Source organism: Cyprinus carpio, chromosome B3 (genome assembly GCF_018340385.1).
Source record: "Cyprinus carpio isolate SPL01 chromosome B3, ASM1834038v1, whole genome shotgun sequence".
Classification (NCBI taxonomy): Eukaryota; Metazoa; Chordata; class Actinopteri; order Cypriniformes; family Cyprinidae; genus Cyprinus; species Cyprinus carpio.
The window spans coordinates 1,182,288-1,239,456 of record NC_056599.1 but is presented as its reverse complement, the minus strand read 5'-3'; the positions used below and the strand labels follow the sequence as shown (position 1 = coordinate 1,239,456).

The 57,169-nt window shown below is 37.8% G+C and overlaps 2 protein-coding genes and 2 pseudogenes across 10 annotated transcripts; 3 read left to right on the top strand and 1 right to left on the bottom strand.

Annotated features, from left to right (window-relative positions):
• The first annotated feature begins 6,087 nt into the window (after window positions 1–6,087).
• LOC122134443 (gastrula zinc finger protein XlCGF8.2DB-like) lies at window positions 6,088–12,672 on the top strand. Of its 2 annotated transcripts, XM_042719439.1 has the most exons (3): window positions 6,088–6,456; window positions 10,403–10,534; window positions 10,958–12,672. In XM_042719439.1, exons 2-3 carry the CDS (start codon window positions 10,510–10,512, stop codon window positions 12,097–12,099), a joined length of 1,167 nt encoding a protein of 388 aa, XP_042575373.1. In that variant the 5' UTR covers window positions 6,088–6,456; window positions 10,403–10,509; the 3' UTR covers window positions 12,100–12,672. The 2 variants fall into 2 exon arrangements, with proteins under 2 accessions (XP_042575373.1, XP_042575374.1); XM_042719440.1 differs by lacking the exon at window positions 6,088–6,456 and having other exon boundaries at window positions 10,129–10,534.
• Window positions 12,673–21,559: 8,887 nt separating this feature from the next.
• Window positions 21,560–34,685, top strand: LOC109074710 (annotated as a pseudogene).
• Window positions 23,688–31,382, bottom strand: LOC109074699 (sterile alpha motif domain-containing protein 3-like). Of its 8 annotated transcripts, none has more exons than XM_042719432.1 (10): window positions 31,242–31,382; window positions 30,996–31,149; window positions 29,866–30,046; window positions 29,147–29,305; window positions 28,966–29,053; window positions 28,717–28,872; window positions 27,295–27,498; window positions 27,015–27,181; window positions 26,831–26,910; window positions 23,706–26,655 (listed from the first exon to the last, which is right to left on the bottom strand). In XM_042719432.1, exons 2-8 carry the CDS (start codon window positions 31,087–31,089, stop codon window positions 27,044–27,046), a joined length of 1,020 nt encoding a protein of 339 aa, XP_042575366.1. In that variant the 5' UTR covers window positions 31,090–31,149; window positions 31,242–31,382; the 3' UTR covers window positions 23,706–26,655; window positions 26,831–26,910; window positions 27,015–27,043. The 8 variants fall into 8 exon arrangements, with proteins under 8 accessions (XP_042575363.1, XP_042575370.1, XP_042575369.1 ...); XM_042719433.1 differs by having other exon boundaries at window positions 27,295–27,501; window positions 29,174–29,305; XM_042719430.1 differs by having other exon boundaries at window positions 23,708–26,655; window positions 27,295–27,501.
• Window positions 34,686–35,287: 602 nt separating the features above from the next.
• Window positions 35,288–40,358, top strand: LOC109096683 (annotated as a pseudogene).
• Window positions 40,359–57,169: the final 16,811 nt, after the last annotated feature.

Below are 57,169 nucleotides of genomic sequence, written 5' to 3'. Positions count from 1 at the left end.
TCCAGTGTCTTACACATATTTCATAGAGTTTGTTCTAGTCAGATGATGTCGCTCTTTCACACCAGGAGGCTTCATGAAGTCAAAGCAATTATTATGAACTTTAAACAACACACTGATTGTACAAACTAATTAATTGCTGTCTCCAATTCACCACAGTTTTAGATTAGATTCATTGCACGTGTGGGTACAAGGCAACGAAATGCATATCTGTATATATATGTGCGTGTGTGTGAGTGTATGTATGTAGAAGTTCTTGTATGTGTAGGCCTGGAGAGTTGCTACTCCTGGCATCAAGTCTAGATGCCTCAGTCCGCAGGATTGTGATAGCGATACACAGCAAGTTACCATGGAGACAGCCTTGATCAGGTCCCAGACAGAGTCAACAATCAGCAGGTGTCTGTGGAGGGGGAGGAACGCAAGAGCGTCTCAGTGCTCTTCCGGGGGAGTTGTTGTTGTTCCAACAGCAGCCTTGGCTGAGGCCAGTGCTGGTTGAGGGGAGCCGAAAGCAGATAAGATTGGGATTGTTTGGTCTTGGGGCGAGTAGCCACATTCCAATTAACACGACTACTCTCTTAGTCCATTCTGGTCTCCAAATCGATCCATTTGCCTTTGCAAAGCCATGAGCTTCTCCGTGATGTTATCCATATTGTGGTTAATAGTCTCAGTCTCAGTGCTGACCGCTCTGCCCACTGCTTCTATCACAATGGGCAGCCCTGTGAGGATTTGGACAGCTGTTCCTGTTTTCTGAATTCATCGATAAACCAGGGCAAAGCCTAATCCAATCAGCAGAAGACCTGTTATCATGGTTCAATGTTCTCCATGGTGAGAGCCGCCAGAGAGCCAAGGAAGTGTGTATTTTACACAACCAGCTGAAAGAGAAAAGATGGAATAAAAATAAGCGGCTTGTAATCCTGGTTATTTTTGTGTGATTATGGTTGATTTTTATGCTTTATCATTGTGTGTCTAGTATTTGGTGCGTTTTTATATCATCTACCGTTGGCGATGACGTCACTCCCTCGCGCGTCCCTCATTCAGTCAGCGCAGAGTCTGAGGAGAGGCGAGCAGTTCACGGTATTTCACATATTTACACAAACATTAAACAGACTTCATACAGTCTGTTTACGCAACATTTTACAGCCCCGTTTCTGTATTGTTTTCATTGGGTTCAGCGCTACTTGTGCGTCTTTTCTCGCATCTTTCTACTGAAATTGTGCAGCATACGCATTGTGTCCGAAGTCATTATTTTTTCCTGCTTTTTTCAAAAGGTTATATTTTAATTATTTTAAGAGTTATTTTATAAAGCGTTAAATCTGTTACCACAATATCTAAAGGAAAACACTTTGTGTTATTTAAATGTTTTTAAATCATGATTTCAGTAGTGTCTTGTGTTCTTAGCATTTATGCTAGCAAGTGGAGTTTTGGGCCAAAAATAAAGAAAATTGTCCAATTCTGTTACCGTCAAACTCTGTTACCAAGATAGAGTAACATTGCTGACAATGCGTTAACAGAATTGACAGTCCATCGAACTTTAAATTCTTTCAATTATGTTTCTTAAATGGTAAAAAATAATAGACATTATTGATTTTGCACACTTATAATATTTCAACAACATTTCTCTTTTTTTCTTTCTTTTTTTTACTGGATATTGTATGGAATACATTTTCAGATGAAAAATATTTGCTCCAAGTGGACGGTTCTGTGAAGACATAGGTATTTTTTAAGGTATGCAAAGGTGAAATATTATCTTATTTATTTACTTATTATTATTTTCAAGGGATGAAATGTAAAGACTGTGTAATGAAACAAGAAGGATTTTTGCTGTTATGATTTATTGTTATTTCTACACATTGGCTAATTTTTCCATAATAGAGTTGACAAACAATACCATAAAGACTTTATAACATTATTAAAAAAGTAAAGAAAAAAAAATGGGAGTGAACTTTCCGCAATGCCAAATGTATCTCCAATTATAGAATCACCCAGCAGCAGCGAACATGTGAGGAAAATATGTTGAAATAATTCAGCCCTGAGTGTAAATGTACCAGAACAGACACGGCTAAAGTGAGCCTGTAGACATTTTAAGTCAGTCGTTAATATAAATATGAATAACATATTGGTCATTGGTGTAATCATTGGTGTACCCGTAAGCCAATCACATAACGTTTGGTTATGATATGTGTGTTAAGCGCCGGCTCAACCGCATCGAACTGAAATAAATTAACTTGAAGTTAATAACCAAACCCGTGTATGCAAACTCACCATTTGTATGCGACATGTGCCTCGTCAACGACAATGGCGACAAGGTTGTCTGGGTACAGGGTTGATGCCAACATAGCTGGCCATTTTGGATTGAGAATCCAGGATTCGGGGCTACCAAAAATAAGGCAATACTTTTCATATGTTGCAGAGAGGACTTCACACGACATCAACACCTCCGTACAGCAGCGGTTGTACAGTAAGATATTATCATTGGAGCTATTCGAATTGGATAATGGTCCGTTCGACCACTGAATCCAGCAGTGTCCGCCATAATATCGAAATGCGCCTCATTGGTCATTTTACTCGCTAAAAAATATTTTCTCATAACATGAGATCTGCAGTTCAGTTTAAAGATGAATTATTGTGCACCTATAGCACTCCTCGCTGTCAATAAAAGGGCAAAAGTGATCAAGCTCATCTACTACAAATATGTCTGAATTCAAATAATTTTGGTTTAAAATCTGCGTAATGACTTAATGTAATTTCAGTCCTTATCTGCATATAAGAGTGGAATATTTAATTTAAATGTATATATCGACATAAAAACAGAGCTTAAAATCATTGTTTTTACTTAATTTTCTCACTCCAGGAAAAAAAAAGTCAGTACGCATGGGTCAGAGTTTGCATGCAGTTGAGCAAATTTTCCCGCCAAGTTTGCATAGGAAGTAGCGTACGCCTCTTTCAGGGCTGTTTTTGTGCATACACAGTAGTTATAAATGAGGCCCCTGGTGATTGTGGATGCCATTTGAGTAAAGTGAACTCATTGTCATGATGAAGAAACCAGTCTGAGATGATTTGAGCTTTGCAGAGCTGGGTAGTAACGAGTTACATTTACTTCGTTACATTTACTTGAGCATTTTTGGGGTAACTAATACTTTTGGAGTATATTTAAAGATGGGTACGTTTACTATTACTTATGTACATTTTTAGTGAAAAAACTGTTATTTTTATTTCATTACTGTGGGCCAGGCTCTTCTCGTTACTTTATCTTAATGCAATACAAGTTATAAATGCTTCAGTTTATTCCAAACGCGCCATCTACTTTTCTCCTGGCAATGAGCGATGCCCATTCGCAAATTATTCATTCTCTTGAGTCAATTCTGTTCAAAAGCTTGATCAAACCAGTTGGCAAACCAGTGAATTGGTTCGTGAATCAGTTTGAATGATTCGTTCAGTTCCCTGGCGCACGAGCTGAGTCGTCTGAAGCGGTTCACTCAGTGTTGTAACAGAAAGTTTAAGAACATCAAGAGCGTTGAAGATGTGGCTTTGGATCTACAGTCAATTGATCCAATCTGCAAAGGCTATTGTTTGCTAGTGATGAAGATCTTTATTAGTCGAAACACAGCGTGTGCTGTCTTCAAGTCAAGTCAAATCTGCTTTATTGTCAACTCTTCCACATGTACAGTACATACATACAGAGAATTTAAATTGCGTTACTCTCAGACCCCCGGTGCATACAGATAACACTAACAGTAGAACATTAAATATAGATAATAATATATAAAGTACAACTATACAAATATACAAAATTGGTCATGTAAAAAAAAAAAAAAAGTTAAGTAGTAAGTAAAGCACATGGCAGATAGAGTGCAAATCAGTGAAGTAAACAGTGCAGATATTCAAACACATTCCGAAATAACTAGATAGCCCTCGATGCCAGACACCAAATGGGCCTCCCTGACCAGCCAAATCACGTTCTCACAATACACAACACACACACACACTTTTATTCATTTAGACTATAATTAATCATTTACAAATGTATCTGGTATATGCATGTATTGTTTGTATGTTTCACTATTGTAGTAGCCTATTTCCCATTCTTGATTTGTATTAGCTAGACTCTCAATGCTTATATTCAGGTATATGCGTGTATCTCTGCTTTAAGATCTTCATGTTTCGTCCTTGGTATCAAAATGATCTGCTTTTTATTCCTCAAACAATTATGTACACTACGTGATCCTAAAATGCATCATACTGTTTGTACCATAGTTTGGGTTACCAGTTACCCACAGCAGTCATAAGACATGCAAATGAGAGGTCTCTGGGACAAAGAAACACTTTCCCACTGAAACTATATGCCTTGTTATTGGTCAATCCAACCAAAAGGGGTGTTACCGGGAAACCAGATAAAACCTCTCCCACACCCGAAAATGAGTTGCTCTTAACTTGTGGTTCCCTGGAAACACCCATCACCTTGGACACCTCGCAACTCCCCTTCCGGGGAGTCCGATCTTCTGGCAGTTTTCAGCAACTTTGTTGATTCACTTCGGAGCAGTCAACCCATGGATGAAATGGCAAAGCTTTTACTCTTAACAGCATTCAACAGGAATCTACGCATTATACATGCACCGGGACACTTTACTCAGCAACTACAGAACCAATGCAAGTAACCGCTTGTTAACTATTTAGATGTGCTTCTAGGTTTTGACCCCTTTTAATTAAGGTGATGAGATTCTTTGGTGGTTCTTAACAGGTTGTGATTTAGTTTATGAGTTAATACTACCATGACTCTCCACTCTCTTGCGTGCGAGCGCTCGCTCTCTCTTTCTCTCTCTCTCTCTCTCTTTCTTTCTCTCTCTCTTTCTCTCTCTCTCTCTCTCTCTCTCTCTCTCTCTCTCTATCCATGCCTTCCTTGCGTTGGCATCTATGTTTAATGTGTGTATGTTTGTGTCTAGTCAGATGTTGCATGTTCCCCTGTAGTGTAGTTTAATAAACATCCATATGTATTTACACTTGGTTGTCTGTGTTTGCTGCTCACAGAACGAGGTCACTTTAACGGTTTCGTTACATGCTCTGGGAGCAATGTATTAGTAGTAAAATTATTTTTCGTGGCCAGAGAAATAATTTTACTTAATAAACCATTAACACTGTCCGTCCTGCAGACGAACAAATCATTTTATTGTACTATTAATGCTGTAATGCTACAAGTAATTCCTGAAGATGAATGTAGATAATAATAATCGTTATGATTAATTATGTACATCTCACTTTGAGCTAATTTGTTACGCTATTGTCCTCATTTGTAAAGTCGCTTTGGATAAAATGACTAAATGTAATTGTTAACTTGAATCTGATTTATTGAATCACGAGACGTTAGCTGCTACACGTTTAATCTTCTGGACCAGTCGAATTCACAAATGAATAGATGATACTTTATAAAGTTTGTCTCAATATTTGACCGCAGTGGCTGTGAGACAACTGCACTAAAATAAGAGCACTATGATCATGAAATTGTGTTCGCTGCTATAGCAACAGATTTCAGAATCATCACTGGCCGATAGAAATAAAAGTCTATGATTTGTAATGTAGTAAAGAAAATTAAAGTTGTATAAAAATTGAAATGGCACACAGCAGACACATTAGTCTGTTGCGGTGTCATCTATCAACAGCATGACAGAAAATTATGTTACAATAATTGTCTTGTCGTGCTATATAAATTAAAACAATACTAATACATCCTTTTCATTTCCTTTCTCATACTCTGATGATATGAAATAATCAAATAAAAAAAAAGATATTTAATTCATAATTAATTCTTCTATCTGAAGACCTGATCCTCCCACTGTGGATAATCAACCCAATTCATTTATTAAATGTAGTGGGTTGTTCGTCTGTTAGCCTAAAGATCAGTTTAATTAAACAAAACAGTCATTTCAGGGACATGGCGAGTTACAGGTTAATGTTTTATTTTTTTCTTCTGTGCATTATAATGAAGGCTTTGTAAAACTACACGGCGTTTTTAGCTTTTTAAACAACATACTCCATCCTACACCAACTACGCACACATTTCCTATCATGTATGTCTATGAAAGACGATCGAACCAATCAGAGTAGGTATGGGGCCCCCAGGTGCAGCCTGCGACCGGGTGCTTCTCACCTCTGATGCCCCACTAGATGTCACTCTAGTAACTACTTACTTATAAAAAAAAGGCGATAAGAGGAAGGGTAACGGAGTTGTTACAGAGAGTGCTGTGCATGTGAGTTACTAGTTTAATAAGTTATTAAATGTTCCTGAGAAGAATCCACTGCTCTGTTTCTTGACGACATAACAACGCCTATTGTTTTCTCACTACAAAGCTTCCAGTCTTGCGAGAACTAAAAGGCAAAAGACAAATCCTTGGACTGGTTTTTCACTCTTTGTCTCAGTTTATAACATCTGTCGGACGCAGCTGCAGCGAGTCTTCTTGAGGAGAGGTGAGCAATCCATGCAGAATATTTAAACAATTTTAAAATACATTTTACACAATTTGTTTATGCAACAATATATGATTTTATCGGATACCGAATATTAAGACCTGAGCGATTCTGTGTTTTTTGTGTATATTCGTGTGAATGATTGTGTGAATGTCTAGAGTGGTAATGTTGTTGTTACTGAATGTCTCGTGATCTGTGAGGAGAAGGACGCGAACCGATATAAAGTAGGCCTATTGCTGCTGCTGTTTTATTTTAGTTTTCATTTGAGATGTATCTTCGGCATATTACGTTTGGTACGGTCGCTTTTACAGCGCTATAATGTTACTTATAAATTTCGATATTCTCTGGATAATCGCTTAAGGGACCGACATCAAATTCCATCCACAGTGCAAAAAAGCGTAAACTATGTCCAATCATTCATTCAGATAAAGTATTTTTTATAAACGTAACAAAACCTAGTGTGTGCGAAACCCGGGAAATCACTTGTTTGGTGGAATTGTGTTTTATTATTATTTTTTAACTAAGCTAAGTAGCAGCAAATTTAGGACAAAGTTAGTTCATTATTAGATATTTGATAATAACTAAAAAAAAATATATCCTCATTAAGAAATAGGCTACTTGCTAATTACCAATTAATAAGGAATAACCAATTACTAATTACAAAAGTAACGTCTTAAATGTGTACAATTGGGTTCTTAGTTTTGTGGAAACTAATTTATGAATATGATATCCCCAAGTAAGTCGGCTACAGGTCGAAATTGTGACTACTCTTACCAAAGGATCGATGTTCTCGTTTTTTTTTTTCCAAACAAAAGCATAGAATAATAATACAAATAATTCATTTAAAAATTTTAATAATTAGGATGTGATTTAATTAGTTCACAATTATGAGCTCTAGAATGTGTCAGCTATGTCTCCAAAGACTCCAAAAGACCCAAACCTTTAGTGACAGCATGAGGAGAACTTTTCTTGAATATAAATAATGATGTTCTCTTGAAAAAAACAATTCACATCCTTAATGAAGGCATCGACTGCATTTATATTGTGTTAAGCACAAAACCACATATTCCAGGTTACAGTGTCTGGTAAAATACCACTAGTGCATCGCACAAATGTATATGTCAGATACAAAATGTTAAATAGCTTACTGAATTACTTTTAGTAGTTTAGTAATTACTGAGTGGTTTAGGTGTTTTTCACTTTAAAATAATGTTCCAGATCACTAGTAGTTCCTGCAGGCTGACAAGGTAATTAGTGAGGGGCTAATGTATTTTTCACTTTAAAGCTAAAGTGTTAGGCTACTAAGGAACAACTAGTGATCTGGACCATTATTTTAGAGTGAAAAACACATTAACCCCTCAGTAATTACTAAGTTATTTAACATATTTTATATCTGACACATACAGTCATACATTTGTGTGAATTTGTGTGTATTCCGCCATAATTCCAGTTTGAAACGAACGTAGCCTATATGGTCCATTCAAAGTGCACTGAAGTGTGCGAGACGTGAATTTAAATTGTATTTATTTACAGAGGTATATGATGTCACACTTGTCCGTGTGAAGATGCGAAACCATGAATGTTCTGAGGTAAAGTAAACTTCAACAGATTTCCCCTGCTCAGGGAGTAGGGAGCATGTCAATGGGAACAGTTCATGCATGGAGCTCACTTCTAACGAGCTGGTTATCAGAATCAGGTGTGTTAACAAAGAGAGACATGCGAAATATGCAGAGCTGGGGGCGCGAGGACTGGAATTGAGAACCGCTCGCTTAATGTGAACTACATATGAATATTTAAGTCCTTACATTCTATATAAAAGTTAACACTCGTCCACGCCCCCCAAAACGGTTCGTTTAAATGCCCCAACATCTCTACGATAGTATGTGGGAAGATTTGCATAACGCTGCACAGATGTTCACGCAAAAAAAGAAGGCGTACCTTTTATTCTCGCTGTAGTATTGTTGCGATATCTGCTTCGTCATGGGGCTGATCCGTGCTAGTCGCTGAGGAAATACATCATCTTTGCACTGTGGATCGCCGAATGGGCTTTCACCGTGGATGAAGCAGAGTCCAGCCCGGGGTTGTCACATGTGGTTGCTGCAAGACAAAGCTACACTCCTCCGTAGAATCCACCTGCCGCACCGTTCTCAAGCCGCCCTCCTCCGCTCACTCTAGGCCACGCCTCACTCTAGACTGCGGTGACGCTGTTTCAAGTTTCGTTGAGAAAGAGAAACTGCTTTGTTTTTGCCTTCCAAAAGAAGACACAACAAGAAATCATGTTTATGTTTTATGTTTATGTCTCGTTGCTCCGGCCGGACAAAGCTTCACAATATGTTAAGAGGCGTAACATTTCTGTCTCACGCTTGAGGCATTCGGCCAATCACAATGAATGAGCTTTGTAAAAATTGACGTGTTTCAGAAGGTGGGGCATAGAGGAGAAACAATAATGTACAGTATGTGGAAAATAAGGGTTTTTTTTTAACCTTAAACCACATAAACACGTCATTACGCCAAATACACAAAATAATCTTTTTTAGCAGTATCATATGACCCCTTTAAAAGAAAGGCTCAATAACTGTTGCACATATATAATGCACTACGCATCAATCTCTCTTCTCTTTGTGCTTTGCACTTTTTAAATGAAGAGCTTAGAATGTGCACATCCGGTGTGCAGAATGATGTGCTTGAAGCAACAAGTTTTGTCCTATCGTATCTATCATATGTTGTTGCCTTATTAAAAAAATGCTATACATTTAAAATAAATTTATTTTAATTTTATAGTATATACTTACATATAAATAGATTCATTAATGTTTTAATGAATGGATTTTATAATAATACAAATAGCAATGTGTAACATTTTACCATATTTAGTGCAACACATTTATTTGTTCCCCACAAAATAGTTTTTTCACTAAATGTTTGGATTTCTAAAATTAAACCTAGTTTGTCATAGATTATGAATATGCATATGCCTATATTTTATCAGATTTTTTTTTTTTTTTTTGTCTTTATAATGAAGTAGTCTGTATCTAGTAGATTATGAAATAATGATTATCAGTTCCACACACAGATATATATATATATATATATATATATATATATATATATATATATATATATATATATATATATATATATATATATATATATATATATATATAATAAATTCTACATTTATTTAAATGGGAAAAAAAAAAAATTCACTGATATCGGATAGGTATCTGTATCGGCCAATACTGAACCCTAAGTATCGGAATCATGATCGGATCGGAGCATCCCTAGTTATAATATTAACAATAGTCCAGTCAAGTCAAGTCACCTTTATTTATTTAGTGCTTTTATCAATACAGAATGTTTCAAATCAGCTTTGTAAAAATAATAATAATAATTTATTTATTTATTAGTTTCAGTTTCTGCACCTAAATGTTCATTATTTTATTTATCTTATGTACTTATTAGAAAGTCAAACGATATTTATATATGATGTGCTATAGTGTAGTTATTTGCCTGTAGTTGTTAATGAAGATGGGTGTCATCAAATTTCTGTGTATATGCTTTTTCATTCTTACTGTTATTTATGTTTGGAAGAATTCACATTATATTCTTTTCTGTATTTCTAACAAGATATTATCTTTTATGTTAATACATGGAGCAGAATGGAAAAAAAATGGATAGACATGTTAACAATCGAAACACATAATGTGTGAATTAGCACATATGTGAGTGCAGTGTTCATTTATGAGCATTTTAAGTTGATGTGCTCTTTGTGTCTGAGCTGTTACTTTTTTAATATTGTAATATAATGATTTAAAAATTGAAAACGCTTTATATTTGCTAGGCTCTGGTCTCTTTGGCTTCAATTGCATAAATGCTTAAATTTGTAAAAGAATTTAAAAAACTCAAACTAATTTATTGTTGATGTTGGCAAATCTGCTTCTTCCAGAGAAATTGATCTTCAGTGAAGCTCCTCCCACAACAATCAAATCAACAGTGAAGCTCCTCCCACAACAATCACATCATCAGTGAAGCTCCTCCCACAAACCCTGCAGAATGAAACAAACTGAAGAACACACAGGTTGGTGTTTAGTCTTGATTCTTCATTAATAATGCTGATGGTTATAAAGCTACAAGCACTTTTATATTTTTGCTATAATAGGAAAAATCTTTAGAGGGTTTGAATAATCTTGCTCAAATAATTATCAGATAATAAGGGACACTTTCAATGAACTGGGTACTTTTTCTTCCAAAATGTATGATATGTTGTATATTTGAACAAACATATTTAATACTTCTCCCCATAGAAACATGGGATTTGTGCTTATAAATGTTTTAAAAAATAATAACTGGGAGATCAGTGTACCTCATGCATGGAAAATTTCAGGGACGTATAAATTATAAAAACACAAATACAGTCTTTTTTCTGCTGTTAAATCAGGGTTCACTTTTATATTCCTTCATAAAAGTTCCTGAAAATGAACCGTTTTAACTTTTATTTCAGAACTAATTGAAGAAAAAGAGGAGAGTGAAGAATCAAGTGAAGTTGAGGAGAAAAATCATGCCAAAACTGGAGAAAAACCTTTGAGTTGCTCTCAAACCAAACTGAAAGATTTAAAGAAAAGAAAAGTCAAAAAATCTTTCACCTGCACTCAGTGTGGAAAGAGTTTAACACGCAAATACGGTCTTGATATTCACATGAGAGTTCACACTGGAGAGAGACCATACACGTGTTCACACTGTGACAAGAGATTCGTTCTTTCAGGACACCTGAAAGCACATGAGATGATCCACACTGGAGAGAAACCATACACATGTGATCAGTGCGGGAAGAGTTTCTCGAGAAAAGAACGCCTTGCAGAGCACATGAGAGTTCATACAGGAGAGAAACCATTCTCTTGTGATCAATGTGGGAAGAGTTTTGCAAAATCAGAAAAACTTAAGTATCACATGAATATCCACACTGGAGAGAAACCGTACAAGTGTTCACACTGCGATAAGAGATTCAGGCTGTCAGAAATCCTGAAAGCACATGAGAGGATCCACAACAGAGAGAAACCATACAAATGTAAACAGTGCGGGAAGCGTTTCAGACAAAAAGGAGGCTTGACGTCACATACGAGTATTCACACTGGAGAGAAGCCGCACTGGTGTGATCAGTGTGGAAAGTGTTTCTCACAATCAACAAAACTTAAGAAACACATGAACATCCACACTAGAGAGAAGCTGTACACATGTGATCAGTGCGGGCAAACATTTTTGTGGGCTTCAAGCCTGAAGAAACACCTGAGAGTTCATACACAAGAGAAGCCACATTCATGTGATTTGTGTGGAAAGAGTTTTTCGCATTCGCAAACTTTGAAATTACATCAGAAACTTCATACTGGTGTGAGAGATTATATGTGCTTAAGATGCGAAAAGACTTTTATTTCAGCGGGCAATTTAAAAGTGCATGAGAGGATTCACACTGGAGAGAAACCGTACAAGTGTTCACACTGTGACAAGAGATTCAGTCAGTCAACACATCTGAGAACACACGAGAGGATCCACACTGGAGAGAAACCGTATTACTGCACTGCATGTGGGAAGCGTTTCAATCATTTATCTTCTCTATACTGTCATACAAAAAACAATCACAGTAAGTAGATCATCTTCAGATCTAGCACTTTCAGATTTGATGCTGCAATAATGCCGCAAGCAATAAAATATCACCTGGATAAATCTGTCCTAACCAGACGTTACAAGCAACAGGACAAAGAAACATGTTTTCAAAGTTAATAAAGTTCATCTTCATCTTCAAAAGCAGCAGATTCAACTGAGATTCAGATCAACTCAAAGATGGAGTTCCTCCTCAAAGAACAATGTCAAAAAGTTTTATTGGTCCCACTTTATATTGTGTCCCTAATACCTGTGTACTTACATAGTAACTAAATGTGTACGTAGTATGTTACCACAGTGTAAGTACATATTGATACATAGGATCTACAGCTGTAATAATTCTGTAACTACACACATGTAACAACCTTCAGGATGGTTTGTGTAAGTACAAATGTATAACAGAACATTAGTAACAACACTTTTTATTCACTTCAAGTACTCGTGTAACAGGAATTATATAACTACATTTTGTATCAACAATATGCATAGGAGTAATTGGAACCATTTGATCCAGGGGGTGGAGATGGGTAGGTTTAGGGATATGTAAAGTGGGAGGAGTTGGATCTTGAGTTGGAGTTGGTGCACCACTGTAATACCTGTGTACTTACATGGTAACTCCTAAGGAACTGTCCACTTAATATAAAGTGTAACATTCTGTTAACCAACCACAATTTATATGTAAAGCCTAACTTACTGGCTGCTGCTGTGTAACATCAGTGTAATTACATGATAAATCTAATATAAAGTGTAACACTTTCTTTACCAAAAAGTGCTATCAGTCCTGTTACACATTTGTACTTTCATTACCAAAAAGTGTTGTTACCAATGTGATGTTACACATTTGTACTTACACTTACCATTCAGTGGGTTGTTACATGTGTGTAGTTACACAAAAATGAGAGCTGTAGATACTATGTATCAATATGTACTTACACTGTGGTTACATACTATGTACACATTGAAAGGAGTGAAATTATGTCCTTAATTCTTTGTGAAGACAAACATTCAGAAACTCTCATGATGCAAATGCAAATGCAATAAAAAAAAATGGGCTTTGATCTCCTAGTGGAGCCAAACACTCAGAATCTCTCGCAATGCAAATGCCATGCCACAAGACAACAGATAGGAAGATCTGGAAGAAAGACCATTTGCTATTTGGTCCCTTCACCCATCCTTCCCCCCTGGGTACATGGTCCAGGTAACTAAAAGTTGTTACGCTCACATAAAACATTTACTATATCTTCAGGATTTATGATCTTAAACTTTTCATGTTTGGTATCATTTTAAAGGTCTTTGTGTGATTGGTAAATTGGTCTCTATTTCACAGTAGTCACTTGTATTATAAGAAAGATTGAAAACGTTTGTAGAATTGTGTTCTGCTGAGGAGGGTGTGTGTCCCCCTTTAGGGGTCCGTGTCTATCTATCTATCTATCTATCTATCTATCTATCTATCTATCTATCTATCTATCTATCTATCTCCAAGCCAGGTGTGACCCTGGGGACACGAGAACTTAACACACCAAAAGTTCTTTAAGGTTTTATAACTGATTTGAAGATTTCTTTGTTGTCTGGTCTGAGTATATAAGCGAAGTGACAAAACATTGCAGGGGGATTCTGTAGTCAGAAAAAACCCATGCAGTATGTGAGAGTCTCTGGGGCACTGCACCAGAACTCTCGCTGCTGTGTGTCTCTCTGCTCTCAGGTATGATTTAAAAATGTAAGTGTGTTAAACACATTGTGCCCATAGAGCACACTGTATAGTTGTTTTTGCTACTACATGTGCACATAAGCTAGTTAAGTTTATTCTCTAAAACACCTGAGTGCTTTGCTATGCATTTTAGACCATGTGTCTTAAATTAGGATAACTGTGACGTGTGACTATGTTAAATTTGTTTGTCTCCTATGTGGAACACTTGGCTGTTTTCCCTTATGGCTACAGTGTCTATGTACAGGAGCATGTTGCCACCGGTTACAATGTGATTCACAATTGCATTATATTTTCTAAACTGGCTTCTAATTGTTCCATTATGTAATTGGCATGATACAATTTTACCTGACAAATAATAAATTGTTAAATTTGATTTATTCTGATCTCTTCTGAAATCATTTTTCAAGTAGATTAATGTGTGGTGGTATTTCCACAAATCTGCATTCAGGACAGATCATACTGAAGCACCAATGGATCAACCATGAGGAACACCATTAGGTGCTTCAGATTTCTCACTGTCACTGGCTTATTGTAGCTCTCGTGGTTATAGGAAAAAATAAATTTTTGTTATGAGCATGCAGGGTGTAGCTCACTTAAAGGTATTATAACCACTCTGCATCCTCTGAGTAAGTTCGGAACTGAGGAGTTTGTGTCCGTGGGTTCACTATCAGCTGAGTGTAATTCCTGTGCGATACCTGGTCCCTAATGAACAAATAATTGAAAGTATGGGATTTCCAGAATACTCAAATATCTTTATTAATAAACAATCGATATCTGTGATCAGCTTTTGATAGAAATATTGCCCAAATTTAATGATCACATGAAATTGGAGTCAGATTGAACACAGAGCTAGACTAAAATTAAAACTAAATCCTGATAAATTCAGAAGCGCAAGTAAAAGACCAAATACACATTAAACCTTCGACCAGGCCACTGGATTCTGCTTTTTTGGGCCGGCGGGTGGACCCTTACAACATCTAGTTACTATGTAAGTATACAGGCATTAGGGACACTTAATATAAAGTGGGACCACATATCATTTTGCTTCATGATAAAAATATCATTGTATTTTTTATGAGTTTCATGTTATATTGTATTGTCTAATGCATATGTGTCATTTGTAGTTTGCTTACTCTTTCATGAAGGAAAATAGAAGCTTTTTACATACCATTATGTACTGTTACGCAGGAGGCTGATGTAGAGGCTGTAACGCTTTTAAGAGAGGTTTAGATATTTTTTTTTTTTAATTTGTTCTTTGTTGTTAAAACAAATAGTTATTGTTCCACTTGTGATGTATTTTAGAACCATGGATGCAATATATATATACTGTCGTGTAGCTTTGCAACTGATCCTTCTTTGCTTCTCTTAAGTAGGGATGGGTACCTTAATCTGGTATCAAACGGGTCCTGGGGCTAAATTCCGAAAGACTGTTGTATTGATAAGCTCTGATGCAGTAGCGGCTGGTGGCAAATTTTCTAGGTCGGTTGCCACATTCAACATACGTTATTTAGTATACTTCCCAGTATGATTTATCCCAGTATAACAAAGGAAAAGAATTAAGACTTGAAACATTTTAAATAATGATAATTGTTTTACCAAATTCAAGATTGAGGATGATTCTCTCAACTGTTTTCTGCAAGCTTTTTTCAAGAAAAATAAAAACATTTTGTTTTTAATTTAAATATTTTTTTCAAAATTGATGTGTACTGTGCAACATCAGAATCTGTGAGAAAAAATAAATAAATGTTACATTTGTTTAGACAATTTTTTTATTCATATATAAATAACTACAACCACACAGAGATGCCAACAGACCAATACCAGTCGCCTTAAAGGGGTCATATGATGCAATTTTAAGTTTTACTTTCTCTTTGGAGTGTTACAAGCTCTTGGTGCATAAAGAAGATCTGTAAAGTTGCAATCTGTAAAGTCTCAAATCCAAAGAGATATTCTTTATAAAAGTTGAGACTTGTCCACGCCCCCCTAAAACGGTTCGTTTAAACACTCCCCCACGTCTACGTCACTCTCTGAGAAGATTTGCATAACGCCGCCCAGATGTTCATGCTGTTGTAGTATTGTTGTTGCTGCCGCCATGTCGTATAGACGCTGTGTGTTTCACTGTGAAAGCAAAACTACTTTGTTTGGCCTTCCAAAAGAGGACGATATCTGCTTGTTATGCCTGGAGTTGATCCGTGCTGGTCGCTGAGGAAATACATCAGCTTTGCACTGTGGATCGCCGGATCCGCTTTCACCGTGGACGAAGTGGACTCCAGCCCGGGGTCGTCACATGTGGTGGTCTGTGATTGAAGTGACATTTCCATGCCTCGAAACGTGACGCTGAACGAAACGAACTGTGATTGGTTGTTTGACATGTTAGTCAAACGGCCTCATGAAAGCTGCCATGAATTCCAGACCTTCAGCAGCAGTCTGAAGGTCTGGCTACACAAGACTAGTGCTTTCTAGATCAAGAGATCTTTAACAGACATCTTGTAGATGTACGTGTGCTATTGTGGTGGCTTTTGCCGATGCTGTGAGGAATCATTCTCAAAGTCTTGGGGTTTTGATGCCAGAATTTAGATCTTATTATCAGAGACAATAAAACTGAGAGATCCTGCAGGAAATCTCCCGAGTCTATGTCTGCACACTCTTTTATACAGTTTTTCCTGAAGGCGTGTTCATGTTCAATACATTTCATACATATGATTATTGTTTATCAACTCTTTCACCTCTTTTGGCTGTGTCTCCAGCCTGCCATCCAGAAGCAGACAGGAGGCCACGATTTATGTTCCATGACTAAAGGGGCCCCATCATATATTTTGTCTAATGTCCCAATAGGAAGTGCAGCTTCACCATATACTGCAGTTTTGTAATGTCCACACATTCCATTCACATGCTGGCCTCTACACACAGGCAGATACATGACTATAATAGTTAACAGTTACTGGCACGACGCGAGTGGAGTGGAGCGAGCGTTTTCAATTCATTCCTATGGAAGTTAAGCTTAAATGCTTGCGCTGTGTATTATGGGATTGAAAGAGGTGCAGAGAAAGCATTGAGAGCGGACGAGAACACATTGTGCAATCATAAGCACGTCAAAATTACACATGCGCATTGGCTGGTTGAGTCTGAAAAATAAGCTTTTTAAATGCTATTTGAGCATTAGAAACAACATTCAAGGGGCAGTTAATTTCAGATTTGGTTGCTGATTTGAAACATGAAATTAAATCATGAGTTCAGCGAGCAGTTTTTGAGATTTCAGGATTCCCCCATTCATTTAGATAGGACTTGGTCTTGTTTGAGCTGCCCGGATTTGTTGCAAACATGCTGGCCGAGTGAATGGACTTTCCTTGAAAGGGACATTGACAGAATAAGCGAGTAGTCTACCGCTTGCTGCATGAGTGCCCAGCCTTCCTCGAACTGTTATGTTCACGATTTCTGATTTACTTAACACATACTGCGTGAGGGGGGCTGTGATTGGATGATGACAGGTATCGGTGATCATTCTCAAGTGATCAGCACTGCTGCTGTTGTATCAGTCAGTGGTTAGATCAGTGTAGCAGTCAAAAAATGGGACAAGTAAAGTCACGTACGGGACAATACGGGACGTCCCAGCTAATACAGGATGGTTGGGAACTCTAGCGGGGCACCTTGCATTTTCAGACCTAAAAACCCATTCTGTCTGATCACAGCCATAGTCGTGCAGTGTGAAAACATCAGTGATCCAATGATTTTGAAAATCTCTTGTGTGATCTCGGCATAAGTGCAAATAGCCCGCCTTGCTGGTAGAGGTTATTTACACTAACTCCGCCCACCAACATGCAATTGGGATAGTCAACACTGAAAAAAAGATGCTCTTTTAACATCACTTTCAGTGGCGTAGACGGTAAGGCAGTGACCAGGTGATGAGGCTGACCCCAGACAGCGTGAGGAGATCCTTCAGCAGGATCAATGCACGCAAAGCTCCGGGTCCTGACAACATCCCTTGGTATGCACTGAGAGACTGTGCAGTGGAACTCACTGATGTCTTCACAGACATTTTCAACATCTCACTTAGTCAGGCTGTTGTCCCCACATGCTTCAAAGCTACCACCATCATTCCAGTCCCGAAGAAGCCGTCTCCATCCTGCTTCAATGACTACCGTCCAGTTGAACTTACTCCTATTATCATAAAGTGCTTTGAACAGCTAGTCATGCACCACATCAAGTCTGCCCTCCCCCCCTCCCTGGACCTATTCCAGTTTGCATATCGGTCCAACCGCTCGACCAATGACGCCATCGTAACTGCCCTCCACTCAGCACTCACGCATATAGACAAAAAGTACTCACTACGTCAGAATGCTGTTCATAGACTTCAGTTCAGCATTCAACACTATCATCCCTCAACAGCTCATTTACAAACTGGTCCAGCTGGGGCTCAACATTTCGCTGTGCAACTGGCTGTTAGACTTTCTGACTGGAAGACCTCAGGCAGTACAGGTCGGCAGCAACACATCCAGCACCATCACACTGAACACTGGGGCCCCCCAAGGATGTGTGCTGAGCCCCCTCCTCTTCACTCTGCTGACCCACGACTGCACACCGTCACATATCTGCACCCTCTTTTATACAGTTTTTCCTGAAGGTGTGTTCATGTTCAATACATTTCATACATATGATTATTGTTTATCAACTCTTTCACCTCTTTTGGCTGTGTCTCCAGCCTGCCATCCAGAAGCAGACAGGAGGCCACGATTTATGTTCCATGACTAAAGGGGCCCCATCATATATTTTGTCTAATGTCCAAATAGGAAGTGCAGCTTCACCATATACTGCAGTTTTGTAATGTCTACACATTCCATTCTCATGCTGGCCTCTACACACAGGCAGATACATGACTATAATAGTTATTTGATACATGATTATAATAGTAGAATAACTTGATACATAAATGTTTATATTCAAAATTAATGTAAAACTGACATCTATCTAATCTGGAAAAAGTTTTTTCTAATAATAAAAAAAAATCAATAAATAAAAATAAAGCCACTGTGCAACTCAAGTATTGTAGAGCAGATCATATGTTTCAATCATTGATGTTGCTATGATGATATTTTCAGATTATTTCTAGTGACATAAAAGAGTAAAAGAGTCTCTCCCTTCGTCTTTATGTACTATCAATCCTAAATAGTATGTGAGATTAGAATAAGGGCGACCCAAAGCATAGTATGTTGAAAAGATTATGCCAAAAGTCCCCAGATGGTCTAATATTTCAGGTGATTTTTTAAATGTGGATCCGTGCACACACTTATGGCTAAAACTGCCCACAATCCATTGCGCTATGGCAAAGGATTCAGTCCAGAACTATGAACATGAATAAAACGTGTTAGAAAAACTACAAACATGGCAGAAGTGGTTAGAGAGGTTTACAAAAATAGTTTTTACTAATAATCCACATTTAACCTGGTAAATATATATATATATATATATATATATATATATATATATATATATATATATATATATATATATATATATATATATATATTAAGGGTGACCAGACATCCCCTGATCATCAAAACCAAAAAAAAAACACTGTCCCCGACTGGAGCTGTCCCCGCAAATGTCCCCATTTTACAGTACGTCCAAAGCAACCAACAAATACACGCAAAAAGCCCGATCAACATAACCTGCAGAGTACCAGAGTTGTCATCTACACAAACAGATTATTCTGCCACATAAACATATTATATGAACAAACTCCGGCGCAGCTGAAGAATTTACGACGAGACATGAAAGCATCGTCCAAGTTATCATCAGTGATCAAATATCAAAAGAGTCAAAGTTATCGGGTTCAAGGTGTTAAACTGAAGTTACACTATATGTATCTATAGCAGTGTCTGAACAGGGAGCGGGATTGTTTTGCACTAAATATTCCCGTTAAGTTTCATCATTTCTACCACGTGCGTGAAAGTACGCAGTGATATTATAAACTAATAAAAATTATATTCATCTTAACAATACCACTTGCAACTATTACATTTGCAGAAAGGACATCTGTGCTCAAAATGAGCCTCAACCTCAAAATAATGAGATTTAATTGGGGGTGGAGATGGTCCATTTCTACACGCACACACATAAAGGGATATTTTAAAAGTTTTGATTACCGGTTGTAATGACCGCATACAGTTTGTGAAAATGTAAATATTAAATACAATTAGAAAATGTAAAAAAAAAAAAAAAGTAAATATATAGTGCGGACCATTTTCCATAGAGTTTTGGTAAATTTTATTAAAACCAGTTAGGGTCAGTTTGACCTGCAATTAATTACAATAGTATAAAACTCATAGTACAATAGTATTAATAGTATAGTATATAATAGTATATAATAGTATAAAACTCAAAACTATTTGTAAGTGCTATATTGTATAACTTTGTGCCCTTACCAGTATACTTGTTACCACCCTGTTACTTAATATCATGTGTGCATTGTTGAACAAAAATGAATTAGAATTACAGTAATTCAGTTCGTTAGTTGAATTAGAAACCCAAAACAATAAAAATACAAAAATTAATGGATAATAACAAGCGAGATTTTAATGATATTTTTACCACTGAACTAGGAAATGTCCCCGGTTTTCATTGTAATCTGAATAAAAAAATAAAAAATAAAAAAAAATAAAAATAATATATATATATATATATATATAGATATATATATATATATATATATATATATATATATATATATATATATATATTCATTGTTATCTGTTTTATATTTCATCTGCAACAGCAATGTGAACTTTTATAAACATTTGGTCGGTAACTTTTAAATGCATCATTATGCAGAAAATATGTTCTGGTCATCTGGGAAAAAAATTATTAATTCAGACCTGAGCGATTTTTTCAAATCTATTCACAAATGTGAATATATGAAGTTTGACACAGGAAACGTTAAATATTGCTTTAAAAATATTATGATCATTGTCAGTTTACAGTATGTTCATAAAAACTGTAAAATGATAATACTGTTTTATTTATATATATATAGCAATTAATGTTGTTATTAGAAAATCACTCTTTAGGTTAATATGGTGTTGTAGGATAGTTATTTAGTGTCATTAGTGTTTGTTTATTATTGTCAGTAATTTATCAATAATTTATTGATATTTTGCCAATGTCATATTTTGATAAATATCAGTATTCCAGTAGAGCAGTTTTATAGGCTTTTGTGTCCTCCTGACTCAAATCTGGTCCTAACAGCAAACACTGAGAATAAAGTGAGATGATCTGCTGATGATCCTGAATGTCTTGTTGAATGAGTGTTGATGGTCTGAGGCTCATCAATATTAACAGAGCTGCTGAAAAGACTCTCTATTTCATGTCAATAGCTACTGTTTTCACCTCATTTATTATGATGATGTCTTCAGATCTCCTGTAAATTGCCACTTAATGCTCATTTCACTGGTGACAACAGATTGAGGGTTTTTTTTTTTTCTTTCTGTGTTTAGTTTTTTTAACCGTTTTTCTTACCATTATTTATGTTTTAAAATTTATATATATATTTACATTGTGTTGTAAAAAAGATCTTGGTAAGGTGGGGGTTTTTTTCAACTCCTCCCATGCTGCAATTCACCTTCAGTGAAGCTCCTCCCACAATAATTACATCATCAGCGAAGCTCCTCCCACAATAATTACATCATCAGTGAAGCGCCGCTCCACAGTAATTCACCAATAAATGCTGGAATATCTCCATCAGTCAACAAGTGAAGAGGATCATCAGAGCTGAAATCTGTAAAGACTGAGTTTATTAAAGAGGACAGAGAGAAGATGAGAGATCCAGAACCCTGCAGAATCAAACACACTGAAGATACTCAAGAACTAACAGGTCAGTGTTTATTATTGATTTCTCATTTATTCATGATGCTGAAGAACTTGGGTAAATCAGATTTAGTTGAATAGTTGGTTCACAATTTTTGCAACCATTTTAACCACATTTTTATTTTTATAGATTTCTCAGTATGGTTTACTTTTTATAAATCAACAGTAAACACCAACATTTATCAAGTAATGACTTAAGCAAAATCTGATTAGTTACTAATAAAGTTTTATTTCCCATAAAGTATAGTAGTTATTCATAGTTATAGAGATTATTTTTCTTACAGTAACTTTGGTAACAGGGTTGATGAATGCGACCAGCGCAGTTGTTAAAAAGTGATACTTCGATTGAGATGATTTAATAGCAAGCTTCGGTGGCATTGTTTTATAGTACTAACCGTGCTACAACTAAGTTGTTATATGGAACTACTATTTAAATTATTATTTTTTATTAAATAGTATTAGTCATAACCTCTGACCAATAATCATACTGTTTAGTTTGTGACCGCGAGATCCGTGTTAATGGGTGGCGTAAGACTAATTGACACTGGCATCCAAATGAAAGTAAGATATAAAATATAGTAAAATAAAATGTAAAAAGTTAAATAGAATAATCAAATGTCTACTTAAAGCAACACTATGTAAATGTTGGCGCTCTAGCGGTTTATAAACAGAACTGCACGCATCCCGCGGAAGAACATTCTAACCGGAGCTTCTTCTCTAAGTTTATGTCTTTGGCGATTCACGCAGGTATGTGTTCCTCCGCAGCGGTGACGACCCGACCAGGCTACAATAGTCCAAAAATAATCACTTCTTATAAATGTAACGTAGTGATCTGGGATAAGACAAAAAGGCGGGTTGGTAGATGAATTTATGATGTAATCGCTCTTTATGTACATGCAAATTTTGAACACAGAAAAAAAAGTTACATAGCGTTGCTTGAAATTATTATATAAATGACCAATAATTAATCGATCCGACTTAAATAAAAAGTGGTGAAATGAAGTCAGATAAATACCTTATTGCCTATAATGCTTTAAAATAACTGGTGAATCAATGTATCTAATTCATGGAAGGTTTCAGGGATGTAGGTTATAACTAATTATTAAAATCATTATGATATTGTATAGCAGTTACATAAGCGTTCGCTTTTATGTCCTTTCACTTCATATTTCTTTCTTTGAATTGTGATGTACTGAAAATTAAATTCAGCCTTTTTTTCCCTTTCATTTCAGAGCTGATGGAAGAGAACGAGGAGAGTGAAGAACTGAGTGAAGTGGAGGAGGAACATCATGACGAGACTGGAGAAAAACATACGAGTCGCTCAAAGACCAAAAATACACTTTTAAAGAATAGAAGAGCCAAGAAATCTTTGACCTGCACGCAGTGTGGAAAGAGTTTGACAAGCAAACGTAATCTTGATGTTCACATGAGGATCCACACCGGAGAGAAGCCGTTCACGTGCGATCAATGCGGGAAGGGTTTCACTCAAAAAGTACACCTTCAAGGACACATGAGAAACCACACTGGAGAGAAGTCATATGCATGTGACCAGTGTGAGAAAACTTTCACCCACAAACACAGTCTTATTATTCACTTGAGAGTTCATTCTAGAGAGAAACCATTCACATGCGATCAGTGCGGGAAGAGTTTCACACAAAAACCTCATCTTACGGGGCACATGAGGATCCACACCGGAGAAAGACCTTACCCTTGCAATCAGTGTGGGAAGAGTTTCACGCAATCATCATACACTCTCAGAAAGAAAGGTACAAAACTGTACCTTTTAAGGTACAAGTGGCCGTCGCTGGGGTGGTACCCTGAAGGGTACAATTTTGTACCTCTAGTCAGAGGTACAAAATTGTACCTTCTATCTTTGTACCATTTAAGGGGCAATTTTGTACCCCAAGGAACAATTTTGCAAAGAAGGCAAAAAAAGTATACCTTATTAAAAGCATCCTCAGGATAATGTCTAACCATTTTGATTATTTTGGTGTCTGTGTGCATGCATAAATAAATAAATAAATACCTTGGCTAACAAATAGACAAATTTTATTTAGTAATGTTCTTTTAAAAAGATTTCATTACATCTCACAACAGCAAGCATGTCAAGAAAAAACTAGCTCTTCAATGAAAAACTCAGAAAAACTCATCAAACAAGTAAAACAGCCTTATTACACAGGCTACATCAAGTACTGCACATTTTGACGTTTGCAGCAGTTTGTCTTCAGCAATTGTATCTAGTGCTAATAAATAACTTGTCATCAACGTGGTACGTGTCTAATGCCTGGTAATCAACCTCTTCACCTGGCAAGAGGACAGTCCATTCATTCTCACATTTCACACAGTATGAATAAAAATGACGACAAAAAGAAACCGGAATTAAAAGCTTGCCACACAATAACCAGTCTGTGTCTATGTTAAGAATGTACTTAATCTGAAAAAACAATGGAACAGCTTCTGCATGCAGATGACCCACAGTAAACACATCTTTAACACAGTATTTGACATCATTAAGCACTACTTCTGTTACTCGTTGAAGTTGTTTGCCTTCAAAATTGACATGGCTGTACTTCTTATTTGCTTTCACTGAATGCTGTAGAGCCACAGGCAAAGATCGAAATGGTGTGCTCACACAACATCCAGCAACTCTCTCATATTCCCCCAACATATTAACAGAAGACAATTCCCAACATTGTCTGTGTTGATGTCGATTACTTAAAGTGGATGAAATGTTAAAATTTCTACACGTGCTGGCAACCTGTTTAAAATATTGATGTTTTCCTTCAAATCTTAAACACCATAAAGAACGCAAAGGCCCATAACATAACATCAAACGAGAGTAATGGATTAAATAATGACATTTTGGAGTAAGAACATCACCAAATTCTTTAACTGAACATGACAAAAACTCAGAAACTAAAAGATCAAGAGTGGGAAGCCATTCTTTTTTTACAGCTGGTGCCATTACAATGTCAGAAATTTCACGACAAAGTAGGTAGACATGCCAGTAGCTACAGCCCTCAGGAATTCTGTGTGCTACCAAGAAGGGCAGCAGGCGAAATAAACACCATTTCTGTGAGGCAGATCCTACTATACTGCAGCTGCGTAGAAGTTTTTCAGAAAGAGGAGCTGGCTTATTTTTCTTATCATTCTGTCCAATAGTAAGTTTTCTCAGCTCTTCATTGAACTCTTGTATGGTTATGACTTTCTCTCTGTGAGCTTTACTTAAAACAAGGCGCAACACTAAAGGAACTACACCTTCTAGAAAGTCGTGCATCACATCCGGAGGTAGTGACATTGTAACATCAAAGTAGTCTAGTTTGTCAAAAGGACAGCCTCCCGTGACACCATAAATGGCTTTAGTGTCTGGATTTTCTTTTACACACTCTAAGTGGTATCTGTGGACATCCGCAGTTCTTAAAACAAAGTCAGATTCATTAAAACATCTCTTAATGTCACCATGTGTGGCCATGCAGTACCTACAAATTCTACCAACATTAAAAGACATACTGAATCCACCTATTAAGTGAGAGGAAAGGTTATCAGCAGATATAACTGCAACAGCTGCACAAACATTTTTTTCTGAACCATCAACAAGAACATTAATTCCTTCTGATGAAAGCTTTTTAAGATCATCTATCAATGGCTATCGATTTCATCTAGTCCAAATTGTTTCACATGGCAGTAGCGGACAAGTAAAGCTAAATGCATATGTTTTAACTGAGAGCAATATTTGGTACCCACATTTCCAACGGTATAGTAAATTGCGAACAATTTGTGCTTGTTGCGTTTAGACCCCAGGGGATTACATACTTCGAATTCGTCTTCATAAAAATGTAACCTTAGTGCTTGTGGGTTACCTGCAAATATTTTGTGTTTTTTGAAATGAAGTCCATCTCGATAATCATTTAGAACAAGTTCATCTTTTTCTATATTCAGCTCAGTTTGTATTTGGTCCCAAATGTCCTCATGAGAACAGTATTTCATTAATACCTCACAAATAGGAACATAAGAGTAACTTCCAGTCTTGTTACCACTTGGGTCTCTTAGCGTGTACTGTATGGGTTCAGTCATCTCAAATTTTTCTTTACAAAACTCTTTTAACATATGTGGAGACCTAACAAGTCTTGAGGCCTCTGAAAAAAAGTCTGGGGACTGTAGCACTTCTTGAAGTTCTGGACATGCTGCAAGATCAAAGCCATTTTTTTCTAGATGATATGCAAGAAATTCATCATAGTTCTCTTTGATAAAACTAAACAGAAAATTAACATCATCCAAAATTTCTTGCTGCACTGACTGAGGCAAGTGATTTTTTTCTCTGCATTTCAATGTGAAGGCAAAAAGGTTCTCTCTAAATTGCTGCAACAGCTCATTCATGTTTGGGGGCGTTGAAAAAGCAACATCAGTAGTACATTCTTTCTGAACCTCCTCAAGCAGAGGCAGAGAGTCAGCAGTCATAGCCTGTTGTAACACCGTATTTTTATGCTTTCAGTAAACATGACATCTAAAGGACGCATACTTCGTAAATGATCTCTGACAGTCATTAAGACCACAAGTTATTGAAAAATTTGCCTCATGTGCATGAATGAGACCAATGTGCTGGATTAATTTGATGATTGTAAATGTTCTTCGAGAACATTTAGGGCAATTGAACAGGCGGGGCATTTTTGCTGATGTTACTATAAGAGATTAATTATTCTGGTAACCGGGGTAGGTAGAGGCTTGTCACCATCCACAGTAAGTTTCAAAACATACCGCTGAAGAAACACCAGGGTGTTCTTCAGATGGGATGGATATGTCAAATTGAAGACGAAATAAGCACAAAATGCTGCAAGAGCCCCTTCATCCACACCGTTAGCGTGGCAGATTTCGATCCCATCAACTTTGATGACTGCAGTGACTCTTCTTGTAAACACAGTTTTCCAGTCAGTGGTCTCCTGTACTTGAACAGTAGGATATGGTGAAGATGGTTCACTCTAAATGACAAAGCACAAAACAGATTCTGTATCAGTAAAATTTTCTCAGCAGTTGACTTAACTGATGGAGAGAAAACTGACATGCATAAAGACTAAGATAATTAATATTCACTCATTTGCATTTGGCCAAAATACAGTTTAAGGATTGCACAGAAATTTAAAACTATATACGCACCTCTCCAAGCACAATGAAATGTTCAAGTTTCTCTCTGAACAAGGCTGGCAACATGAGAAGTGCTGCTTTAAAATCAATTCCTGGAACATAAAATGTGATACACAAACAAATATGTAAAAATCTATCAAAGGCAAGAATTTGATAGGCTTAATAAAGTGCTAAATAAAGTTTAGGAGTCAATTACCAAGATGGTCTTCACAGAGAGATTCTTCTCTAGCTTCTTTGTGCAGCTTTGCTAAAGGGGATTTCCCTTGAGCAAGCTGTAGCACACTGGATGTAATGTGTCCAAAATGTTCTCGAAAATGACCTCAGTTGAACACATTTATACAGGAAACCAATTTCTTGATAAAGCTGCAGTTAATTGAAAAAGACAAGCATAGGTAAATCAGAGAATTTTATACAGTTTTAGTGTTCTACATGTTAATGAGTTTTTGTAATTTCATAATTATAATTTGCACACTAACCCCTGATGGACTCTTCAAGAATGGATATTTGTTGACGACATCTTCAACAGTCATACCACTAGTAATCTCCTGCCGCCTCCAGGCAAAGGTCCTCCTCATTCGATCTTCAACAATGTGAGTCTCTGGCTGTGTCCTTCTATATTGGTCCTGCAGGACTTTCACATGTCCCTCTATTGATGTAGCATCCTCTCCAACAGCATTAATCTCCTTGTGCATAGACAAAAACAAAACAGATAGAATTTTATTTCTAGAGATGCACCGAAATTTCTGTGCTTAAAATTATTGGCCAAAAATGGCATTTTCATTTTTTGGCCAAAAGAGAAAAATGGCCAAAAATATGAGCTGAACATATACGCAGGTTTCACTCTCTGTCTAGCTGCTGTCACCGAACGGTGTGATGCTCCGCTCAATATTTTGCTCCATAAAAATGTGTTCCACTTGTGTATCGCTCCAACGAAATAACACGCTGACAGGAAATTTCTGTGCATCTAGAATTTTTCTGTTTTGGCCAAGAATTTTTATTTTGGTGCATCCCTAGTTATTTCTAATTTTAGGCAGGAGAATAATGAAAATTTTTGCATCTTGTCACTTAAAGGGTTAGTTCACCCAAAAATGAAAATTATGTCATTAATGACTCACCCTCATGTCGTTCCAAACCCGTAAGACCTCCGTTCATCTTCAGAACACAGTTTAAGATATTTTAGATTTAGTCCGAGAGCTTTCTGTCCCTCCATTGAAAATGTATGTACGGTATACTGTCCATGTCCAGAAAGGTATTAAAAACATCAAAGTAGTCCATGTGACATCAGAGGGTCCGTTAGAATTTGTTGAAGCATCGAAAATACATTTTGGTCCAAAAATAACAAAAAATTACGACTTTATTCAGCATTGTCTTCTCTTCCGGGTCTGTTGTGAAAGCGACTGCTGTGACTGTTGACGTACGACACTGCTGACGTGTTTTCTGGTGCACCCAATAACAAAGATAACACGTCAGCAGCGTCGTACGTCAACTGTCACAGCAGTCAGTCGCGTTCACAACAGACCCGGAAGAGAAGACAATGCTGAATAAAGTCGTCATTTTTGCTATTTTTGGACCAAAATGTATTTTCGATGCTTCAACAAATTCTAACTGACCCTCTGATGTCACATGGACTACTTTGATGATGTTTTTATTACCTTTCTGGACATGGACAGTATACCGTACATACATTTTCAATGGAGGGACAGAAAGCTCTCGGACTAAATCTAAAATATCTTAAACTGTGTTCTGAAGATGAACGGAGGTCTTACGGGTTTGGAACGACATGAGGGTGAGTCATTAATGACATAATTTTCATTTTTCGGTGAACTAACCCTTTAATTTGAGAACAATACACTGGTAACAAGTGTAAAAATATTAACATTATAAAAATATGCTCTCACCAAAGGCCTTGTAATTTCTTTGCAACTGCTTTCTTCAGGTTGCAGAGACTTTTTTGAATGACCAAACTTCTGTTTAAGTCTTTTCACTTCTTCAACTTCAGCCAAAGGTGTCCGCTCAAATTTAAACTTGCGTTTCAGAGACATGTGCCACGTGTGCTATAAAAAAACAAAAAGAAAAGTAGTTTCACAAAATAAACTCCATTAACCAAGAACCAAAAGTAGAACATTAAAGGTAAACCAGCTACTTACATATCCATTGCCCTCTTTGTCTTTTAAAAAGGGATACCTCAGAGTCAGGGCCTTAGCCACTTGAACATACTCTTCTGTAGTTGGATACCTACAAAAATATTTTAAACACATGAGTGTAGCATTAAATGTTGTATAAAATGGAATGTAAGCAATTAAAACAGGTACAGGTAATGAGAAATACATTTTGTACTGAGCCATGCTTTCATACAACGTTCTAATAATTTTGTTTCGGTCTGATGACGTTAGTCTGCATTCTTTTTGGTCCAACTTGGCCTGAACATCAAATGGAAACTTCGGAACTTCAAAAAATGCAGGGAAAGCTGTTGATGGGCTGATATTACTATTGGCAAAAGAGAAAGTAATATTTAGACATTGCAGTGTTGCAGGTATACATAAAATAGCACAAATACGGTAAAGTACCAATTTCAGTACTGAAAAGACAAATTATTACATTAACAAACAAAAACACTCATAACTTCAGAATTTTACCAAAAAGTTATTTAAAATATGTGCCATACGCTTTACTTGATCATCTTAGTTGTCAATTCATACACTGTGGTAACCTAATAAATAATTATATAGTAAACATAAATAGTGATGCACCAAAAATGCTGGGCACACTGGGCTGAGACGGTACACTCTCCATGTCAAAGCTTCTGTTATCTTATCTGCTCAAGTTGTATTTTCTGTTGATATTTTTGACAAAGAAAATGGCAGAAATTTTAGAGCACCTCTAATACATTATGTTACAGATGCAAGAAATTAATAAACTAAGCACTAGTAAAAGTACAGCAAAGCAAAATGTAGAGAAGCATGCATGGGAAATAACCTAGCTACTTTTAAGATTTGCTTTAAGAATAGCTCTCTGAAACAAATGAAATATTATTAAACAGCAATTACCTTGCTCCAGCTCTTGACTGGCTTTCTACAGGCACAGGTTCAAGAGTTAATGTCACTGTCTCCTTCATCTGCTGAACAAATCGATTAAATTTTGCTTGTTTTTTAAATGATCCCTCAAAGAGGAATGAAATCATAGACTCAGTCAGTCCGATGTCAACAGTCTCTCCATCCACATCATTGTCTATAACATAAAAAAGAAGAAAAGTATAATTTAATTACCTATCAAACTGAAGCATGTACTAAACCAGTGTTTTTGAAGCTTTTCCTATTAACGTTAATTGGATAAGAAATCAAATACACTGCTGGATAAAAAAAAAAACAATAACTGATATTCTATATATTAAGTATGAGTAAAAACACAATACATTAGAGCAGGGTCTCCAACCCTGCTCCTGGAGAGCTACTGTCCTGCAGATCTCAGCTCCAACCCCAATCAAACACACCTGAAGCAGCTAATCAAGGTGTTCAGGGCTACTTGATAATTACAGACAGGTGTGTTGGAGCAGGGCTGGAACTGAAGTCTGCAGGACGGTAAGTTAGCTCTCCAGGAGCAGGGATGGAGATCCCTGCATTAGAGTGTTCAGCGCTTAATCCATAATGTTCACGTACCCTCATTTGGGATATGAATAAAAAGACTGCAGAAAAATAAAATCTCTCCGTGAACACACGTTACCGGAAAAAAAAAAAAAAAAAAAACAACTACAAGAGACGAATTTACATTTTAAAAGTGAGAGAGACACCTCCCCCGCTTACAAACATCTGAAATAACTCATGTTTGTAACGAATAAATATTCGCTCGGATGCTGTCCTTTTACTTAATTTATCATTTGCTTTGCCGTATCTACACAAAATGTCTGTGTGATAAGGAGTGCGTTGGGCAACTCTCCTGCGGCCCATTACAAAATGTCGTCATACTCGCAAAGGCGGGAAAATTTGCCTCAAAATGTAAAACGTCAATCACTAAGTACCGTACAAATGTTAATATTGCAAATATATTCCGTAGTGGCCATAGTTATTATAATTTAAGCAACAAGGTATGAGAGGCGGATAAAAAAAAGGATCACGGATATCATCGGTAAAATCCTCAAGAAAACACTTCAAACTTTTTAAAAATGTAACAGCATACTCACCTTCAAACTTTTTCCTCTCCTCTTCAGTGACTTCGATAACAAATTGTATTAACTCCTTTATTAAGTTAGCTGTAGACATTCTAGTCAGCTCCATCCTGCAGGCCAACGAACGTTAACTTACACCAGCCAGTCTGACGCAAGCATTTTTAGCGGGCTAGCGCAGGGGAACAACAAGTTCAACAAAATTAACCGAACATGGCGTCCCACGTGTATAAATAAGATTATATAACATTATTCCGCATTTACCTGAGAAATATTAACTCCAAAACAGACTCCGCGTTGAAAACCGTGCGAGGTTCCGTCAGAGAACGCCAGCATCAATCGCCTAAACTAAACGACTCAAGCCAAGCGAGGGAAATTTTCTTAAAGCGACATCAACAGTAACGTCTGCATGAGCACGTTTTGAATATAATTACTTGAGTATAATTAAATGTTGCCATTCCGCATTGTCCTTATTCCAAAAGTCATTCAGCGTCTTAAAAATGAAATAATTCAAAGGTCAAAATTTAAAAGTTTTAAATTAATAAAAATACGTTTAATAAAAAAAGCTTTTCTGACTAAGACTATAATATTACAACAACAACAACAACAAAAAACCTTAACAGTTATTCAAAATATTTAATTTAATAATTTCATTAGCTTTATGTTTTTTAATTATATCTGTCTCATTTTACAGGTAGAGGAGAAGTACACTGTTTGAAAATATATTTTTTACATTTAAAGAAATGTAATATAGTGTATTGATGTTATCACGAGTTGACGCACATTAAATTAATAAACAAAAAAAGAAAAACACATAGGCCTACTCTAATTGGGGCTAAACTTAAAATAAATATATAAATAAAAATAAAGTAATTCCAAGGTACAAAAATGTACCTTTCACATCTGTATCTCAAAAGTTGTACCTTTATAACTCATTTTGGGACCATAATTGTACCCATAAGGACCTACTGTGTACCTTTAAAGGTACCATTATATTTTTTGTTCCCCTAGGAACAAAATTGTACCTCCACAGTACCTTTTTTTCTGAGTGTACCTTACGCTTCACATGAGTATTCACACAAGAGAGAAGCTGCACGCATGTGATCAATGCGGCAAAACTTTTCTGTGGGCTTCATACCTGAAGACGCACCTGAGAGTTCATACAAAGGAGAAACCGCATTCATGTCACTTGTGTGGAAAGAGTTTTTCACTTCTACAACAGTAAAAAGAACATCAAAGAAAGCATAAAGATGTAAGAGAGTACATGTGCTTTGAGTGTGAAAAGACTTTTACTTCAGCGAACAGTTTAAAAAAGCACCAGATTATTCACACTGGAGAAAAACCTTACAAGTGTTCACACTGTGATATGAGATTCAATCGGGCAGAAAATCTGAAAACACACGAGAGGATCCACAGCAGAGAGAAGCAGCACACGTGTGATCAGTGCGGAAAGAGTTTCGCTGTTAAACACTTGAAGCAACACAAGAGGATCCATGCCGCGGAGAAACCAGATCACTGCAATCCATGTGATGAGAGGTCAGTTCAGTTATCTTCTTTTTCTTCCATATGAAAAGCATTCTGAAATCACGGTGAGCAGTTCATCTTTATGTGCTGAACAGTAAAGTCTCTTCCGTCTAAGTTACTTTCCTAACAGCCAGACTGAGCGTGTTGTATTAGAGGATATTTTGTTGTATGCTTGGTATCTGCTTTAAAATTGTAAAATTATTATGAGATCCTGAGATACAACAGGTTCACTTGTGCATGTATTTGTTCTTAACCTCGTCCTGATGTTAGTAAATTTGGAGTATTGTAAACGAGCGACCACACAAAGTTAGTAATTTGCATAAAACATGACCAAACCATCTCCATGTGGAGGTCTACACAGGTCCAAAAATTGAACCGACCCGGACCTGTCTGTTATTTTTAAAGCTGGACCGGGGCTCGTGCAGAGCCGAGAAATGTCAAAAATGTACTACCCAGAACTGATGCGGACCGTCAATTATTTGAAAACTAGACCTGAACCCGGCCGGGAAGACACAGACCTGAATGGACCCGGTCGGCGCATCCACAGCAAATTGCTATTAACAAGTCGATAAACAAGTTGCGATAATTTAACTTTTTGTCTTCTCTAACGTAAGAAGGCTTCTCCCTTGTACCTGATGCACACAATCCTCCTTGCCAAGAAAGTTCCATCCATGTTATTCCTCTCTTGCCAAGTGAAATGCTTAATCCACTCATTATTCCAGCTTCAAAAGTCCACTCGCTGTCACGGTGACGGATGGCAAATGTGACTTTGCAGTTTTGCATGTTTTGTATCTCGAGTCAACTTGCATAATAATGGTGAATCGTGATTTTTTTTTTTTTTTAAGTCCTAAAATCATTCATACGCACATTTCACATACAAACTTGTTGCGTACGCATGCTTAGTAAATGAGACCCAATGTCTCATAATAATGAAACAATATCTCATAATAATGAGATTCTTGAATGCTACATAATAATCAGATACTTTCTCATAATAACAACTTAACATCTCATAATGAGAAATGTGCTCGTAATAATGACTTATCTCATAATTTATCATTTTGTAATTTATTATGAGAACGTTTTTAAATAATTTTGAGAATGTATCTGATTATTACGTAAAAGTATCTCATTATTGCAAGAAAGTGTCTCATTATGAGATGTAAGCTATTATGAGAAAGTATCTGATTTTTATGGGAAGTGTGTTATTATTAATTATTATTATTATTATTATTATTATTATTATTATTATTATTATAAAAGAGTTTCTCAGTATTACTCAACTATGACGGAAACAGACTGAAAAGCAGCACCGTGCAAACTTCAGTCTTAGTATTTAGTGTAGAGTCTGAAATATGTATTGTTCATCTCACATCATGTCTATTAGAAATGGAACTTGTTTGTTTTTGGCAGAACTACCACAAATCAAACAGAGTTCACAGAAGAAGCAGAGGACAGAGAGAAGATGTGTGATCCAGAATCCTGCAGAATGAACCATCATGATTCTGAAGAACAAACAGGTTGGTGATTATTCTTATTCATCATTCATCATGCTGACAAAGCTTATGTCATGTAGTAAATGATGTGATTGCTTACAGATTACATGTCAAGTGTACACCATCTAGAGTTTCATAAGAAAACTGCTGATTTATAACAAATAATCTTCATTACATTAAAATCATAATTCTGCACAGCAGTTGACCGGATTTGATGGGATTCAAATGACTATTGAACACGTCAGAGATGAGTTCATCACTTTTCTTTTCACGTTTATCTCTCGTTTGAAATCTCACTTGGTTTAATGTTTCTTTTAGACCTGATGGACGTGAACAAGAAAGGAAAAACCGAAGCCAAGAAAGTGCCTTCAGTGCAAAAAAATATTCACATGTAAATCAAGCCTGAAGATTCACATGAGAGTTCACACTGGGAAGAAGCGGCTCAGAGAAGAAGAGAAAGAGAAAAGAGAAAATAATCACTTCATCGAATGTTTAAGTGAATACTAAATACTCAAAACTAGCCAAAAACTATCCCAATCGAGTTTCGAGGGGGTTCCCCGGTTAAAAAGAAAAATCACGTTCTGGAAAGGTAAAATACACGACTGGGTTCCTTTTTGTTTTAACTTTTACTTAATTTTTGTATTCGGCTTCAGTAATAATTGATTAAACTCATTACTCATTTTATCAACATCTTATTGTTATTGCCTGTTTTTATTTCTTGCTGATCATGCTCTTTCAGGAATAATTTCTTAGTTTTAGTTTTGAAGGCCATGAAGTGTTATGTTTGCTTTTGGGGATTTCCATATCTTACATTTCTCAATAAATGCCTAATAAATTTCACCACAAACAATGATTTGGATATCTCATACTTTTCAGTTATTTGTTCATCCAGGACCCGATGTCTCATTTGAGTCTCTCTCTCTCCCGATCACAAACTCGCCAGTCTGGTTTTAGTCTTTAGTCTGCTGCTTGCTTTTGATAAAAAGTGTAGTGTAGTGTAGTGTAGTTTCCCATACAACTTGCTAAATCAGTGATAGAGAGAAATCAGAAGGTGCCACATGATGTCCCTTATGAAAAAGAAGTTTATTCAAGTGTGCTATTAGTATACTTCTTTTAAACTAAAAATAGGAAAGTATGCTTTTAGTTTACTTTTTATGTACTTCTCAGAAATGCGCTTTATGTACTCCTCAGAAATAAACTTAAAATGACATTTAAGTATACTTGACTTATACTTACAAAAAGTCTAAATATACTTGAACTTTACTTAAGCATACTTAATAAAATAAACTTGAAGTATACTACTTTTTGGTAAGGGGTGCCAGATGCTCCACTTTGAAGCTACAGTAAATTAATGTATGTAATAGAAACCCTTCATTTGCACGTTTCTACTTTTGTGCTATCTTGTTTCGTTCATTTCAGTGTGTGAACCAGAAGGAAGTGGAAGTGAAAAATATTAAGATTCACACAGAACTAAAGCTCCAGACCATCCTGTGTACAATAATGTTGATCTCGATCAGATTTTAAGATCATATGTCTGATAACAGATAATAATATTAATATTAAAAACACAGCATCTGATAAGGCAGACAAAGAGTTAAACATGAAACCAGATGATAAAGATACAGAAGCTCCACCCTCTTACATCACTTACCAGGAAGTGACTGTCTTATTTCTCCTCTCTCTTCTCTACTGATAAAATCACAAAAGAATCAGTAATCAGTGGGAAATGAACAGAAACACATTGAAGAAGGATTTTTGAGCTGTTTGTTTGTTGCTAGACAGCTAATTTTTGTGATTCTTGTGATTATTCTTTTTTTTTTTTTAACCATCATTCAAAAAGTTCAAAATGGATTCACTATCTTTAGAAGAGCTTTCTTGTCCTGTATGCTACGAAATCTTCAAGGCTCCTGTTATTTTATCATGTAGTCACAGTTTCTGTAAAGACTGTCTTCAACAGTTTTGGAAAACCAGGGATACTCAGGAGTGCCCTCTCTGCAGGAGAGTATCATCACATGCTGAACCTCCATATAATCTTGCATTAAAAAACTTGTGTGAATCGTTCCTGAAGCAGAGAAATGAGAGACATTCATCTGGGGAGTTCTGCAGTTTACACAGTGAGAAACTCAAACTATTCTGTCTAGATGACAAGCAGTCTGCATGTGTAGTGTGCTTTACATCACAACAACATGACGATCATAAATTCAGACCCATCAGTGAAGTGGTTTCATCACATAAGGTAAGACAGATACAAGACCATCTCAATAAATTAGAATGTCATGGAAAAGTTCATTTATATCAGTAATTCATATCAAATTGTGAAACTTGTGTATTAAATAAATTCAATGCACACAGACTGAAGTAGTTTAAGTCTTTGGTTCTTTTAATTGTGATGATTTTGGCTCACATTTAACAAAAACCTACCAATTCACGATCTCAACAAATTAGGATACTTCATAAGACCAATAAAAAAAAAAAATTTTTAGTGAATTGTTGGCCTTCTGGAAAATATGTTCATTTACTGTACATGTACTCAATACTTGGTAGAGGCTCCTTTTGCTTTAATTACTGCCTCAATTCTGCGTGGCATGGAGGTGATCAGTTTGTGGCACTGCTGAGGTCAAGCACACCAACACCATGGTCTTTTAACCAACTTTTGGTGATTTTGGCAGTGTGGGCAGTCGCCAAATCCTGCTGGAAAATGAAATCAGCATCTTCAAAAAGCTGGTCAGCAGAAGGAAGCATGAAGTGCTCCAAAATGTCTTGGTAAATGGGTGCAGTGACTTTGGTTTTCAAAAAAACACAATGGACCAACACCAGCAGATGACATTGCACCCCAAATCATCACAGACTGTGGAAACTTAACACTGGACTTCAAGCAACTTGGGCTATGAGCTTCTCCACCCTTCCTCCAGACTCTAGGACCTTGGTTTCCAAATGAAATACAAAACTTGCTCTCATCTGAAAAAATTACTTTGGACCACTGGGCAACAGTCCAGTTCTTCTTCTCCTTAGCCCAGGTAAGACGCCTCAGGAGTGGCTTAACAAGAGGAATACGACAACTGTAGCCACATTCCTTGACACGTCTGTGTGTGGTGACTCTTGATGCCTTGACCCCAGCCTCAGTCCATTCCTTGTGAAGCACTCAAATTCTTGAATCGATTTTGCTTGACAATCCTCATAAGGCTAAGGTTCTCTCGGTTGGTTGTGCATCTTTTTCTTCCACACGTTTTCCTTCCACTCAACTTTCTGTTAACATGCTTGGATACAGCACTCTGTGATCAGCCAGCTTCTTTGGCAATGAATGTTTGTGGCTCAAAAAAAAAAAATACAAAATACAAACAAATTACTTTGTACCATTTTGCCTATATTGTGCTTTACATATATGAACATAAAACTAATTTTTGGTGTCATATATTTTCACTTTAAATTTCAGGAGGAGGTCAATACAGCACTGATTCCTTAAAAAAGAAACTTCAACACAAAGAAAACATTAAAGGAGAGTTTGAGAAAACACTTCAACACATCAGTGTGAGGATTGAATTTTTTTTTTTTTTTTTACATATTTGCAAATTTGATTGGAACAGCTGAATTGGGTTGTCTGACATAAATGCATGTCCTCTTGTTGACTGGAATACACAAACACACACGTGCACACAGTCATTTGTGTAAAACACCAATTAGATAGCTGCTTCATAAGCGGACAGAAATATGTGGCAATCTCATTAGCTACAAAGCAAACGCCCCAATTTTATCACTCTCAATATTTCTATAATAAAGACTCAGTGTTAAAAACTAACACTGAAGCAGTTTTAAAGTTAACAAGATAATTAAGTGATTGAGTGCTGATTGTCCTATTTTGACGCAGTTGTGGCCTAATGGTTAGAGAGTCTGGCTCATAACCCAAAGGTCATGTAACCCAGCAGGTAACGAGACTCTCTTCCACCTTCAGTACCCATGACTGAGTTGCCCTTGAGCAAAGCACCAAACCCCCAAGTCCTCCCCAGTTCATGAGCCCAATAGCCTCTCAGCCATATTAGGTTGAACTGACACATTATTACCTGATGGAAGATGAGAGCAAAAAGAGTCCATCCATTCATTCTCCACACCACTTGTCCCACTAGTTGATTCCAGCATTTTAGGCCAAGGCAAGGAAACACACTTGACAGATGGCTAGTCCACATTCAAAAAGAGAAATGGTCTTTGACTATTGTAAGTTTACATTATTAAACTGATGTAAATATTTCACATTTTTGTAGCTTGCAGCAAGTTTTCAAACCTCAAGCACCACCACAAATATTTATTTTTAATATAAAAAAGTATTTTCATTCATACATGGTTGCCATGCTTTAAAGTCCTGTCAGTTAAAAATACTAATTCATGTTTCTTAAGTTCAGTAGATGTGCTTTCAAATGATATCCCTATCAATTGTTTCTCATTAAAAAGCATTTAAAATTGCTTAATTTGCAAAATGAAGCTGATTAAATTTAGGTATTTGTGTCTCCAGAATAAGACAAGTAAGATGATTGAAATGAATGCGTTTTGATTTCAGTCTCAAGCTGAGCACACAGAGCGTCAGATTAAACAGCAGTTTGAGAAGCTTCATCAGTTTCTCAGAGATGAAGAAGAAGCTACAATCACTGCACTGAGGGAGGAAGAGGAGCAGAAGAAGCAGATGATGAAGGAGAAGCTGGAGGAGATGAACAGACACATCTCAGCTCTTTCACACACAATCAAAGACACGGAGGAGATGATGAGAGACAATGACGTCTGCTTTCTACAGGTCTGACTTCAGATCACTGATTGATTGATTGATTGATTGATGATTTATTGATTGATCAAATTGTCGATGATAAATTGTGTGTTTGTTCTGCAGAAGTTTCCAGTCTCAATGGAAAGGTGAGTGATCTGCTGCTGTCTCTGGTCTCTCTGCTTCTGAAGTCAAAGGTCAGTTCTGATCCTGAATGTTCTTCCAGAGTCCAGATCTCATCACAGCCGGATCCACAGACGCCTTCTGGAGCTTTGATTCATGTCCCGCGTTACTTGGGCAACCTGCCCTTCAGAGTCTGGAAGAAGATGCAGGACATCATCCAGAACAGTGAGTCTGACTGTAGAAATTCTGAGCTCACATACAGATAAACAAATGTATAGCAAATGTCTGATGTGTTTGATCAACACGATGAGTGTCATAATTCATAATCATCTGTGTATGATTTACTCTTGTTATATGATGTTATATGAACATCGTGTCTGTTGATTGTGTCTCATCAGCTCCTGTGATTCTGGATCCAAACACGGCTCATAGAGATCTTGTCTTGTCTGATGATCTGATCAGTGTGAGTCACAACAACAACAATCATCCTGTTCCTGATAATCCAGAGAGATTTAACTGGTATCCCTGTGTTCTGGGTTCAGAGGGTTTTAACTCAGGAACACACTGCTGGGATGTGGAGGTTAAGGGATGTTTAGTCTGGATTCTTGGAGTAACTACAGCATCAAACCAGAGGAAGGGACGTGATTGTTTTAACACTGATGTCTGGAGTGTGGAGTATGATCGGGAAGGACTGTCTGGACCTTTTAACTTTCGTGTTGAACAGTACCTTGAGTATGTGAGAGTGTATCTGGACTATGACAGAGGAACGGTGTCATTCTCTGATCCAGTAACTAACACACATCTACACACATTCACAACCACCTTCACTCACACACTCTTTCCATTCTTTAGTTGTTATCCCTCTTTGAAGATCTTACCCTTAAATACAAGGATCACTTACTTTTAGGCTTAAAGATGGCTTAAGGTGGGATGTTAATGAGTTAAATTGCTGAAATAAGGAGCTGAGCCCAGCAAAATATCTGTCTAGGCCACCCATTTAATAATTTAGGTAAAGATTACATTAATCTTTTTGTGCAATGATTAAAAGCAATCTGAGGCTGACTGTATTTTGAGAAGTTTATAGCAGAACCAACTTCCTCAACCACTTATAAAATATAACAGCAGAAAATTGCAGTACTTTTCCTTTTATTATTTATTATTATTGAGTCATTTAGCAGATGCTTTTATCCAAAGCGACTTACAAATGAGGACAACAGAAGCAATCAATTGTAGTATTAAACTTGCAAAACACGTGCATCAGATACAAAGACAGACAGGGCTGGATCTTTTGCAATAATTCACAATGTACAAATCATACAAGACGCAAACTCTTTTGAACGATTCCAGTTTGGTGAACTCATTCAACCAATATATAAAAGTTATTATTACCACATCCTCCTGTTTCAATGATAAGTTCTATGTCGCACTTCTTCATAGAGCATGTGAGTTACAAACAGAGTGAAGCTATAAACACGTGATCAGCTGCACTCATCATTTAACCTCCTAAATATATGCATATGTATCCTGTCAACTGTGATTCCTCTATTTGAAATATATATATATATATATATATATATATATATATATATATATATATGTATATAATTGAATTTGAAATGGCTTATAGTAAAAACAGGACACTTCACCCAGCCATAATTTGAACCTTCCTTTCTGTCATTAACATGATGCTAATAGTTGAAGAGTTTCTCTCACCTGTGATAGTTTCATACCCGGGGCCCAGGGGCGTGTCTATGGCCAGGGTGGCGCATCCATGTAATACGCCGGCACAAATTTCAGGTTCAGTCTCTTGCAGTAAAGCAGAGGCTAACAACAAGCAAACACAGGCAGAAATATCGGCGCTCTATTAGTGTGTGAATTATGTGGAGTTTAATATTTAGACTCTCTACAGGAATATGTATCATAGCCTACCACTGAAATGACCTGAACAGTTTAATTAATTTTCTAGAAAATCGGCTCATTCAGTTACGTGCATTTATTGCATGGATGGGGCAAAAACATAATATAAGTGTTTAAAATGCATGTATACAGTTCATGTGCTGGACTGAATTGATTTTGATTTATTAGAAATGTTTATTATTTTGTATGTGTCTGTTTAGTGAGGACTTTTATTTTGAAAAGTAATCACTTGTACTCTCTTAGTTCAGGAAACAGGAAATGTGAGTAGTACTGCAGTAGTTCATCAAAATGTGGTAGCTGTTTGGCTAATCCTTAAACATCATCCTTCTTTGCATCTGTTAGACACAACGTCTGTAAGTACATAGTGTTAAATTTATTGTGTGATTCTTTAAGAAGGTTATTTTGACATTAAGATGGATATTTTCTTAGCTTAATTAATTAATTATCTTTACATAATCATTGTTAATAATTTCATACTTAGTAATTGTATCCTTTGTGTATTTTACAGTTTCACAGTTGATTCATAAACTTCATAAACGACTTGACGTCTCCATCGAGGTTTTTTGAGTGACTGTTTAACTTACTGGATAGTTAGATGCCAGAAGTCTAATAAGGCCAGTACAGTGAAAAGACGTTAATACATCAGACTGAGAAGGACGTTCATGAATCACATGGAATCAAGCGTTAAATATTCCAAAGATTCTACCACATCAACCTGATTTTTTGCATGTGATCAAGTCTCATATAAGTATGGCAGAAGGTCAGACAGATTTAGTGGATCTTAAAGGCACAGCTGAAGATGTGCACTCTGTCAGCACACGTTCCTCAAAAACATCCAGACGTTCTTCAAGAGCATCCAGTTGTCACTCAAGTGCCAGCATAGCTGTTTTCAAGGCACGAGCAAAAGCAGAAGCCGCACAAGCCAGAGCAGCGTACGCTAAAAAAGAAATAGAATTGAAAGTTGAACAGGCACGTCTTCAAGCAACACTGGAAGCTTTGCAAGAAGAGAAGGAAAAGGATGCTGCTTTGGCAGAAGCCCAGGTACTGGAAGAAGCATTTCTGGAAACAGAACGTAGTGCAGCCAGTAGAGTATCGGTGCCTGTTCCCATCGAGGACAGCCGAAATCGTACAACAAATTATGTAAAAATACAATCTGAGATTAGTAGTGGTACACTGCCCTCTAGTGGAGAGAAAGAAACACAACCAAAACTTCAATCTTCTCAATTTGTTAGTCCAATTAAAAGTGAAACTGATTTCAAGGACTTACCAATTAGTTCACAAAACATGGACTTTAGTGTAGACATGTTTCAAGATGCCACCCAAACGCAGGCTTCTCCTCGTCGCTACCAAATACAGAGTGGACCTTCTGATAAAGGAGATTCCTTGTCCATTACCTATGACCTTGCAAAGTATCTAGCTCGTACACAGCTTGTGTCAGCGGGGCTTACTTATTTTGATGATAAGCCCATTAATTACTGGGCATGGAAATCATCTTTCCAGGGTGCAATTTCTGGTCTGGGTCTTTCACCAGCAGAAGAACTGGATCTCTTGATTAAATACCTGGGTAAAGAATCTTCTGAGCATGCACGGAGACTGAAAGCTGTTAATATCAGAAGCCCGGCAGCTGCACTGATAATGACATGGCAGAGACTTGAGGAAATATACGGTTCTCCAGAAGCAATTGAACATGCTCTTTTTGCTAAACTGGAAAACTTCCCAAGAGTAACACACAAAGACCCACAAAAGCTTTGATATTTAGGAGATATCCTCTCTGAACTATAAGCTGCAAAGCTTGAGGGGTACTTACCAGGTCTGACATATTTGGACACTTCTAAGGGAGTGAACCCTATTGTTGAGAAACTTCCCTATAATATTCAAGAAAAATGGATGTTGTTTGGATCTAAATATAAACAAGAGCATCGTGTTGCTTTCCCACCTTTCTCAGTGTTTGCAAATTTTGTCCGCTCAGAAGCAAAAGCACGCACAGATCCCAGTTTTAGTACGTTTCCTCATGCAAAATATGAGAAAGGAGAAAGATTCGAGAAACAAAGACAAATTCCAATATCCGTTCACAAGACTCAAGTTAGTACCTCAACTAAAGTACAATCTGAACAGAAAAAGAGATCAGTTAGCCCGAACCAGATTTGCCCAATGCATGGAAAACCTAATCCTTTAAGAAGATGCAGAGGGTTCAGAGAGAAATCTCTACAAAAGAGAATGCAGTTCCTGAAAGAGCAGTCTGTGTGTTACCGTTGCTGTTCTTCTACAGGCCATATCGCCAAAAACTGCACTGTGGAAATTCAGTGCAAAGAATGCGGTAGTGACCATCACCTTTCAGCTCTTCATCCAGGTCCTGCACCATGGAAATCGCAGGCATTTACCCCTACCTCAGAGCATGGCGGGGAGAGAGACCAATCAGATAGTCATGAAGTTACATCTGAATGCACAGAAGTCTGCGGAGAAGGTCTGAGTGCGCGGTCTTGTTCAAAAATTTGTCTAGTTTCTGTTTATCCAGCTGGACATCAAGAGAAAGCAAAGAGGATGTACGCTATCCTAGATGAGCAAAGTAATCGGTCTTTGGTTAGAAAAGATTTCTTTGACATCTTCAACATCAAAACAAGTCCATTGCCCTATACATTAAAAACCTGTGCAGGCCTTCTAGAGACAGCAGGTAGAAGAATTTCTGATTTCATTGTGGAATCCATTGATGGAAAGATAAGTCTACCTCTACCTTCTCTTTTAGAATGCAATCAGATTCCAAACAATCGTACAGAGATTCCGACTCCTGATGCAGCGTTCCATCACAGCCACCTGAGACACATAGCACAGGAAATACCACCTCTTGACTCTGATGCAGAGATTCTTCTATTACTGGGCAGAGACATCCTTCAAGTGCACAAAGTGCGCCAACAAATTAATGGCCCAAATAATGCCCCCTTCGCTCAAAAACTGGATTTTGGCTGGGTTGTCGTCGGGGATGTGTGTCTCAAAGGAGCTCATAGGCCACCTTCAGTTCATACTTTCAAGACTTTTATCTTGGAAAGTGGCCGTCACAGCTTTCTGAGTCCATGCTACAGTCAAATCACAGTAAAAGAGAAGTTGGATGTTAATCCACAATGGCAACAATCTCTAGAAGCCTCACTCAAGGACCCCTTTCTGTTCGTGTCTGATGGTGAAAATATAGGTTGTTCAGTTTTCTCCTATACAGCGAATGATCATAAGATTGCTCCATCTGTGGAAGACACTAGGTTTCTCCAGATCATGGACAAAGAGGTCTTCCAAGACAGCTGTAATAGTTGGGTTGCTCCGTTACCTTTTCGAGAGCCCAGACAAAGTCTACCTAACAACAAAGACAATGCATTGAAACGTCTTCTTGCACTGAGACATACTCTTAACAAGCGACCACAAATGAAAGCACATTTCCTGGAATTTATGGACAACTTGCTAAAAAATGAGCATGCAGAGATTGCACCGCCTCTCAAGCATGGTCAGGAAGTGTGGTACTTGCCGCTGTTTGGAGTGTATCATCCTAAGAAGCCTAATAAAATACGAGTTGTTTTCGATTCAAGTGCGCCCTTTGAGGGAGTTTCACTAAACAGTTTGCTTCTCACAGGCCCTGATTTGAATAACAGCTTGCTAGGAGTCCTGATGAGATTCCGTAAAGAGCCTGTGGCTATTACTGCTGACATACAGCACATGTTTCATTGTTTTCTGGTAAGGGAGGATCATAAGGATTATCTTAGGTTCCTGTGGTACAGAAACAATGACCTTAACAGTGAGATTGTGGATCACCGAATGCGTGTGCATGTTTTCGGGAATAGCCCATCACCAGCAGTGGCTATCTATGGCCTACGGAGAGCAGCCAAAGAATATGAAGAGAGTTTCGGCAGTGACACCAGAAAGCTGGTGGAGAAGGAGTTTTATGTTGATGACATGCTGAAATCATGTGCTACAGAGGCAGAGGCGATCGATCTTCTCAAACGTACACAAGAGATGCTTGCAGTGTCTAATCTTAGACTGCACAAGATTATCTCCAACTGTCCAAGCGTGATTGAAGCTTTTCCTTCGGAAGATCGTGCTGATGGAATTAAGGATCTGCAACTTTTCTCAAATGGTCTTCCTATCCTACGTAGCCTTGGTGTGTCCTGGAATGTTGCAACAGACACTTTTGTGTTTCATGTTTCAGATGATGACAAGCCTTTCACTCGGAGAGGAGTTCTATCTACTGTGAATGGCTTGTATGACCCTCTTGGATTCCTTGCGCCTGTTACCATACAAGGGAGGTTACTGTTGAGGGAACTTACCAAACAAGGCGAGAGCTGGGATTCACCTTTGCCAGAGGACATGGAGGCTGAGTGGAGAAAATGGAAAAATTCTCTTCAAGATTTAAAAGAGCTTCAAATACCACGTGTTTGCACATCCATCCCTTTGTCTGATGTCCAGAGTAAAGAACTTTGTGTTTTTGCGGACGCATCAGTCAAGGCTATTGCTGCTGTAGGATACCTGAAGGTGACAGATCATCATGGTCACACAGATGTTAACTTCTTGTTTGGAAAATGCAAATCAGCACCACAGCCAAACATTACTGTCCCAAGACTGGAGTTGTCTGCTGCTGTATTAGCAGTGGAGATTGCAGAGTTGATTGTGGAAGAGATGGACATAACCTTCGATCATATCTGGTATTACACTGACAGTAAAGTAGTACTAGGCTACATTTGTAATCAAACTCGGAGGTTCTATGTCTACGTGAACAACCGAGTTCAACGAATCCTAAAATCCAGTTCACCAGCACAATGGCAATATGTTCCCACAGAACTTAACCCAGCAGACCACGGATCTAGATCTGTACCTGCAGCTTTCTTAGGTTCCACTTCGTGGCTCACAGGCCCACGCTTCTTGCATAATTCCCAGTTTCAGTCTGAATCACAGGAATCATTTGAGCTTGTGGATCCAGCCTTAGATTCTGAGATACGTCCACAAGTGTGTACAAACCTAACTGAAATTCCCAAGTTCACATGGAACTCTGAGAGATTCAGCAGATTCTCTAACTTTAACACTCTCATTAGAGCAATAGCACGTCTGATTCACATTGCCAGTTCTTTCTCCAAACACTCAAAACATGATAGTTGTAGAGGATGGCATATCTGCTGTAAAGGTCCTACTGAAGAAGAGCTGGAAAAAGCAAAAATTCTCGTGTTGAAAAGTGCTCAATATGAGAGTTATCCAACAGAGATTCAGAGAATCGTTGCCACTCATAACCTTCCTCGTAAGAGTGTGTTGAGGAAACTATCTCCTGTCCTTGACAATAATGGCTTACTTCGAGTAGGTGGGCGTATCGTGAGGTCAGATCTGGGAACTTGTGAAGTCAACCCTATCATCATCCAAGGTACACATCATGTGGCAACACTGATTGTACGGCATTACCATGAGGCTGTGAAACATCAGGGCAGACACTTCACGGAGGGTGCTGTCAGAGCTGCTGGATATTGGCTAGTAGGAGGTAAAAGGTGCATACGTAGTCTGCTTTTCAAGTGTGTAACCTGCAAAAGGCTGCGAGGGAAGGCAGGACATCAGCAGATGTCTGATCTGCCTGTGGAACGGTTGACAATAGCTCCACCCTTTACCTATGTGGGTGTTGATGTTTTCGGACCATGGGAAGTGACTGCTCGTAAGACCAGAGGAGGTCAAGCTAATTCCAAGAGGTGGGCAGTTATGTTTTCATGTATGTGTACAAGAGCAGTTCACATCGAAGTGATAGAGGCAATGAGCTCTAGTAGTTTCATTAATGCCTTAAGAAGATTTTTCGCAATCAGAGGGCCAGTTAAGCATCTATATTCAGATCGTGGCACAAATTTCGTTGGAGCTTCTCGAGAACTCAGAATGGATACATCTTGTGTCAATTCGGAGAATGTGCAGAAATATTTAAAAGAACAGCATTGCACCTGGATATTCAATCCCCCTCACGCCTCTCATATGGGCGGCCACTGGGAGCGAATGATTGGGATTGCTCGTCGCATCCTTGATTGCATGTTACTTGATGAGAGAAATTCCCGTCTCACACATGAGGTCTTGACGACATTCATGGCGGAAATTACTGCAGTGATGAATTCACGGCCTTTAATCCCAGTTTCTTCCGACCCTGAATTTCCCTTTATTCTCACCCCTGCTACTCTTTTGACACAAAAGACAGGTGCAACACCTCCCCCTGAGTTTGGGAATAATGAGTTGCTTGGGAAAGAATGGAAACAAGTACAAAGGTTAGCAGACATCTTCTGGACAAGGTGGAAAAAGGAATACCTAAGTACTTTGCAATCCCGACAAAAGTGGCAAGACAAAAAATCTAATTTGAAAGAGGGTGATATTGTCTTGGTAAAGAACATTCAAGTTAACAGAAATGAGTGGCCAATGGCAATTGTTGAGAAAACTTCACCAAGCAAAGATGGACTGGTGAGGAAAGCTGATATTAAAGTGACTAAGGATGGCATTCAAAAAATATTGTCACGTCCTGTCTCCGAACTTATCCTTCTTCTGTCTCCAGATGGATAAATTGATTTGGGATTCTTAAAATCCCAGGCGGGGAGTGTGCTGGACTGAATTGATTTTGATTTACTAGAAATGTTTATTATTTTGTATGTGTCTGTTTAGTGAGGACTTTTATTTTTAAAAGTAGTCACTTGTACTCTCTTAGTTCAGGAAACAGGAAATGTGAGTAGTACTGCAGTAGTTCATCAAAATGTGGTAGCTGTTTGGCTAATCCTTAAACATCATCCTTCTTTGCATCTGTTAGACGCAACGTCTGTAAGTACATAGTGTTAAATTTATTGTGTGATTCTTTAAGAAGGTTATTTTGACATTAAGATGGATATTTTCTTAGCTTAATTATCTTTACATAATCATTGTTAATAATTTCATACTTAGTAATTGTATCCTTTGTGTAATTTACAGTTTCACAGTTGATTCATAAACTTCATAAACGACTTGACGTCTCCATCGAGGTTTTTTGAGTGACTGTTTAACTTACTGGATAGTTAGATGCCAGAAGTCTAATAAGGCCAGTACAGTTCATTTGAAAGCATACCTCTTTTAACTTGCTGTTTAATTGCATTTAAGAATCAAACTGCTTGCCTAAATGATCACAAGGTTAACAACAACAATGAAATAAGAGCTTATGCGATGAAAGTTGTGTTTGTTACTTTAGCAACAGTTGGCTCACATAGTGTTTTCTTTCTAAATGGGGCTTTTCAGAATAAAAGGAAGAAACCACGTAGAAACCGCTCTGTCATGTGTGCTCCAATGTTTTTTCATATTAAATATCGTTACAGTCATGTTTACAGAGATTAACTGACAGCGTGCTAGTTCTAAGATTTGAATTCTCTGTTGTAAGACGACCTCATCATCATGCATAACACAGTGCAGTGATTGGATTGTTAGAGTTCGTTCTCATGAATAATACTGAGAAAATCTTTGAAAACTGATGACGTAGACGTGTACCCTCCAGCCACGGCAGCCATTCGCCACTCTAAATTAACGCATATATGTCACTATTCATGATATTCATTCAACTTTGCCTTTTGAACCAGAAGAACAAAATTGGTTAAAAAAAATTATAATAATAATAATAAAAATAAACAAAAAACACACTTTTCCCTTAATAATAGACACAATGAGTGCTGTTGTTTTCACTGATGTGCAAACTGTTGGGTTTTAGGGATTTATGACACTTTAAGCCTGGATTAGCCTCTTGTGTCAGAGGTGGAATTGTCAAAGATGACCTTTAAAAGAGGACACTGTAACCTAGGCTGGCTGATTTTCCCCTGACGATGGTAGAGAGGGCCAAGGCTCAAGAGTAATGGTTCGCTACTGCATCTATGGAACTAGACCATTTCCAGGATGCTGCTGTGGACTCCACAGTGCTTACAACATAAGATTTAAAATATATTTTATTCATTTCTGTAGTATATTCCCTGAAAGACTTTGATGGCAGCATTCCTTCATCAGTCTCTCTGCAGCAGATAAACACACGTGTCTCATCTGTCCCTGTAACATCCAGACAAGAGTCAGTCTCCTCTGTGATTGATCTGCTTAGTACTACATTCACATGTTGAGGTAGTTGCTGATGTGTTCACTGGCATTTTATGCAACACAAATATTCCTCAATTTAATAACAGTACTAATGGGCCAATAAAACAGATAACTTATGTTTAGTTACTTTATGTAGATTCGTTTATTTACATTACTTACATTTAACGAATGTAAGCAGTGTTGACAACAGTGAATTATACTATATAACAGTACATCACTCATTCACTCACTCAGACATCTATTTAATGTCTGTTAGAAGTGCTCATCTGCAATTCTAATCAGATATTTTCCTGTCAGATGGTAAATGGACAATTAGTAGGCTAATCGTCTGTAAGATGTACATGGTTTATGTAAATCCACTTTGGAGATGTACATGTACAGGACTGCAGCTCCTCTGTTAGCTATTTATACATTTTTTTACAGCAAAATCACAAATATACTATATCTAGCATCTTTCCACCTTCAACAGTTCTACAGTTTACTCTAAAGTAGTGCGATTTTAACACAAGGAACTGTTTTTTTTCTAACACTCACATTTGCTGTTCTCCACTCTGTTCGGTTATTACTCTTCCACATTCATCCTGCACTCTGAAGGTTTTTTTTCTCAGGTTAGATTTTCTGCACAGCCCTTATGTAAATATGGCATGTTTTTTAAAAAGTGTAATTATTTAATGTTTGAGTATTTATTGGTCAAATATGAGAATGCTGAACATGCTTTATAATTGTCTGTGTGGATGCACCTCATCAGTGATCAGGCATCATATTTTATGAATAGGCTGTTGTAACTTTTTCTGATTCGGAGAGACTCAAAATGAATCCGCTTATGTTAATGTTTGTTATTTTATTTTTCTGTGTTGTCTGTTGTAGTGTTGAAGTTAAGCAGAGTTGGTTGTGCCAGATTTAAATCTACAAACATGTAGTACAGCAGTGTATGAATTTCTGTTTTATGTAGGTGAGAGTGCAGTCCAATGATAATAAATATAGAGAGTGCATTATATTCTCAAGCTCATGAAAAAAATAAATAACATAAATCTGTCTGCTTGAAGCGTCCAGTTCTCCATAGTTATACAGGTCATTTTCACAAACAGACTACTATTTCATAACAATCTTATACAACGCTGACTGAAAAAGAATGCACTCCGTACACTCGCTAAGTATTTCTCTCATTTTATTTCCCTCAATCCTCTCGAAGCTTCACTCTCCAGTCCAGCGGGTGGCGCCAAAACATGCGTTTGTTTGTCAAACACCATTAAACCCCAGAGGAAGAAGATTAGTTTAACCGCGATCTGTTGTTTTATTACGATGCTGGCTTAATACAAACAGTTAGAAATGTACTTTCTGTACGTAGAAAAATACAGTTTTTGAACCAGATCTAGAAAAACCTGTAATATTCGCATCCTCGAAATCGTGACTAAGTGTTGAATCAAGCAGGAATATCTGGAGGCGTAACATCTGAACTGAGATCTGCTGCTGTGAAGATGGAGTTTGTTAAAGAAGAGAGTGAAGAGAACACGAGTGAACTAGAAACCTGGAGAATAAAACACGAGGAACCAGAAACCTGGAGAATAAAACACGAGGAACCAGAAACCTGGAGAATAAAACACGAGGAACCAGAAACCTGGAGAATAAAACACGAACAAACAGAAACCCGGAGAATAAAACACGAGGAACCAGAAACCAGGAGAATAAAACACGAGGAACCAGAAACCCGGAGAATAAAACACGAGGAACCAGAAACCCGGAGAATAAAACACGAGGAACCAGAAACCCGGAGAATAAAACACGAGGAACAAGGAGGTTGATCTTTATTAATCTTTAATGACTGTTTGTGGTACAACAAGGTAACAAAGTCTTGACAGGGTGTCTGCTGATCCTGGAGCTAAGACAAGAGGAAAGAAAAGAAAAGAAAAGAAAAGAAAAAAAGAAAAGAAAAGAAAAGAAAAGGAGGATCCACAAACAAGAAATGAAACCCAGTGTTTTTTTTTTTACAGTGACATTGCCATCTACTGGCCTGTCAGCATAACATCATGTTTTAGTTTAGTTTTCATGGATCTGTTAGCAGGGATTGTTTTGACAATGTTGTCACCTGTATGGAAAACTTAAAGAAAACGCAAAGAAAAAATGTTCTGCTTGCTGTTGTGCTAAACACACCCTAATTTCCTTTTGTTTTTCAAATGTCCCAATTGATTTTCATCACTTTAACGTTTTCATTTTAGGCCCGATGAAAGTGAAAGAGGAAAGACAAGATCTGAATGAAGTGGAGGAGAAGCATCGGGATCAGAAAGTTTATGATGCCACCACTGGAGAAAAATCAGCGAGTTGCTTCAAAACTGAAAACAGTTGCTCGCAACGCAACATTCAAGTAACAGAAGTCAAAAGGCCTTTAACCTGCTCTCAGTGTGGAAACACATTCACTTGTAAAAAATACCTTGAGAGTCACATGAGAATTCACGACAGAATAAAGACTTTCACCTGCTCTGAGTGTGGAAAGAGTTTCAAACAGAAAAGGAGCCTTGACGAACACATGATGATTGTTCACATTGGAAAAAGGGCTTTTACCTGCTCTGAGTGTGGAAATACATTTACACGCAAAGGAAGCCTGAAGAATCACATGTTAATTCATATGGGAAAAAATTCTTTCAGCTGCTTTCAGTGTGGAAAGTGTTTGTCACGTAGAGGAAGCCTTGAGAAGCACATGTTAATTCATGCTGGAATAAAGCCTTTCAGCTGCTCTCAGTGTGGAAACACTTTCACACGTAAAACAAGCCTTAACAAACACATGATAATTCATACTGGAATAAAACATTTCAGCTGATCTTAATGTGGAGAGAATTTCTCAGAAAAGACAAGGCTTCAGAAAAAAAGTATTTTACCTGTCCTTAGTGTAAAAAAGAAGAGTACTTTCACATGTAAAGGAAGCCTTGTGAGTCACATGTTAATTCTGGGAAAAAGCTTTTTACTTATCTCCATGTGGAAAGTGTTTCATCTGTAAGCAAGGATTTAAGTCACACTAATTCACACTATGTGAAGTCATCGGTGTTAGAAAAGGTTTTTTTGTTGTTGTTGTTTTTTTTGCAGTAAAGTGATTTAAAGATTCAGTATGCAATTTTTGAGAAAGCTGTTGAATGTGAATCAGACCAAGCCCCATAACACACTTTCAGTCAATCAGCTTCAGGGGGCGTGCCACTTGTAAATAATTTATTCACTGTTATGTACATTTTATTGATTTTAATGTACTTCATGTATGCAGTGTCAGTTTTGACAGCAAATTTTTCTTTAGATTTGTCATTTAGTTTGTCATATTGTAGTCATCTTAACTGTTTTAATCTACTTAGTTAACTACATATAAGGGTATGTATAAGAGTAAATTAAGTCAAATAAAGGATAATGGGTTTAGTTAAATTGTAATGTATTAAAGGTTTAGGTCACCCAAAAATTAAAATACTGTCATTAATTACTCACCCTCATGTCCTTCCCAACCCGTAAGACCTTTATTCTTCTTCGGAAAGCAAATTAAGATATTTTTGATCAAATCTGGGAGCTCTTTGTCACTCCGTAGACAGCAATGCAACGACAGTGTTCCCACGTCCAGAAATGTAGCAAGGACATCTGTAGAATAGCCCATGTGACTTCAGTGGTTTAACCATAATTTTATGCAGCTACGAGAATACTTTTTTTTTGCGCAAAGAAAACAATGATAACATAATTTATTCAACAATTCTTCTTCCCGAGTTAGTCTTCCGCCATTTTGGAGAGTATCCATTGAACGTAAACAACATAATCAATGGTGTTTACATTCAGCATGCGCACGATGTCTACTGAACATAACGCTGATTACGTTCAGCAAAAGCGTGCACATGCTAAACGTAAACCATGTAAGCTCTCAGTGGATACTCCCAAATTTTACTGGACTATTTTACTGATTCAATTCAATTCAAGTTTTTTTGTATAGCGCTTTTTACGATACAAATCATTGCAAAGCAACTTTACAGAAAATTAAGTTTCTACAATATTTAGTAGTAGCTTATAAGTGGTGACTTTCAGTTTATGTGCATATGACAGGAATTTTCAGAAAAATTAATACAAGACATAGTCAACCAGACGATGAACATTATTAACAGCAATAATTATATGATGCAATCAAACTTGTAGCAATATTTGTTAGTTCTGTATGTTGTTTCAGGGTTAGCATCATCTGAGGTCCTCTTGAGGGGTTCGCATAATCTCTTCTCAGGTGTTCTGGATCCAGACTGGAGCTTGAGGATGTAAATCCCGTGGCAAAACAGAGAAACAAATAGAGACATAATTAGCATAGCTGCTGTTCCAACTAAGTAAAATTAATTAGTTTAACCCAAGATAAAGAATAATAATGCGCATTTGATCAGATACAACTGCAGTCACAAATTTTGAGATGCATTATTCGAATGCTTGGTGAAAGAAATGTGTTTTTAATCTAGATTTAAACAGAGGAAGTGTGTCTGAACCCCGAACATTATCAGGAAGGCTATTCCAGAGTTTGAGAGCCAAATGCGAAAAAGCTCTACCTCCTTTAGTGGACTTTGCTATCCTAGGAACTACCAAAAGTCCAGCATTTTGTGACCTTAGGGAGCGTGATGGATTGTAGCATGGTATAAGGCTAGTTAGGTATGCAGGAGCTAAGCCATTTAGGGCTTTATTGGTAAGTAATAATAATTTGTAACTGATACGAAACTTAATAGGTAGCCAGTGTAGAGACTAAAATTGGGGTAATATGATCATATTTTCTTGACCTGGTAAGGACTCTAGCCGCTGCATTTTGGACTACCTGTAGCTTGTTTATTGAAGATGCTGGACAACCAGCTAGAAGTGCATTACAATAGTCCAGTCTAGAGGTCATGAACGCATGAACTAGCTTTTCTGCATCAGAAACAGGTAATGTGTTTCGTAGCTTGGCATTATTTCTAAGAATGCTGTTTTTGTAACATGGGAAATATGGTTTTCAAAAGACAAGTTGCTGTCTAATATAACACCCAGATTTTTGACTGTAGAGGAAGTAACAGTACATCCGTCTAGTTGCAAACTGTAGTCTACTAGATTCTGTGTAATGTTTTTGGTCCAATAAGTAATATCTCTGTCTTATCCGAATTTAATAGGAGAAAATTATTGGTCATCCAATCTTTTACATTTTTAACACACTCTGTTAGCTTAGATAATTTAGAAGTTTCATCTGGTCTCATTGGGCAACATGTATATTGAAAATAGAAGAGGACCTATATAAATGAGATAACTCCCTATTTAAATAAACAAAGTGGTAGCGATAGGACAGGTAGAGCCTACCCTTGAATACCTGTATAGTTTTGTAATCGATCTATGAGTATGTCATGATCTATGGTGTCAAACGCAGCACTAAGATCAAGTAAAACTATTACGCAGAAGTTAAACAAAACTTATATGAATTTAGGCTTATTTAGTGGAATGCGCTTGATCACTTTTCCTGTGGCATGTTGTGTTTTAACTACAGTGAGGAGTGCTATAGGTGCACAATAATTCATCTTTAAACTGCAGATCTCATGTTCTGAGAAAATATTTTTAGTAAGAACAATGATCAATGATGTGTGCTTAATTCGATATTATGGTAGACACTGCTAGATTTAGTGTCAACTGGTCTGTTGTCTGGTTTGAATAGGTCCAATGATGATAGCTTACTGTACAGGCAAAGCTGCACGGTGGTGTTGATGCCGTGTGAAGGCATCTCCACAACATTATGAAAAATACCATCTGTATTTAAAGGATACAACTTGAAGAAAATGGTAATTTGCATGTTTCCTTTTTAAAATAGGCTACTTTGTCAGTGACATACAGAGTCAATTCTGTTTACACTGCAATAAATATAGACTAAAAATAGCTAAAAGAGTTAAATAGATCAGAATAATTAAATAGCTGCATAAATTAAATTTGATTTGAATTGTTTAAAACAATTTAAATACTGCTTAAAAATTTCAAAAGAATGAAATCAACTCTATTCTAAAATATTTATCTGATAAATATTTTAAACAGTTTTGTTTTTATGGCTTTTGATATATTTATGCTAAAACATAACAAGGATATTGTTGTGGACTTGAGTTTCCTTGTTTTACACCGGTCTTAGTTCCTGTTTTCCTTATTTGGTCATGTTTCCTGTTCCTGTCCTCAGTTCTGCCCCAGCTCACCCCTTGCCAGGAACCTCCACATATCCAGGCAAATGGTCCGACCACCTATCTCTTCCCAGCACTGTCCCTGTCCTCAGCCCAGATACACCGGCCACTCCTTAACTCACTCCAGTGCCAGCCCCTCGAAAGCACATCACCGTTCCCGAGTTTAGCCCATGGCAGGCTCCCGTTCCCCAGTTAAGCCCACAGAGGGGGCTCCCGATCCTCAGTTAAGCCCATGGAGGGGCTCCAGTGTCAGCTCCAGCCCCAGAGCTCGCTCCAGCCTCAGAGCGCCGAAGAAGAGAGCTTGTTTTCCCCAAGAAAATATTTTTGGGGGGGCAGTATGGATCCAGTCGTAGAGGCGGGGGGCAGGGCCGTGGCTGCCCCTCCATGGCCTCCCGTGTCTCCAGCGCCGCCATGGCCTCCTGAGTCTCCTGATCCGCCATGGCCTCCCGAATCGCCTGATCCGCCATGGCCTCCCGTGTCTCCAGCGCCGCCATGGCCTCCCGTGTCTCCAGCGCCGCCATGGCCTCCCGAATTGCCTGATCCACCAAGGCCTCCCGTGTCTCCTGAGTCCACCATGGCCTCCCATGTCGCCTGATCCGCCCATGGCCTCCCATCTTGCCTGATCCACCATGGCCTCCCGTGTCTCCAGCGCCGCCATGGCCTCCCGAGTCTCCTGATCCACCATGGCCTCCCGAATTGCCTGATCCACCATGGCCTCCCGTGTCTCCAGCGCCGCCATGGCCTCCCGTGTCTCCAGCGCCGCCATGGCCTCCCGAATTGCCTGATCCACCAAGGCCTCCCGTGTCTCCTGATCCACCATGGCCTCCCATGTCGCCTGATCCGCCATGGCCTCCCATGTCGCCTGATCCACCATGGCCTCCCGTGTCTCCAGCGCCACCATGGCCTCCCGAGTCTCCTGATCCACCATGGCCTCCCGAATTGCCTGATCCACCATGGCCTCCCGTGTCTCCTGATCCGCCATGGCCTCCCGTGTCGCCTGATCCGCCATGGCCTCCCGTGTCGCCTGATCCACCATGGCCTCCCGAGTCTCCTGATCCACCATGGCCTCCCATGTCGCCTGATCCACCATGGCCTCCCGAGTCTCCTGATCCACCATGGCCTCCCGAATTGCCTGATCCACCATGGCCTCCTGAGTCTCCTGATCCGCCATGGCCTCCCGTCTCTCCTGATCCGCCATGGCCTCCCATGTCACCTGATCCACCATGGCCTCCCGAGTCTCCTGATACACCATGGCCTCCCGAATTGCCTGATCCGCCATGGCCTCCCGAGTCTCCTGATCCACCATGGCCTCCCGAATCGCCTGATCCGCCATGCCCTCCTGTGTCTCCTGATCTGCCATGGCCTCCCATGTCGCCTGATCCACCATGGCCTCCCGAATCGCTTGATCCGCCATGGCCTCCCGAGTCACCTGATCCACCATGGCACCCTGAATGGATACCACTCTGGAGGCCCACTGTTCTTTGTGTGTCCTGTGGTACTTCCAGTGGTACAAATTGTTAATGTGGTAATATAGTACATCGGGCAGGACATCCATATGCTTACCTAACATTAATCGACCTGAAATATGGCTTATCATCTGAAATACATATTTAGTAGCAACTTTACATGGCAGCTCAATCTAATGTTAGAATAAAAATAAGGAGCTGGGGTCTCATTTATAAAATTCTCTGTAGATTTCATCCTAAAAGTGTGTGTAGGCACAAAAGCTAGATTTTGTGTATGCACAAAAGCTTTCAGATTTATATCCCTTTATAAATCCCAGGGGAAGATTGTGCGTACGTGCATTTCCACCTTGACTCCTCCCCGAAATAACCATATATGGAGCTTAAAACGCCTAGTTTTACTATGCATAGCCTCATCTGCATATCATTTCCATGCATATTGAGACATTAAGGAAATATGAGATGGGGACTATAATGCCATTTGTGGCATACACATTAATTTTTATTGCTAAAAATTATCCAGTATCCTTTTTATGTTTTATAATAGATATACGAAAATATCCATAGAAACTAAATGTTTTAAAGTTGTTCTCAGATATATTTTAGAATAGAGTCCTTAGTGACTCTGTGTCCTAGGAAGTCGATGGTGGAGAGACCGAACTGGCAC

Excerpts from the sequence above, each read along its gene's own strand:
- LOC109074699 (XM_042719429.1), bottom strand. The coding sequence starts at position 25,187 with ATGTCTTTTAATGTTGGTAGAATTTGTAGGTACTGCATGGCCACACAT.
- LOC122134443 (XM_042719439.1), top strand. The coding sequence starts at position 10,510 with ATGAAACAAACTGAAGAACACACAG. Across the intron at positions 10,535-10,957 it reads ACAAACTGAAGAACACACAG|AACTAATTGAAGAAAAAGAG; the intron begins GTTGGTGTTTAG and ends CTTTTATTTCAG.